The sequence below is a fragment of the Furipterus horrens genome, unplaced genomic scaffold, assembly GCF_987537825.1.
Source record: "Furipterus horrens unplaced genomic scaffold, mFurHor1.1.pri manual_scaffold_10, whole genome shotgun sequence".
Taxonomy (NCBI): Eukaryota; Metazoa; Chordata; class Mammalia; order Chiroptera; family Furipteridae; genus Furipterus; species Furipterus horrens.
In genome coordinates, this window is record NW_028327180.1 from 50900825 (window position 1) to 50961943 (window position 61119).

Consider the following 61119-nt stretch of genomic DNA (forward strand, 5'->3'; position numbering starts at 1 on the left):
ATTGACATAATCACCCAGTTACATTGGGTTGCTAAGCAGCTCTCTGGACACACAGTTGACCCCCAAGGCAGGTGTAGAGAGCTGGACATTCAGGGAGAAAAGTGTCTTCATTCTTGGAAGGAGCCCTGGGAGGGTGAGGGCTGACAGAGTGATGTTTGTCTTTCTACTGGGCAACAGAGTGCCAATGGATCTGGGAGACGCAGCACACTCTCCCTGGCAACCTGTCCCTGGCGCAGCATGAGGGCCCATTCCCTATATGAAAAAGCAGGACAAGCTTTCCCAAGACTGTGGCTGGGGCATCTGAGGGGCACCAGCTAAGCCAGCAGCACATGAATGTGGTTTGTGAGGGGAGTGTTAGGGGCAGGGCTGGCTGGGCCTCTGAGGCCACAGGTAAGACGTAAGGCACAAGGGCCTTGAGACCAAGGATGTCAGTTCTCCCCAGAAGGCACCTTCTCTCCCACAAAGCAGCTTTCTCTGGGCCCCCTGTATCTCATATAGCCCTCCAGACCAATTAAAATCGTAATTTTGTGATAGACACACTCTTCAGAGGGCCTTGCCTACATTTCCAGACTAGATATTGAATGCATTTAAAACTCACACTAATCCTTCCAGGTAGGTATCATGACTATCCACATTTTACAGATAAGGAAACAAACAGGCTAAGTAAAGTGATGGAGGCCACCCAGCCAGTAAATGGCGGAATCAGGATTCAACAAAGTAGTATTTATCACCTGTGTTGCCAAAGAAGCTCAGGCTCCAGGAATCAGTCCACTTTGTGAAATCTCACACCCAGGGCAGAGGGTGGCAGTGATGACAGACATTTGCCCAGCAGAGGGGCTGGGGAGGAGAGGGGCTGCTGAGCTTGTCTTTGGCCATGCTGATTGGAATTGACCTGACAGAGGGACAGACTCCACTGGCCCCATGACTGGGATCTCCAGGAAGGAACACTTGGGTTGTGAGTCAGCTCCAGATGGTGGAGACTAGTCACATTCACCCAGCACCAAAGTGTCATTGCCATGAACTCCTCACCCCAGCCCCAGTTGACGTTGGGGGTGCCCACCCACTGCTCTGAGGGAAGGGAGCAGTGGGGAATGGGATATGATAGCGGACACTGGCCCCTGTGAGGAGGAGGGACAGACAGCGTGCTCTGTTCTTAATGAAATGGCTGCTGCTGAGTATTGCCACTGGACACATGAGAGCCTGCAATGGGGTGGCAACTTTTTATTTCAATCAAATGAACTATAGCACTGCCCCCAAGTGTCCCACCCCCACCCTGGTATTCTGCCACTGGAAGCCCCTCACACAGTCCAGCACAGGGAGGAGCCGGCCTCCCATGCCGTTTGCACCCATCTGCAACTTCACGGCTGCCTGTCCCTAGCACACAGCAGAGGGCAGCAGAAGCTTGGCTCCCTGCGCTACTCCAAGGAGCCTTCAACCCTTTACTGCTCAGTTTGCCCTAAAAGGCAGTGCCCCCCCACCCCACCCCAGGCTGTGCGTCTGTGGGTGGGAGGGGCGCCACAGCCCCAGGTTGGCCTCCAGCCCAGCTCTACTCCTGGCCCCGCCCAGCACCTGCAGGGTCCCCAGTTGGGCAGCCAAAGGAGCCAGCAGCACAGCCCAGGGACCACATCCCAAAGGAGGGACTGAACCAGCAGATACAGACAGGGGTCTAGGCTGGGACAGCTACAGGAAAGAAAAACAGAAAAGCTTTGATCTGGGTGGTCTCCTGTCCATGGTGACAGGGTCAGAGAAGAAAACTCCAGTGAGGACAGAGCCAGCACTGGGAAGGAAGAAGCCAGGGGCTGCTAGGGCTATTGTTGTTATTGCTTTGGGTAGAGGGGCTTTGCCCCCAGGAGGTAAAGCTGGCGCCCAGAGGCAGGGTGGGCACAGCAGGGATGAGCGGAGGACGGTACTGTGTGACCCTCCAAGGAGAGACAAGATAATGGGCCGAAGCCCCTTCTGGCAGCACTGGATCTGCATGTGCGCACTAGGAAACAGGGGTGTGACGGGTGTCGGTGCATGTGACTGAGGGTGGGGACCAGGTCCCACGTATACATGCAGGAGGAGCGGGGGGGTGGGTAAGCATACCCGCAGTAGTAAGGATGTGGTCGTGGCTGCAATGTGGGGTGTGAGCAGGTCAAACGGACCCCGGAGCACCAACAAGGAGAGGCTAGAGGGTCTGAAGGAACAGTGCAAGACCTTCCCAGCATTCCCCCCCAGGCCAGAGCTAAGGGGCCTGCAGATGGGGTGTGGGGTCTACAGGTGTCCACAGGTGAGAGGGCCCAGGGCACTGGGTTGCCTGGTGCACACCTGAGTCCTCATGCTGATTACAACTGTGATGAGTGGCTCCCGGGGCCAGTCCGTGTGGTACCCATGCTCACCAGGAGTGTGTGTGTGAGGTTAGCTACACATGTCCTCACACAGGCACACACGCTGGTCACGCAGAGCCTCCCCCCAGCCTCCAACCCAGAGGCTTCGGCACCCCTCTAGGCACTGAGATCCACCACCACGTGTCGGTACACAAGCGTCTGTCCCTTGAAGCTGGGGGCCAGGAGCAGCTGGGTGTCCCCTGCAGGCATGTAGCAGAAGGCCCGAGGGGCCTGCACAGCCAGCTCCTGGAACCGGATGAACTTTTGCCGCCCCTCATCCCACTGGTAAATCTGGGTGAAGGAGAAGTCGCTGCCCAGCGCCAGGTAGCGGCGGCCACCCACAAGGAAAGGCTGCAGGGCTAGCGAGCCCCGGGAGGGCAGAGCCTGCACCTCAGAGAAGCGACTGCCCTCCCAGCGCAGGATCTTGGAGTCCCCTATGTAGCGGCTGAGGCACAGGTAGCTGTCCCGTCCAGCGCGGAAGTGTTTCACAGCCTGGGCATCAGGCACCTGAGAAACCTCACCCTGGGCCACAAATTGCTTCTGGGTGCGGCTCCACTGGTAGATGACCGGTGCCTGGGAGCTACTGGACACGATCAGCCGAGGCTTGCCCTCACCATCCACAAACTCCAGATCGGTATCGCGGTGCCAGGCGTGCAGGGCCTGGTGGGAGTAGAAGCCATTCTGGTGCCAGCGGTAGAGGCTGGTGGCACCCGCTTTGGAGCTGTCAGCCACAGCAAAGTACCAGTCACCATCGATGCGAAAGGCCTCCAGGTCATTGGGCTTGCGCACACGCTGTGGGTCGATGTCCTGCAGCTTGGTGAAGCGTGTGGTGTTGGGGTCCCAGTGGTAAATGTAAGAACCACCAAACAGCTGGGCTACCACCACATACAGCTGGCTGTCCACCACCATGGGCTTGCAGTGCACTGCTGAGGGGGCTACCAGAAAGAAGGGGAGCAGCGTGAGGCAACATAGGTAGCTTCGTGCCCCTGCCCAGCCTCAGTAAAGAGGGTCAGCCCCCTCCTGCCCTGGGCTAGGGCCAAGTCCCTCTGCTCCAGTAGTCTTCCCCGCTCATGAAGTTCCTCTAATGGTTTCACAGCTAATAATTAGTCTCAGCATCACCTTCCATCCACCTTTGTTCCCAGGGTTCAAATATAAGCTGACACCAAGCACAAAAGATGTGTCCCTAGATATTGATTGACTGTTTAACCATAGTATCAACTATTGAATTTATATTGTGTGCAGTTACTATGCTAAGTATGAACACATTGCTCCAATTAATCACTCTGAAATGCACCCTATTATTTTTCTATTTCACACAGAAGGAAACCGAGGCTCAGCGTCTCAGTGACTCACCCAAAGCTACCCGCCGGCAAGTGGCCAGGCAGGGGAAGGAGGGAGAGTTTGCGATCATCCATAGCTGGATGCAAACTGACAGCTTGATATCTGGAGACTTGTGTATGAAAACACATTCTCCCAAGAATTCCCACTTTTGAAAGTCTTTTATGTATGAAAACAAATGTAATTGTGCTCAACCAGATTGACCTGACCCATCGCCAGGCACCCAAAGCATGGGTGCCACACCTGTCCTGGTGTTCACACCTTCACCCACCCCTCTGCTCCCTGTCACCCCACTTCTCCCTAAGGGAAGCCCACACACAGCCTCAGGTCCTGGCAGTCACTGCACCTGAGTCTCTCCCACAACCTTGGTCTGCTGCCCAGCTCCTGAGCCACCATAGCTCCCACTCTCCTTCCCCAAACACCCTCAAACACCTCAAACTCCAGCTGACCAAAACTGAGTTCCACATCTTCCCCCAAACCTTCTCCTCCCCTTTCTTCTGTGTTCCTGATGCCTATCTGTGGCTCCACCTGGTCATCCCATCCAGAAACCTGGGAGCCATTCCCAACACCTCCCTGGCCCTCACTCACCCACAGCTGATCAGTCCCCAAATTCTGACAACCCTCTCTTCTGCTTTCTATTGATAGTAGTTTGTGAAAGATAGGCATTAAGTGTTTGCTAGAATTCACCAGAGAAACCACTTGGATCTGGTGTCTTGTGGGGGTAGCTGTTAATAATGACTTTAAGTTTTTTCATAGATATAGGGGAATTTCAATTTTCTGTTTCCTTTCGTGTCAGTTCAATCCTCTTTTCTAAACAGAACTCTCCATCCGCACCGCTGCTGCCTCAGTCCAAGGCTCCAGTGGGCTCTCCTACTGTCTGCCCACGTGTCTAGCCCCTTGCCTCGCCATGCTTCACAATGCTCACAGAGGGAGTTGTCTAAAATATAGATTGAATTTGCTCACACAGTTTCTCACAGCTTGTCAATGACCTGGTCCTCATCTCTCTTGGGTCTGCCACTGTCCACCTTAAATCTCATGGTGTATTGTCAAAGAAGCTGCTTGTTATATATACATGCCTGCACTCACACGATAAGCTGTTGCATACCTTCTTGACTTTGTTCATACTATTCCCTCTGCCAGAACATCCTTCCCCTATTTTTTCTCCTACCTAAGTCTTTCTCAGCCTTCTAGACTCAGCTTAAACTTAGTATCTCCTCCTTTTTAGTCCAATGGCACCACCCAGTTACTTACACCAGAAACCTGGGCATCACCTCTGACTCCTTCCTCTCCCTCATCCTTCGAGACTCAGTGTAGGCATCCCCTCCACCAGGAAGCCTTTCTTGATTGCCCTGGGTAGACCTCTCCTTTGTGCTCCCAGTTCACTGTGCTCATAACTCCTTCCTAGCACCAATCTATTATATACATGTTACCTATGTGTGTATCAGCCTCCCTCCAAAGACTAGACCATTCTTATGAGCAGAGGCCATGTCTCGTTTATCTCTCTCCCTAAAGGGACTCGATGGAGAAGAACAATGGAGTCCCGCACCCCGACCCCTGCTCTCCCGAGCTGGGGCCAGCACAGCCAAGCTGGGCACAGGTACCTGGGATTTTATCATAATCTCGAAGCTGCCGTTCAACATAGTCCCACTTGAGGACAGTGCAAGCGCTGGCACCTGGCTGGGCCAGAGCCACATAGAGGTCGCTGGAGTAAAGGAAAGGCTCAGCTGATACTGCTGGGAAGGACAGGGTCTGGTACAGCACAAAATCTGCAGGGATGAAGGGGAGGGAGAAAGAAAAGCAAGAGTTTTTTGGGTGGTAGGTGTTGCTTAGCAGGCAAGGCAGGGGCTGGGGGTCCAGGCGATGCCTGAGGAGCTGCCTCAGGGAGGCTCAGCTTGAGCTCTGAGGTGGGGCACCTCCTACCCGTGGTGATGCAGTCGAACTCCCGCAGCGGCAAATCCTGCACCTTGTGCTCTTGGAAGCGGGGCGGGCTGGCGCAATAGAGGGGGGCCACCGTGGTGTTGGTGTGTGCCAGCCACTCCACCAGCCACTTCACCTTGCAGTCACAGTTGAGCGAGTTGCCCCGCAGGTCCCTGATCATGAGGGTGATGGAGGGACATAAAGAGGGATAGGCTCTCAGCTGCTCGGCCCAACCAGGCCCCCACAGTTTCAGAAGTAGATATGGTTAACTCTGCTGCTTCTCGCTCACATGGTTTTTTTGTGCCCCTTAGAAAAAGGTTCCTCTTGGGGTGAATGCCATCCCTTGGACGCATGCTTGACCATCAGAGTGGCGGCTAGGTACAGCCCCTGCTTGCCTCCTTAGCCATGTGCCATTTGCAGTGTATAACCTACTCAACCCTGTGTGGCTCCTCACCTCCTCCCTCCCTTCTACAATCCAGATCTCTTGTAGAAATACCGATCAGTGACTGTGGCTATGCTATCAGGCTTTAATGTAGCTTTAAATCAAACATACATTTAGAAGCACATGTTTAAAAAACACACATAGTGTCTCATGTGCATTTTAAGAGGGTCCACAGATGTCGTGAGGAACCCCAACCTGGAAGGCTGTAACAATCTATATATAATTATATCTAGCCTTCTTGGAGCTCCCCACCCCTAAAACCAAGCCTTCGTCACCTCCCAAGACTTTATGATCTTCCCAATCCTGGCTTCCCCCCCACCCAAGGACGTGCCCCTTCTGTGGCACTGTCCACAGAGCTAGGACTCAGGCCTTACAAGTCACTTAGGATGTCCAGGGGCCGAAAGATGTCTCTAGGCAGTGTCTGCAGGTTATTGTTGGCCAGGGAGCTGCAAGAGAGACCCATGGGTCACCTGAAGATCATGGCTGAGGCCAAAGGCCACAGGAGACAAGGATGGAGGTGGATGGGGTGCGGTGAGATGGTTCTTTGGTTCCATGAATAAATGTACGTGTGGGATGTACTTACAGGTGTGTTAAAGACTTGAGTCCTCTGAAAGTAAACTTGGAGAGTGCCCAGATGTCATTGTTCTCTATGAAGCTGGAGGAAATCAGAATTGTCTCAGCCACCACTCAGGATCCCTCTCCCTCATCTACTTCCCTACCCCATGCCTGGACTCCAGCCCATGGCTCTCAGACAGGCTTCCATTCCAAATCCGGTGGCATTAAGCATATAGTGACAGGGAATCCAAGCAGGATGGCTTAGGCAGAGGGATGGATGAAATGACCTCTGCCCTGCTCGGGTTCTGCAGTCAGAGGAGCCAAAGGCTCCCACCTCCCAGCCTTCCTCATTCCACCTCCCCTCTCAGCACCCCAGGCCCTCCCCTTTCCTTCCCACACACAGGTACTGCAGGTGCGACAGTCCTGTGAAGGCGTTGTCTCCGATCAGCGTGAACTTGTTGGAATTGAGTAACCTGGGGAGACAAAGGCAGAATTAGGGCTTCTAAGGGTGTGCCTACTGCCTCACCCCTAGGCTTCCTCAAGGCCTGCCTGCCTTGCCTCCCACCCTTGGGTCCCAGCAGAGAACCCCACAACAGCCTGAGCAGCAGGACCAGAGCAGGTTCCTGCTCTGGTCCCAGAAAACCCCAGGGTCCATGCTTGCTCCTAGCATAAAAAGTCAGGGCAGATCTCTCCAGGCAAGCTGGGTCCTTCCCCACAATACCTCTGCTCTGTTGCCCACTCACACCTGGGCTCTGTTCAGTCCCTCTGGGGCTGATGGTGAGAAAGAGGTCGGGTAACTCGCAGGTACTCCCTCCTGGGACTGGGGCTTCAAATGTAAACAGCCCCTTTTCGGATTCTAGGCCCTCTAGTCTTCCCTCTGTTCTGCCCCCAGCTCTTTCTTCAAATCCTGGGGTCACCTGTCTCTAAGATGACCCCTCTCCCCTGCAATGTCCACCCTCTGGCACCAGTCCAAGTTATTGCACCCAATTCCTTTGGGTCTCTAGAGGAGGCAAGTCTATTCCTAACTGAGCCCCAAATGCCCACTTCTTGGCTTTGGCATGCAACCCCTGGCCTCCTTCTCCCCAACTGCTGTTCCCTCTACCCTTTCTGGCTCCAAACTGCTCTACCTTTTGTGGCATATCACGTCAGGGCGAAAGTAGTGATACATGCACTTTAACCTCCAAAGACTTCCTACATGGGCTCTCCCCTCCCCAGTTCAGGATCTGTCTGTCCCCTTCCAGTGGCCCTCCCCAAGCCACCACCCGCCTTCCACAAGACCCTGTCCATACAGGAACTGCAGTAGCGGTAGGTGGGAAAATGCTCCAGCCTGGATCTCGGAGAAGGCAGCATTCACCAGCGTCCTGCAGGGGACACCCGAATCAGAACTGTGGGGAGCATGAAGGGACCCTGCTGGGCAGGTGTGAGGTGGACAGGGTAATGACTTCTGGACGCACTCTCTCACCCTGCAAACTCTCTGTCACCAACCTGGCCCTCCCCCCGGGCCTGTCTTCCCTTTTCCTTACTGCCTGCCTTCCCTTTTCCTTACTGCCTGCCTTCAACATTACCCTCCCCTACTCCTCCCTGAGCATGAATGGCACCAGGCTGAGCTTCTCCCTCAGCCAAAAGAAGGTTCCATCAGCCACACTTTGATGATCCTCCAAACATCCACAGTGTGCTGGGTGCCTTTGAGGGATGTGGCTCTGGGATGGGGGTGGGGATTAGCATCCTGCTCTCAGGAGCTGCACAGCCTGTCTGGTCCCGGAGGCTGCTGCTACAAGTGAGACAGGCTGCCTGGTGGGGTGCAGAGTGACTAGAGGCACCAGTGGCTGGCATCTGCCCCTGAGCCAGGGTGCTTGGAGGTGTATATCACTCCCACCCTTCCCCCCACTGCCTCCCTCCCTCTCCCCACAAGAAGCCTTTCTGCCCTTGGTGTGACATCACAGCCAGGGGTTCACATGCTGGGGTAAGCAACCCTCCTCCCTCCAAGTCCAGAGCCCTGCACACAGTAGGTCTCACGGGCGCTGCTGGTGGCGATGATTCATTCTTGGCCATGAAGTCCTGTTTTCCCCAGACATGGCTGCTGAGCCTGCCTGCATCACTGCAGGACTGCCTGCTTAGCTGATACCCGAGTCTCCAGTCCTGACAGCCCCCTGGAGTCCTCCTGGTCCCCACACTCCGTGAGGGGGAATGAGGTTCTTCCCATTATCTCCCAGAGTGGCCCTTGTTTTCCTTCCCCTCTGGGCTCACACCCCGGGGCCAGGGCTGGGCACTTACAGAGAGATGACCTCGGAGGGCAGGTTCCTGGGCACTGCCTTAGCGTCCACGCAGAAGGCCGTGTCCCTGGTGCAGGAGCAGCTGGGTGGACAGGGGGGCGTTTTGGGGGGCCTCTTGGCACTGACTTGCAGCATCAAGCAGAAGCCAATCGCGGACAGCGCCAGCAGCTGGAGCCCGGAGCCCCACCTGGTCCGCAGCCCCGCCATACTGCCTGCAGGCTCTGCCCCGGGGCTCCGTCGCCCCTGCCCCGCCGTTCTCTGCCCTGCTCCCTGCCCCGCTGCGGGATGGCACCGCCGGGTTACCGACAGCCGCTGCGGCAGCGAGGGGCCGGCTGCCTGCCGCAGACAGCGGACTCCAGCCCTCGGCGCCGCCTGTGCTTCCCTGCCCTGCTCGTTCCCGCGAGCGGCTCGGATGGATGCGCGCAGCAAGCGGAGCAGAAGACTGTCCGGTTGGGGTGGCCACGGACTGCGGCGGCGGGGGCGTGCAGGGCGGAGGGCAGTCTCTTGCGGGGAGCAGTCAGAGAAGGGAGTGGTTGCGGCCCTGGCCGCTCTAGGCTGCATGCCCTCCTGGCGGTGTCTGGGCCATCTGCTTGTGAGTGCGCCCAGAGCGTCTGTGCGCGAGTGCATATGTGCTAGGCGTACGTGTGCATCCTAGGATGGCATGGCTGCGTGCATAGCGCACACCTGTCTCTGCTGGCACATGCACAGATCCCCTTGAGAGGCATGTCTGCATCATAGGGAGCCACGTACCTCTGTGCCCCCCCCCCCTAACAATCCTCTCGGCAGATTCATGGGCATGCCATAGGTGACAGACGTGTATCTGTGTTCACATATGGTTCCCTGGCTCATGAACAGAATGTGCCTTTGTGTCTGAGTAAGCTGAAAAGGGGACACTCATCGCTGGAGCTGGAGTGGCAATGTGTGGAATTCTGGGACATTTCTCACTACACAATCACAGCCTGTTGGAGCAGGGAAGAACCTTGGATGTTTTCCATCCAGAGCTTTGCTCCCCAAATGAGGAAACTGAGGCCCAAACCGAGAGGAAAGTAGCCAAGCTCGATATATATCACACCTAATGTGTGCTGCGGACTCTACTTTTTAACCTGTCCAGTTTTTGAGGTTGACAATATCAATCCCCTTTTACAGATAAGAAAAGGGTGGCCCATGGTGCCAGAAAAAGAAGGTAACAGAGCAGGGCTTTACACCCACCCTGCCAGCTCCAGAGCTCACAGTCAGTCATGCTCCACGCCAGGGGTCTCCCAAGTGGGGTCCTGGCAGCCCAAGGGCCCTTGAGAAGCTTCCAGGGACTGTTTGAGGTCAAAATAATTTTCTTATTAATGTTAAGACATTGTTTGCCCTTTTCACTCCCATACTCTCATAAAGTGCCCTGAAATTTTCCAGAGGCTAGGTGCTGCATCTTCTATTAGGCCAGAAATAAAGAAAATTTGTAAAAATGTAAAACGATGACACTCATCTTTTTTTTTTTTTTTTTTTTGCTTTGTGAGATAGTTAATTTCATTAAAATTGTATGTTATATTATAATATATAATGGATTTAGTACTGTCATTTTAAGTTAATTCATTAATGTTTAAAAATTTCTCGGTAATAACAATATGGTAACTATTATATTAATACATATAACCCACATAAGCAAAAGTTCTTTGGGGTCCTCAATACTTTTAATTTAAGAGTGTTAAGAGATCCTGAAATCAAAGCATTTGAGAAGTGCTGCTCTATACCATGTTACCCCTCAGGGGTGTATGTATGTAGTTGTGATGGGGGTGACTGTCCCAAGAGCTCCCAGGTATAGGACAAGGGGACCCTGGAAGTCAGGTGGCTGGGCTCCCAGTCTTGTGCTCTTTTCACATGGGTCCCAGAAACCTAGACCACTGAGTTTAAGATGCTTCCCTGCTGTCCCCAGCCTCTGGCAGCAGGGGATTCTCTGGTCTGAGTTAAGTCCATGCCAGGGATGCCCCTGCCCTTTGATGCCCACTTGCCACTGCCTACCCATCTGCCCGTGCCACCCTCCCATGCCAGCTCATGGAAACAAGCAGTGAGGGTGGAAAGGGTGGCTGGGGCAGCTGGGCAGCCATCTCTGTTCGCCCCTGGCACGGCTCTGCCCAGGACACAAAGAGCAGAGTGAATCCTGCTCCCCTCCCCTGCAGCTGAGGGGCTGGAAGGAGGAGAAAGGGGACACAGACAGAAGGAGTGGCTGTCATGGGGCTCACCACTACACCATGGTTCTCAGAGGCTTTAACCCAGACAGAAAGGGGAGACTTGGCCCTACTCTTAGCTAGAGTGAGAAGAGGTGCCCTGGGAGGTGAAGATACTGATCATCGTGACCATCAGGTTTTCACATCGTGATGTCATCACATCCTCACCACAGCTTGGAGAGGGGGGCAGGACAGGCAATATCAGTCCCATCTCACGGATGAACACTCAAAAGCCTAGAAAGGCAGAATGTCCCATTCAGGGTCCCAGGGCTGGCCAGTGATGTGCGGAGACCTTCACATAATGGAGGAGACCTTTACATACTGAAGGAATGAACTATTGACCCCTTGCCAGGAGCTCCTCATGTTGGGCGATGACAGTCCCCCTCATGTTGGGTGATGACAGTCCCCCTCATGTTGGGTGATGACAGTCTTGTCATTGGCTACAATTACATGTCACTGTGTGCATGCTCCTTGCCCTGCGGCAGGTACAAAGAAGCCTTAGGAAGGCTTGATCTCAGGGCTGGTCACATGGCTGGCAGCCAGACTGGGAAGATAAAGCACCCACGTAGCTGAAGAAAACGACAGTGCGTGCTAAGTGGCAGGTGAGTATGCAGCAGGGAGCCTGGGAGACTTTGGAGGAGGAACGAGGCACCATGGACTGGGGTGGTGAGGTCACAGAATGGGTATCATTGGTTCTTGCTTGGCCTTTTAGGGTAGGTGTTATTCAGACAGTTGGAGAGGCTTGGAGGATAGGCTTTCCAAGAAGGAGAAATGGCCTGAGTAAAGGCCAAGAGATGGGAAGGCCGAGCCAGAGGGATGGGGCGTGGGGCAAGGGGACAGCTATACATGCCCAGCAGAAGGTCCCTCCCTCCTTCCTTCTGCAAGGCTCCCAAGACCTCTACCAGGTTGGTGCCAACATCTGAACTTCCCTCATGAAGCTGGAGGGCATCATTCCTTCCCAACCTCCCAACAGACAAAAATAGGTAAAAAAAAAGAACTACAGGCTTATGAGAACTGGAGCCTCAGGGCAGCCTGCAGGGGAGACTGAGGCCCTGAGAGCAGAGGCTTCTCTCCAAGAAAGAGCCCCGTTTCCCTAAGCGCAGTCATGATGGCAAGCCCTGCACACAGCGCCTGCTCAGAGCAAGCCCCACAGCTGGACTGGGCAGCCCCCAGAGATGCCCACAGGGACCCCGAGATGCTTGCAGTTATCCTTGGCTCTCCTGCTGGCCCGCTGCCCACATGGCCTAGGCCCAGGACCTGTGAGTCAGCCCATCAACCCCCAGTGTTTCCAGGACAACCGGGGGTGGGAGTGGGGGCATTGTGGGTGGGCAGGATGGGCACTGCAGGCGACTGCCTCCTGCATCTGGCACCTGCACACAGCTGAGGCTGCACACAGCTGAGAGGAACCCCTCCTCCTCTTTCACTCCTCCTAGGACACTTGCTGCTAAGGCAAATATTTAAAGGGGTAGTTGGAGGGTGAGGGTGGTGGTGAGAGCAAACATTTCCTTCCCTCTCTTCCCACCTCAGCTTCTCAGGGGCCCTCAGCTCAGATGCCATGCTATTGTGCAACCTGGAGGCTGAAGGCTCTCCAGAGGGAGAGGGGGCCCAGTGGGGACAGGGGAACCTGCCACAGCTGGAGAGTTGGGGTCCCCTCATGGATAAAGGGCAGGGCCAAGGTGTGAAGGAGCCCCCAGAAAGCGGGGCAAAGTATTGGAGTTACATTATAGGGAAGATAAGGGAGTGAGACCAAGAGAGGAGCAAGGTACAAGGCTCTGACTGACACACCCATGAAAATTTAGAGGGGAAGGCACGGGAGAGTGCACCTGGCCCCGTTAGCAGAGGGGACCTGGAGGAAAGGGCGCTGCCATTAGCAGACTGGGTTTAGCACAATAAAGCCACAGAACTGCTTTGGGGAAAGAGTAGGAAGAGACAGAGGGGAGAGGAGGCCCCCAGAGTGGATCCTGCTTGGGTGAGAAGTGTTCTGAGGGCGGATTTAGGATCAGAAGTTATAAAAGGAGGACTGCAGGGAGGAGAGGGTGGTGGCACCAAGCAGGTGGGCTAATTCAAGGATGAGGAGGTTGGGAGCCCGAAGTCGCACATCCAGCCCTGTGCAAGGCTGCCTGGGCATGACAGAGAAGTGTCAGACGTGGAACCTGCTATCATGAATCAGCCTGACCTATGAAAGTAGTTCGCCATTCACTTGACACAGAAGACCCCACAAAATCATGCGAATCAAGAGGCTCAAGTCTCATTTAAAAATGCTCATGAAACTGCCCGGGCCATCATGGGTATCGTTCGGCAGCCGTCCGTCTCGAGAGACGATGGTGTAGCTTCTTAAGAGTCTATCTGCACCGCCGAGAATGGCTGTGCAGTCCGACTCGGGAGTGACACGGTATCTGTCTCCTCCCGTGTTGAATCGACATCTTGCGATGACGCTGGAGTGTCCTTTCCAGTGAAGCTGAAGCTACATGGGTATGCATATCCAGAAAGTCACCAAGTATCTGAAGGATGTCACTGGACAGAAGCAACGTGTGTCATTCTGTCCTTACAATGGAGGAGTTGGTAGGTGAGGCCAGGCTGAACAGTGGGGCTGGACACAGGCTGGTGGCCCAGAAAGAGGGCTGAGCTTTTCCTGCACACACTCAAAAATGCAGAAAGTACCACTGAGCTGAAGGGGTTAGGTGTAGATTCTCTGGTCATGGAGCACATTCAGGTGAACAAAGCCCCCAAGATGGGGCATAGAACTTACAGAGTTCCTGGGCAGATGAACCCCTATATGAGCTCCCCCACCACATGGAGATGATCCTTCCGGAGAAAGAACAGACTGTTCCTAAACCAGGAGAGGAGGGTGCCCAGAAAAATAAAAGCAGCAACAACAAAACACATAGCAGAAGAAACTGAAGAACCGAAAACGTATGGCCCAGGAATAAATTCAGCATATAATAAATGCAAATTAAATCAAAGCAGGGGAAAAAAGCCTCCAGCTTTCAAACTAACCCATAGCAACGAATGAAAAACCTCATGTCAGTTAAGTAAAGATTCGTAACCAGAGGGGACAGAGTTTTCAGAATTCGGAACAGAATGGCCAGGGGCAAGTCTGAGGTTGGGACAGAAGTGTGGTCGACTGCAAAGCAGGGAGATTTGTTTGAAGTGAAACCTGACGCTCCCAGAGAACTTAGGAGCCATTTAAGATCCCCGCACTGTGTCCTCAGCAGCGCCTTCTTTGGGTCCTGGAGCATTACCTCCTCACCCCTTCCTGGAGCTCATCCCTATGCTTGGGGACATGCTGTCGGGAATAGTGAAGGACTCCCCATTGGGAGTCCAACTCTTGGCTTCCTGAGAGGTTCGGCTTGGCAGAAGAACAAGAAAAGCCACAGGACTGCAGGAGCAGGTGCCAGCAAGAAAGGCGGGCATGCCAGGAAGACACTGTGACAAGAGGCACAGATGGCCCAAGGGCAAGTCTGCTCAGCTCACCCAGCTTTGCTCTTGCTGGGGCCAAGAGGACTCATGTGCCAGGGCTAAGGGCCCTTAGGTGCTCTTGCAGCTGGCTTATCAGGGCCTTGGTTCCTGAGGGCCAGGAACAAACAGGCTTCAAAGCCAAGGGCTTGGCTGGCACATATAAGACCCTAGTCACCCTTGGGAGTTGAGGAGGGGAAGGTGCCTGCAGCAAGATGGATGTGGGCAGCAAAGAGGTCTTGATGGAGAGCCCACCGGTGAGTGTGATCGCGTGTGTGTGATCATGTGTGTGTGCATCTGGGTGGTGAGCCCTGCCTCCTCCAACCAGTTTCCTCATCCAAACACATTCACCCAACCAACCTAGGATGGTGCTAAGTTAGGGCAGGGACATAAACTAAGAGAGAGGCTGTTGGGGTGTGAGACGTGAGATGTGGCAGCCAATGATTCCAATATAAGGGGCTGAGCGCCATCAAAGAGGTGAGTGGAGAGAGCTGAAGAGGGCACTGAGCAGGGAGCTGTTACCTGGGAGGACACAGGAAGCTCCACAGAGAAAATGACATTTGAGCTGGCTCCAGAAGTAGGAGTGGGAGCTCCCAGGCGCAGAGAGAGGAAGGCACTGCAGGAAGAAGGGCGGTACATGTAAAAGCACAGAGATGTGAGAGAGCACAGATTATTTGGGGTATGGAGAGGGACTGGGCATGACTGGGGTGCCAGGGGTCTGGAGAAAACAGCAGGAGGTATGACTGGTGGAACAGACTCTTCTGGGCCTCTCCGAGCTAGGCTTCACTTCTAACCATCTATGAGTTTGATGGAATCCAGGGCACTTCTTCCAGGAAGACTTCTCTGACCTTCTCATATGTCCTCTGCACATCCATAGCATTGGTTGCCCAGCCCTGGAGGGATGTGGGAAGGTGTCCAGCTTGTGCAGGGAGAAGAGGGGGCATACTCATGACTTCACACCTGTCTCCTCCCTGCCCCACCACATCAGGACTACTCAGCAGCACCCCGGGGCCGCTTCGGCATCCCCTGCTGCCCTGTGCACCTCAAGCGCCTGCTCATCGTGGTTGTGGTGGTAGTCCTTGTCATCGTGGTGATAGTCGGGGCCCTGCTTATGGGTCTTCATATGAGCCAGAAACATACTGAGATGGTGAGCCGGGTTGGGAGGGGTGGGCAGCAGGTGTAGGACATGTCAGAGAGACTGACTAGGGGGTGGGGCTGGGCAGATAGCCAACTGCCCAGGAGGAAGGAGAGGAGGAGGCAAGGAGCACTTTGTGGAAGGACAGAGGGAGGAGCAGAGTGGCAAACCTGGCCTGAGCTCCCCACCCCCAGGCCCTGCCCCTGCCTCACAGAGGGACAGCCTGCTCCCTCCAGCCTCTCTGAGCTCTCAGGGGAGAAGGTGCTGCATTTGAATAGAGGACTGAGGGAAGGTGTGAGTACTGAGGGGACAAGTAGGGAAAGAGCAACGCCAGGTCTCACTGTGCCCTCCCCCAGGTCCTAGAGATGAGTATCGCAGGGCCAGAAGCCCAGCAGCGCCTGGCCCTGAGTGAGCATGTAGGCACCACCGCCACCTTCCCCACTGGCTCCTCTGGCATCACAGCGTATGACTACCAGCGGGTGGGTATGCCTGGACTCTTGACCTTGAGCCTGGGGAACCAATGACAAGACTTGCCTACACCCACCCAGCTGTGCCACTTCGTACACATCCATCTCTTCTCATCCCCCAGCCCTTTTGCCTCCCGTGGATGTGCCTGCACCCCAGCTTCCAATATGCCTCCTATCTGTGCCCAACCTAGAGGGAGAGGTCCCAGAACAAGGGTTAGAGGGTGAGCAGGCAGGGCCTTCCTGAATGAACTCTGGGGTTCCTGTGCCCAGCTCCTGATTGCTTATAAGCCAGCCCCTGGAACCTGCTGCTACATCATGAAGATGGCTCCGGACAGCATGCCTAGCCTAGAGGCTCTCACCAGAAAATTGCAGAACCTCCAGGTGGGTGTGAGGGTGAGGAGTGGGTTGTCTCCCTCCCAGGGCTGCTGGGAGGAGCCTTTGAGACGGTGGCTATTTGTCACCTTCAGTTGAACCCACAACCACCAAGGGGCTTCTGACTTCAGTACAGACCCTCTTTACTGGTGAGGAAACCAAGGCTCAGAGAGATCACCTGAAATGCCTGAAGTGCTACATTAAGGGCTGTGGGTGAGACAGCAACTCGGTTTCCAGGCTTCAAATGAGGTGCTCTTCCCAGGTCAAGCCTGCAGCGCCTACCTCTAAGCTGGGCCAGAAGGAGGGTCATGATACCGGCCCCGTATCCTCCAGGAACCTGGACTTCCTAGGCCCCACCCTGAGCACCCTGTGTGGCGAAGTGCCCCTCTACTACATCTAGGACCCTTCAGGTGAGCGGGCATAACTGCCAGGGCACCAGTGCCCAGGAGGGCTTGGGCCACCTTGCCCAGGGGGATCTATTGAGGCTGGTCACCTAGGGAGACCAGGAGAGGGAAGGTCCGTCCACAGACATCTCCTCCACCCCCTCCCCCAGTTCCTCTCCCTCACAGAATAAACAGTTTCTTTGCTTCACAGAGCCTTCGGAAGCCTAAAAGGGACAGGAAAGCTCCGTGAGCAAAGGGTCTTTGGCAAACAAGCAGGAAGCTGTACCTGCCACCCCACAGGGACTAGCCCTGGAGACTGGGAGCTGTGGGGAGAGGTGGGAGCTAGCAGAAGGGAGGTGGCTCCTAGGGGCCAAGGGGGGCTCCTATCACAAACAAAAATAAAGCAGCCTGATTGAAAACAAAGGGTGTCCCTCTTCTCTCCTCCCAACCCCCCTCGGGACTGCTCTTGGTGAGGGCGGGCTAGGGGAAGGGTAGGGCCTTGGGGAAAAAATGGGGGCTTTCGCGTTCTCCCAGTCCCAGAGTGATGGGGGAGAGGGAACCTGGGAGTGATCCGCGGGCTTTAGGCGCCCTCCAGTGGTGTCTCCTGAGGGAGGGCGAGAGATTTAGAACTCCAGGACGGGACCGAGATGGGAGAAAGCGAGGGTCCGAGAAAGGAAGAGACCGAGAGACGCAGGCTGAGAAGCAAGGGCAGAGACCTAGGGACAGAGAGAGGAAGAGGCGGCGTGACGACCTGACAACGTGTCGCGCACAGTGAGGAACTCGGGTGGGGAGCGCACGGGAGAAGCGCCGCTAGAGGGCAGCTGGCGGGGGCCGCATCCCGGAGCGCGCACCCCTCCCTGCCCTCGTCCCGCGAGCGCCGGCCGCCCAAGCCCCTTCCCAGTGCGGGCCGGGTGTTCGTCTTCCCCGCCCCAGCTGGCGCGCAGCCGAGGCCGGCCGATCGCGATCCCGACCCCGAGGGGGCAGAGCTCCCGGTGAAAACCCGCCCCACAGCGAGCTCATTTCCCTAAAGGGGGGGGGCGAAGGAGGGAGGGAGGGAGAGAAGGAAGGAGGAAAAGAAGGGAAGGGAGTGAGCGGAGAGGCTGGAGTGGGGAGCAGGCCGGGAGCAGGCGGCCGAGGGGCGGGGGACAGGAAGGAGGGCGGCGAGCGCAGGGAAGGAGAGAGGTGGGGAGCGCGGGCGGGCAGGGGAGCGCCTCCCCCTCGCCTTCAGCGCTCCGCTTCCCCTCGCCCGCTCCCGCGTCCGGGTGCGACCCGCCGCCGCCGCCGCCGCCGCCGCCGCCGCCGCCGCCGCCAGCATGCCCGGCGTGGCCCGCCTGCCGCTGCCGCTGCTGCTCGGGCTGCTGCTGCTCCCGCGCCCCGGGCGCCCGCTGGACTTGGCCGACTATACCTATGACCTGGGCGAGGAGGACGACTTGGAGCCCCTCAATTACAAAGACCCCTGCAAGGCGGGTAGGCGCCCCCCACCCCGCGGCCTGCGGGGCGCGAGGGCCGGGCGCAGGCAGGCCGGGCGGGAGGCGCGAGCGGCCGCGGTTCGGGTAGGGGGAGGACGGTCCGGTGTGGGAAGCCGGGAGCTGCCTGGTTGGCAATGCTGCGGGGAACAAAAGAAGGAGGGAAAGAGGGAGGGGAAGTTTGGGGGACTTTTAGGACTGAACTTCTGCGCTGTTTATGGAAGCCTCTGCCTCATGTCCTCCCAGAGGATTCCTGGGGGTAGGCTCCCTGGGTCCTGAGAGGAACCTGCGGCCAAGGAGGCTTTTCCTCCTGCAGGAAACTTATCTGGCCAAACTCCCACGAGAGAGGGAGAGAGAGAAACTTTTCCCTTCTCCCTAGTGTCTGGCTCCAGGGCATTGGTGTTTTCCAGCCTGTCTATCTGGGCTGCCGGGGACCGCATATCTGCCTCCTGGGGTGGGGGTGGCCTGCATCTCAAGGAACAGGTCTCCCCACCACCCAGCCCAAGTGAAAGAAAGAATTTTTCAAGGGATCCGCTGAAATCATGCTCCCTGGGTGTCTCGTGGTCCCCACCAGCGCAACAGCTCTCTAGCACGAAGGAGACAGCTGTCAAAATCAGAGGAGCCAGTGACAGATGAGAGCTTACCTCTGCCCTAGTGTGCCAGGGGCTCCCACCAAGGCCAAGTTGCAGGGAACAGGGGAAAAAGAGAACTCAGACACTGTATATCCGCTTTCAGTCCACAGACACTGGAGGGTTATTAGCAGAGGTCAGGGCCCTGGAGTGTGTGTGTGTGTGTGTGTGTGTTCTTTGTCCATAAAGACCCTGTGTAACCCCTTCACTTCTGCTAGGCCCAGAGGGGTCCTGCCCCTGTACTGACCAGATGGCCAGGCACTCGGCTGTTTGCTTGATCTGATGACCCTGAACAGGAGGCCTGAGACGAGAGAACACGCAGGGCATAAGATATCAGAACCTTTCCTCAACTTCCTGCCTCTGATTTCATCCTGTCTCCAACCACAGCCAGAGCCAGAGGCAGTGGCACTGCTCCTAGAGTTCTGGGAGTGCCTGTGTGTGGCTCAAAGAGTTGGGGGGACCCCTCTTTGGGTGGAGGGATGACAGCAAACTGCAAAATAGAAGCCCCTTCCTGTGGCAGGAGGAGAAACCAAATCCCTCTGCCCTTCTTCCTCCACCCCTGCTGGGCTGTGGATAAACCACGGAGTTAGCTGTTACCTTTGTCACTGGGCTTGGGATGGGTGTGAGGCTAAGTGGACAGAGTGTGGGCTTTGGGGCAGGCAGATCTAGCTGTCAGTCCTGGATCCACCACTCAGTAGTTATACCACCTTGGGAATGTTAACTAGCATCTGTGAACTTTGCATTTCTCACCTGTAAAATGGAACTGGTAATACATCTTTCCTCTGAACTGGTGGTAAGGATTAAATAGGAGAACATGTAGAAAACACTGATTAGAGCTTAACACACACTAAATAAATAATAAATAAGCACGAAATAAATGTTAGCTATCCCCCCAACCCCTGCCCCCCGTTTCCTGTGCCTCAAGTTCTCACTTCATTTTTTTTCTGAGAGAATTGACTTGGGTTCAAGAATAGAGTGTCTCCCTGACCCTGTCTCTGTGTCGCTTATTCACTCCCCTGATCTAGTAGGTGCCAGGCCCTGGGCTTGATGTTGTGGGAGATAGAGAAGTGGCAGGTGTGGTCCCTGCCCTCCAGAAGCTTACAGTCCAGGAGGGGATAACACATGGGGAAGTAACCAACAGCACAAACTGAGATCATTATGTGCCTCCGTGGAAGGAAAGCCCGAAAGGCTCAAGGGAGCCCCAATGGTGGTGGTGGAGAAACAGGGATCAGAGCAGGCTGGTAAAGTTTGGGGGTCTTCATGGAGGAGGCAGGCTGGGGCAAGGCCTTAAAGGATGGCGCGGAAGCCAATCTGATGTATTTCACTACTAGTCGGATGTTTGGGGTGATTTTTTAGAGCAGTGGGAGGTTGAGGCCTTTCTCCCCAGTCTCAGATTTCATGTCAGGGTGGGGCTGGCTGACTTGGAACTTCAAACAAGGGTTCTGGAGAAAGCTCTCCACCAGGGTGAAGTGAGGATGGGGAGCTAGGCCAGGCCTGGGGGTGGCTGAGAAAGCCCGAGAGCCTGACAAGGCCAAGATTCAGGGTCAGATCAGGCCTCCCTCCTGAGTGTGACTGGTGCAGCCCTGCCCCCCTCTGCCCTGACTCCTGCATAAGACCCCACAGCCTCATCCTCAAGCCTCAGGTCCCCAGACTCCTCTGTTTCTCCTACCAGGCCTTGCCTCTTGCCCCATCCGATCCCTGGCCTCCAGGTGTTGGAGGTGACGAAGGCAGGCGTGCCTGGCTTTACAGGCCTCCCTGGTTTTATTGTGCTTTGCAGATATTGCATTTTTTCCAGATTGAAAGTTTGTGACAACCCTGTGCCAAGTAAGTCTATCAGTGCCATTTTTTTAACAGACTCAGATGATGGTTAGCATTTTTTAGCATTAAAGTATTTTTAATTAAGCTACGTGCATTTGTTAAACACAACATTATTGCACACTTAATAGACTAAAGTGTAGTGTAAACATACCTTTTATAGGCACTGGAAAACCAAAAAATTCGTGTGACTTGCTTTATTGTGGTGTTCACTTTATTGCAGTAGTCTGAAATCAGACCTGCAATATCTCTGAGGTCTGCCTGTACTGTACTTACTTTGGAGGCACCTGGTGTGCCTGCTTACTTACCTCTGCTCACTTGACCCTCTCCAGCTCTCTCTTTTTCTCCCTTCTACTCCCTCCTTCTCCTCCTTGCACAGGGAGGACCAAGAATGAAAGCTCTATTGACTCTCCTGGCTCACCTGTGATCTCTCAGGACAGCCAGGCTGCTTCATTTGAGGTCCCCTCTGCTATTAGTGTCAGACTTATAGTTATTGTTGCAGAAAGGGCAACATTCAGACCCTTGATACCCTGGAGAGGTTCCTGGATCTTCTGGGCGAGGTAGAGGGCAGGGCACTGAGCTTGTCTTTGTGTGTGTGCTGGGAGCTGGTTCCACCAAGGCCCCCCCCCTCCCACTTTCTTCCTTGCCCAGGGAGATTGCAAGTCCTGATTACTTGTATGTTGGGTTGCCAAACCATCAAGAGGATCCCTCCCCAAGATTCCCAGCTCTCTTTGGCTGCCCCGGTGATTGGCAGTGACCCTCAGGGCTCTGGGAGAGACTTGGAGGCAGGAATTGGGACCCAGTTGCTCCCATAAGCAGAGAAGCCATAGGACAGCTCCCCCGCCATCAGGGACCTTCCTTCAGCTTCAGCTGGCAGCCCAGAGGTCGGGCCAGGAGCTCACAGCCCTCATCACCAGCCTCACCCCAGGAGCCCTGAGGCCCAGGTTTGGATTTCAGGGAACCTCCAGGGAATAGTTTCCAAGCTCAGGATGCTGAGAAGCAGTCCTTTCTCTCGCCAGACCACATTCCCCCTCCAGACATGCTGAATGAGTCACCCACCCACTTAGGCCCCTGCTCCCTGAGTCACCTCTTCTAGGTGCCCCAAGAGAGGAAGAAAAGACAATCCCCATGGGCTCCAGATGGAGGGGGACCAATGGGACTCCCTAGGAAGAAGAAACTCTCAGATATTCTAGTTTCTCCAGAGATTTGGTGGGAACAGGGAGTAGAATGTGTTATGCCTCAGGCCACTAGGGACCTCCTAAGGATATCCAGAGTAATAGACTAATTATCTGTAACTGAACACAGGCCCGGCTGCCTGCCTCTATGAAAGCCAGTACTTGAGAGGCAGGTACTGATGTAAAGGGGCTTACACAGGGAAGTAATTTATTTCCAGGTGTCGGAAATGGGGGGCTCACGTCTCAAAGCCCATCTCCAGCTCCCAGTGGAGGCAGAGGTTTTATAAGGAGGGAAAGGGGAACAGAACAAAGAGATCAAGGGAGGGGGTTGCAAAGTTCTCTACATGCAGACAAATGCAGTCCATTCTGATAAGGCAAGTGACTGTCCAGTGTGTGTTATCCTGGATTCATGCTTGAAAGTCAGCAAATCTCCCAGAGCTGGGATGCCTGAAGGCCTCAGTCTGTGTCTTTTGAAGTTAGTTCCTAGGATTCTTATGCAAACATGCTGCTCATCTGCAAGCTACATATTAGAGTCAGCACTTAGAGACACAATGTCAAAAGAAAGGGATGAATGACAATTTCCCACCTTACAGTTTTCCACTGTTAAATATCTATCTATCCCCTCTACCCCTTGCCACATACACTATTTCTAAAGGCGCCATTCTCCTTTGGTGGCATGGCCTATGAAATGGGGTAGCGTATACAGTTATTTGTGTGTATGAAAATACTGGGGCTTACACAGGGAAGTAATTGAGTGTATTTTTGCACATTTGTGGATATGCCCTTGCTTTGTGGGCAGGTCTATTCAACTATTCATGTGGCTACTCCTAGTGCGTGTGCAAACAGGCGATTAAGTATATACAAACTTTTGTGGGACCTTGAACCTGTCCTGCCCCAGCGAGAAGCTGCATTTTGGTGATGGGACCTGTGTATGCCAGGTGCACGTGGTGTTGGCGTTTCCTCACACCAGACAGCTCCTCCCCCTCCCCCCAGAAAGGGGTGCCCTGCCACACACCAGGGAAGGAGACTGTGAAGTCAAGGGGTCAGCCCGAAGGATGGGCACGTGGGGCCCAGTGGGCTCTCTTCTTTCCCCTCCTACCCCTGGGACCTCGCCATGGAGCAGCCATGAGTGCTCCTGGCTGCTTTACGGCCAGAAAACAAAACAAAAACTTGATTCCTTGTTGAAAATAACTATTGCCCTGACCCTGACCCTGGGGCCTTTCCCACAGAAGGACTCTCTAGCATTTGGATTTCCTGGAGTCCTCAAGGGGGAATCTCAAATGGGCAGGGCCCGCAGGCCCAGCTGGGGCCATGAGGCTCTCCTGCTCATCTCCCACGGTTCCCACGCATTCTTCAGACATAAGCTCCCCACCACAGGGCGCCAGCCCCACCATGAGTTCTGCAGCCAGCCCAGGGCCTGTCCTGCCCTCCACAGTGCCCTGGCCCTGCCGGCCAGCACAGCTCTGTACTTGCAATGTGAGGCTCTGCTTCTGAGCGCTCTGGGGCTTCACTCAGCTGGGAAACCACTGTGGCTGAACCAGTGGCCCTCAGAAAGTGGAGAGCTGAACCTGAGCTTGAAGTGGAAGTTGAGAAGAGTCTATATGACTTGTCAGCTAGAGGTAGCCAAGTTAGGATTCAGAGGCAGATTTGTCTGACTCCAAAGACCTTGCTCTTTTGCTGCAATATCCAAAGAGGAGTCTAAATGTCCAGCCACATGTATAATGGTGATGTCCGTGGGTGTGGGTGCATGAGCCTGGAAGTGCAATGTCTGTGCAAAGACGCCAAATGTGCAAATGGATTGGGGTGTTTGTATGGTCTGTGAGTGCCTGTATGAGGTTGGCACTTGGAAACCTCCCATTGTCTCCTTGGAATGTACCTCGCATCCCATATCCTTGCTAAGGCCACTTTTCTTTGCCTGTCAGGTGAGAAGTATCTTCTGTTGCTGTCCCGTCAGCTGCTGAGCCAAGGCCACCAAGGGTGGTGTTTTAAGTAAGAGAATCTTTTTCATGTGGTGGAAGAGATACTGGGCCATTTACTGGCTGGTGACCTTGGGCAAGTCATTTCCCCTCTTTGGTCGAAATATCCATATCTCTAAAGTCAGGGAGGTGGGCTGGCATCTAGCCATCAGGTTATCTCTTCATGAGTTTGTAATGGGACATTCCTAGGCAAATGCCTGGGTGCAATCTGGCTTCATGGGCATGTGCCGGGTGGCCAGGATTCAATGAATTCATTAACAGGAAGGTACTTGGTCAACTAGAAAACACCATCTAAGGTTCAGCAGACATTTACACAAGGTGTCATTACTGCTACTATTACTGGTTTAGTGAGTTTGGAACTTGCAGTTGGGTTGTATGTGTTGGAGCTTGTGCAAGTGTGTTTTTTAGGACTATCTGTGACTGTATTTTTTGGTGGATGTGTGTGTCACAGTGTTTTTGTGTTTATGTATTTACAATATGACTTATACAGGAGCAATGAACTTGAGTGCAATAAGCACTGGACTGCAAGCCACGAGGCCTGAGTTATCACTGCAGCCTTTCTGGTGTCCAGCAACATGGTCTTGGCTAAATCATTGCCCTCTGGGCCTCAGTTTCTGCTTCTGTAAAAGGGAAAGTTGGCCTAGATAATTCCTAGAGTCCCTCCCACATCCTGCTGATCCAGCGCTCCATCACAGCCACCAAAGGGTGAATATCTCCAAGCACGTGTTCGTAGGTCCATAGAAGATCAACGTGATGATACGTCACACAGACAACATTATCCAGTGCCTCTGCCTTTCAGGGCAGTGCAGGCACTGTGCAGGGATGTTTCTGTGACTTTGCAGAGCTCTGTTTTTGCTGGCATGGGTGTGGATGTCACCCTGTGTCTATAGGAACACTAACCCCATGTGTCTAATTCGGTGTGTGTGTCCACCCAGCTGACCATCTGCACAGGAGGAACCTGTGTGTGTGCAAAGCCTCAAGGTTAAAACAACTTGTGCTGTGCCACCCGCCCGGCCTGTGGAGCCCTGGGATGAGAAGCAGATGTTGTCAGAGTGGAGCTGTAGGAAAGCTGCTCTCTGCTCCGTCCCCTGCACCCTCAACCCCAGCCCTGCATGATGCTCACATCTGAGCTCCTTCCAGAGTGCTCAGCTCTGAGGCCTCCATTTCCTCTTGCTCCCGACTTCTCAAAAAAGCGGATAGACTGCTTAGCCCATCTCTCCAGAAACATCTCCCCCAGCTTCAGAAATCAAACCGACTATCAGGGGCTCTTTTCCCCCAGTCCTTTCTTCCTCCAGAGAGGACCCTGAGAACAATGTTAAACCTTTTCCTCCTAGCTGGGAAGCTCCCATCATGTGTCCTGGTATCCTCAAGTTCCATCTGTTTCACTTTTTATTCCTGTCCTCCTTCACTATAATTGAAACGGCATTTATGGAGTGAGTACCACACATTTCAGCACAGTGACAAGGTTATGGGCCCATAAAGTAGACACCTTGTCATTTGACCTCGTTTCTTCATAGCACCCATCACTGTCTGTAGTTCTTGAATTCTGAATTTGTTGAGTCATGTGTTGCTGGAGGTTAGCCCCATGCGAGCAGGGGCCTCATCTGTTCTTGCTAATCACTGGCGTGGTACCTGCCCACAGTGGGTACTCACTCAGTATTTGCTCAAGAATGATTAAATGAATGATATGACTGTGTCTTATGGGAGCTAATGGTCCGGTGGGGGCTGGGCATCAGCTCTGCTGGGATCCCAACTAAAATGGAAGCTTAAGTCTCCCAGGAGATCCCCAGAGTCGGCTCCCACTGCCCTTCTTCCTCAGGCCTAGGAGTGCAGTTGCTGTGGGGGCTGGGGGTGTGCCCATGGGTTTGGGGCAGTCAGGGCTGGGTGGGTGGACTAACTCAGCTCCTGGCTCCTTCTTTTCTCTCTAGCTGCCTTCCTCGGGGACATCGCCCTGGATGAGGAGGATTTGAGGGCCTTTCAGGTGCAGCAGGCCTCGGATTTCAGACAGCGTACGATCCGCAGGTCTTCCATCCAAGCTGCAGGTGCACCGGGTATGGACTGGCCCTTCTGTGTCCCAGAAGTGGGTTCCAGAATTCGAGAAACAGGGACCCTCCTGACTTCTTGGGATAGAGGCCATGAGCTTGAACCCAGCGTAAGGGCTTATCTCCCCTTAGGATATCTTTGTCCCTTCCCCAGAGGCCCAGTGAGTATAGACATCCCCAGGAGCTAAGAATCACTGTTCTTTTTGCCTACAGTTTACAAAGTACTTTCAAAAGCATTCTCTAACTTGACTGTCCCCAGCCACCTTCAAATGTAGGTGTTAGGACAATTCCTACTTTAGGAGATAAATAGTAAGTATTATTTATAAAAGGTACAGACACTGAGGTTCACAGAGGTAATGTGACTTGCCCAAAATCATAAAGCCAGTTAGTGGTGGAGCTGGGACAAGAGCCAAGCCTCTGACTCCAAATCTGGGACTCTTCCCTCAACACCACAATCCCTCCTGGCTTTTTGTTCTGCTCTCACTTTGTAAGCTTCTGTATATCCTTTAAGGCTTGTCTTAAGAGCTCGGGTGAAAACTTCCCTGGTAGCCCCCAAGACATGACTGTACCTCCTTTTTCTGCGTCCCATCTGCTCTGTGCTTACACTGCTAGCGTCTCACTCATTGCCCCACATTGCAACAATGCATGTATATGCCCATCTTCCCAGCTGGGTTCAAAGCTCTTCAGGGTCAGGGATGGGTCCTTCTTATCCCTGGATGTGGTCCAATCACCTAACAACCCCCCTGGCACTTGTGAATGGGTGAGGGAGTGGGAAGAATGAGGCCTGGGATAGCTCAGTTCTGTCCAGCCTCCTGACTGCCCTGGAGCATGATTCTGGCCACAGGTAGCTCTCCCATTGCCAAAGGGCACAGTGCTCACCTGGGGCCTGTTCTGGGACACTGATGGTGCCAGGTGGTTGTCTTGTCCATCATGAGCGAGGACCCTGACATGAGCCACCCACAAAGTGAGGGTCAAACTACCCCAGAGAGTAAGCAGCTGGCACTGGATGGTGACCTAGGGACCTGTGAACTAGCAAAGCTTACTCAACCTTAGCAGGGACCAGTAGGAGTGGTGCAAGGGGAGGGCAGAATGGAGGAGCTGGGTCCCTGGGCTGCCACTTACCCACCACATGACTTTGGGCAAGTCTTTGGCTTTAGTTTCCTCATCGGTCAAAGGGAGATAGTGACACTTGCCCAGTTTGTCCCAGAGAGCTGCTGTGTTGAATGAGAACATGTATTTGGGAGTACTTAGAGGAGACCCCAAGTTCTGTGTGTGCCACCAGTTCAAAGGTTTCCTGGATGAGAAGGGGTTGTTTCCTAGTCTGAGGTCCCCCAAGTTCCTAGGAGACGAATGCACCATTGTCCTCTTTGTCCGCTCAGGCAACCCTCCCTCTTTGTAATGCTATGGTGGGAACTACAGAATAGCCTTACAGTTTCTGTAAAGTGATGTGGACACTGAATTAGCGAGAACCGAGCCATTACTCCTTGGAGAAATATAGTGAAGTTTCTGCTAGCCTCTGGGCACAAAATTTTCGTAGCTCATTAGTATGTAGCCCTGTCTTATGTGCGCTTCTGTTTAAAGACACCTTTGTAATAATACACAGTTGATTCATTGACACTGAACTCATGGCCAACAGCACTATGACTCATGCCTGACCAAAGCTTATCTAATACCTGTATTTTCTCCATTAGGCACATCATGGCCCTCTTGCTCGTATGAACACTAGACAGCACTTCACTGCAGGATGGGGGGAGTGGGGCAGAGGGGTAATTTTAAACAGCAGAATCAGAAAACATGGCACTAAGTAGACAAGAAAACATTCTTGTTTATAGTAGGAGAGCTGAAACAACCTCAGCTGCTAAGGTGCATGCGGGTAATTCCAGTTTTTCACTGCTGTGTACGTGTTAGCAAATGACCACAAGAGCTGAGGGAACTAAGGAAATACAGATGAAGCCACGTTGAGACTGGTTTTTACATCTCCTAACTTGTTTTGGAATTACCTAAGTACCCGTCTCATTTCCTCTATCAACTAGTGTATTACATACCCGCTAATGACAAGATCAAAGTCGTGGTCATAGCTGAATTACCTGAAGAGTCTAATACAGTGCTTTGCTCTTACTGGACTCTCAGTTACATATTTTTAATCATCTTAAATGCCCATGAAAACCAAGTAACTGAAAAAAGGGAGGGATGTAATAAATGTTTAACCTAGAAGTTGCAAATAAAATGAAAACACTGAACCTCGATCTAGGAGATAAATAAGAAGTATTATTTATAAAAGTAAGTTTAGATGTGGTCTAAATGGTGGATAACTCTCTACCATTAAACTCGGTTTTAAGTTAAATTTCAAATAAAATTGTTTCAGTGACACTTTAAAAAAGAAAGAGCTAAAGGTACTGATTGGTGGTTACAAATAAATTGTAACAAGTGGGTAACTATGAAATCCCTCCCCAAATGAAGATTGATTATAATTTGTATCCTCCTCCTCCCTTCATTCACTTGCTGCCAAAGTCATACTCTTTCTATTCCAGGAAACTCTTCAGTCCCCAACTGCCAGCATGCCAGTGGGCAGCCTCAGAGGAGAAGCCCAGGGAGGTGGAGAAGGAGGTCTCGGAGCCGGCGGGCAGCAACGTCCAGACCTGAGCGTGTATGGCCTGATGGTGTCATCCCCTTTGTCATTGGGGGAAACTTCACAGGTGAGCCCCGCTGTGCATATGAGTGGTGCCTTCTGCTGGTCAGGTGGGAATTCTTGAGCAGTGGGTGGAGGCAGGCCCACCTGGGCGGTGCCACAGCCTGGCCTCCTTCGTCCTGGCAGGCAGCCAGAGGGCAGTCTTCCGGCAGGCCATGAGGCACTGGGAGAAGCATACCTGTGTCACCTTCCTGGAGCGCACTGATGAGGACAGCTATATTGTATTCACCTACCGACCCTGCGGGTGAGCAGGGACCCCTGGGCACTGCACCCTCGGCCATGGCCCCAACCTATGTTCTGCTCCAGGCGCTCCAGCTGCCCCATCTGGGCACAGCCCTGAGTCATCTGTTCCCTCCTGCCACGAGGCATCTCCCCAGGAACCCCCCCGGATGTGGCTGTGACCCCAGCACACAGCCCGGGCATCCCTGCTCAGACCCATCCCCTGTCCCTGCCCCTCCACTCCCCGCCCCCCTGGCAGCCTAGCCCGGCCCCTGAGTGGATGCACTCCCCCAGCTCGGGACCGCCCCCCTGAGCTGGCCCCGCCCTCCAGGTGCTGCTCCTACGTGGGTCGCCGTGGTGGTGGTCCGCAGGCCATCTCCATCGGCAAGAACTGTGATAAGTTTGGCATCGTGGTCCATGAGCTGGGTCATGTCATCGGCTTCTGGCACGAGCACACGCGGCCCGACCGGGACCGCCACGTCTCCATCGTGCGCGAGAACATCCAGCCTGGTATGCACTTCGACCTGGGGGTTGGGGTGGGGGCGGGGCGCCGTGGCTCCAGCCCCAGCCCCCTCTCCAGGGGCCCTGTTGGGGCGGCAGCTGCTCCCTCTAGCCGTCACCTTCAGTCAACTCAGCATATAATCCCAGCCCTGCCCAGGGCCCCTGTTAGCCCAGACCCTGCCCCCACCCCCCAGGTCTAGGTCCTGGACAGAGGGACCCAGAGCAGCCAAAACCCAGCTGGTGTTCAGGACGGGGCTTGGGAAGGGGTCAGCCCGCCTCCCATGCTGCCTCAGCCTTTCTCCTCACTTTTACCCAATCTTCTGCTCTTTGACTACTCTCTCCTCTAAGGGTTTTCCTCTCTCTTTTCTCCTAGCTACACTCTTCCCTCCCTCCCTCCTTGTTCCCTCCCTCCCTCCAGGCCTCCTGGCACTTTTTACTGCTTTCATCTCGCTGTGCTTCTAGAAATGGGTGCTTCTTTCCATACTCCCTTGGGCCTTCCCTGCAGCAATTCCCTCTTCACCCCTCCCCTCTGCTGGACACTCTTCTAGAGGCCTGCCCCTCCCCCAGGCTACCCTTGGCTGCTCCCCAGACCCTCATGTAGGGGGCCACCTCTCAAGGACAGGGAGGACCCTATTTCCCACCCTGCTTCGCGCACAGACCTGCCCCTTCCCACCCCCCACCCCCTTTTCGTGGTCTTCCCAGGGCAGGAGTATAACTTCCTGAAGATGGAGGTCCAAGAGGTGGAATCCCTGGGGGAGACCTATGATTTTGACAGCATCATGCACTATGCCCGGAACACGTTCTCCAGGTGAGAGGCTGCCCTGGCTTTTGTGGGGTGCCCAGCTCTGCCCTCTTGTGGGCCTCCCACTTTGCACTAGGCTGCCTGCTGGGTAGTCAGCAAGGACTGGAGAGGGCCCTGGGCAGCTGCAGCCCCCCCACCCCGTGCAGGGGACCATGGTGCTGCCTGTCTTGCTGTCCTTGTGTACCGTGGGCCCAGGGCAGGGCCAGGACTCACAAAGCCTAGGTTCTTCACCCAGAGCTGTGCATACTGAGGGCACTGTGAGGCTGACACCCAGCAACTCTGCAAGCCGTGCTACACTGTGGCCCTAGAACTGTGTCCGCCCCAAGGACTGAGCATATCCCTCTTCTGAAAACCAAAGAGGGACATATTTGAAGGGGGACATATTTTTCTGATTGGAAGCACTTTCTTCTGCTCTGATCTGCCTTTTCTGTAATTGGCTAATTTGCCCAACGACCAACTCCTGCCCTGGACCAGCCCCTCACCGCCTCACAAGCACAGACACACCTACTCTTTGTCCCAGGCTCAGGTCCCCAAAGTCACTGCTGGAACTTTTCGGAGGTCGTGGGCCAGCCTCCCCACCCCAGTTTCGCGTTAGCCTAGTGTGAGAACCAACTCTAATCCTCCTCATGCTTCTTCCCACTTCGGGCCTCTCTCGTGCCTGGCTCTTTCCTCATCCTCCATCTGCCTCCCGATCTGTCCCAGACAGGAACCCTCCCCCCACCTCAGTCCTCCTTCTAGACCTGCTTTCTGTCTCCAGATCTGAGGGACAGAGACCAGGGAAGGTCATCCTGCCCCCCACACCCACAGCCCTGTCCTGCACATTTCCCACCCCATCCCTCCCCACCCCCTGCTGAGTCCCTCCCTGCTGGTATGAGTCACAATCCCTGGAGAAGTGAAGGGCTGCCTCTTCCCCTCCTCCCAGATGGCAACACCCAGGCTTCAAAGGCAGGAACTAGGTGGACAGGAGACACTGATAGATCTGGAGCTGTTGGGGCTGTCCCCAGGGTCGGGTATGGCCACGGTGGAACCTCCTCTTTGGCCTTGTCCCAGGTGCTGTCAGAAGCAGCCGTGCCTCCAGGGTAAAGCGTTGGGTAAAGCGTTGGTGCTGGGTCATCCTGGGAAAGGTGCAGCCAGGACTGAATCAGCCCAGGGGCTGCAAAAGCAGGGCTGGGTGGGGCTAGAGACACGTCTAAAGCTCTCATGGTTCTGGTAGTCAGGGCCAGACTGAGCTGGGCACCAGTGGGTTCCCAGGGCATCCTGGGCCTGTGTCCCTGACCTCCCAAAGTGTTCCTGGGGCTCCCCCAGCCTCCTGTGGTGTGGCTGCCACGGAGCAGGATGGCTGCTGGTCAGTGGGCAGCATAATGACATGGTGAGATGTCTCCACCCGTCCCTGACCCTGCTGAGGAATGTCTGGGTTCTGGCAGGGTTGTGACCTTGGGTGCACACAGGCACACTCGCCACCAGGTTCTCACCCAGGTCGGGCTTGTCCTCCTCAGGGGCATCTTCCTGGACACCATTGTCCCCAAGTACGAAGTGAATGGCGTGAAACCTCCCATCGGCCAGAGGACCCGGCTCAGCAAGGGGGACATCGCCCAGGCCCGCAAGCTCTACAAATGCCCAGGTTGGGCCAGGGAGAAGCAGAGGGCAGGGCCCCAGGCAGGCAGAGGCTGGGACCTGGGACGAAGAAGGTTCAAGCTGTGAGCCTTAGAGAAGGCCTGGTGGCAGGAGCCCCCGGGGAGGGCCTGTGTCCAAGTTACGGACCGAACTGGGGCTAGGAGCAGGTGGTGAGCCATCCACCTGCAGAGGATCTGGGTGGATGAGGGGCACCAGGAGCAGGAAATGGGGAGAACACAGCAATTCTCAGGGAGTGAGGAGGAGTGAAGCCCACCAGAGGGGCCTGACCTTAACTCTGGATCCTAGTTGCCTTGACAACAGGGACCCTGCAGCACTAGGCAGAGAGGTAGGATGATATGAGCTTATCTCTGAGAAGGGGGTGGATCTTTTTTTTTTTTTTTTTTTTGAGGGGGTGGATCTTAAAGGGACAGGACCACCTCAGACTCCCCCCCCTCTCCCCAGCCATTTTCCTCTCCTGCAAGGATGGCAGGGTTCAGGGCGGGGAAGCCAGAAGTTTGGGGGAATGGGCCCCTGCAGCCTGCCACCCAGTCATTTCCTTTCCTTGACAGCCTGCGGAGAAACCCTACAAGACAGCACAGGCAACTTCTCCTCTCCTGAGTACCCCAATGGCTACTCCGCCCACATGCACTGCGTATGGCGCATCTCCGTCACACCTGGGGAGAAGGTAACTGAGCATCCCCTCCTCTGCCAGAACTGCACATAGTCAGTATGGCTGTGAGTGACCTCCTTGGGGACCATAAGCCCACCCACCTCACAAGAAGGACATAGCACTACAGTGAGGAGGGGCTTCCACCAGTGGTTGTAAATGAAGGCTAACTCACAGGTGGCACTTACTGTACACCCGGCACTTTTCTAGGTGTTTCTGAGATCCATTCACAGGCTTTTCACATGGATTCTGGACCTCTCACCCACCCCCAGACCTTCGTGTCCTTTGTATTTTTACTGTTCCCAAGAGTCAGCTTTAAGACTTTTATTTCCCTTGGTTGGAACATGGTACTTAGTGTACTACTGCAGCCTTGAGTAGCCTTGAGCTGGATTAGATTTTATTACTGGTCACACTGTTCCTCCCAACAGCACCAGAATTGTGCCCTCCAGCAGGTAGCCATCCTGCCATGAGCTCATCTGATAAGCGTGCCTCTGGGTCTGCAGAACCTGATCTTGGATCAAACTATTGACTAGAACCTGAATCAAAGCAGATCTAAGATCTGCCTCTGAACTGGCATTGACCATTAATGAGCAGGCTTTGGGCAGAGTCATCCACCTGCTATGACACCACTTAAGGTCATTACCATCCAGCCACAGCTCCCCACCTGGTTGACCAGGATGTGAGCTTCTGTCATCTTTATATCCCTGTCACAGGGAGTGGTTAATAAATGCCTCACATGTAGACAGGTTGCCTTACCAAATCAAGTCCACTAGTTAGTAAAACCCCCCTTTTTAAGAAAAAAAAGGAAGTGAAGTTTGCAACATGCCTTGTTTCAAGGGAACCTAGGCTGGCCCCTAGTAATCAAGTGTTTCTTTTCCAAATGGTCACAGAGCATCTGTTTAATTGGGGATTGACATTCAGCTCAGTGGTTTGCAATTCCCAGAATTCCCTCCAAACCCCTTCTGCCAGCTCACGCACACATTATGTACACCCCTTGTGAAAGTAGGGAAGCTTTTGTTCTGAGTTTCCAAGATTACAGACACTAATCACATCTGCAAGTTATTTGAGTGCCCTCTGATGTCATTTTTGAGCCTAGACACAGGAGCTGACTTAAAGAGGTGCTCACAGACATTCCTTCAGTGTTAGTGAGCTTCCATTTCCTTTCCAAGCTATGGTTATTTTATTTTTGTAATTGGAAGATTATTTCAGTAATGACAGATTTCGATTGAGGGTTGAGTCATTCCGTCATCTGTCTTGGTTAATGTTCTATCATCTTCCCTCAAAAGTGAAGCCAGCCTTTTTTTGTTCTTCTTGTTCTGAATCTAACTTAAAAATTGCAGTTCTTTTTGCTCTTTTGTACAGACCATGCCCTGGCTTCCTTCCTTCATTCCTCTGCTGAGGGCCTTCACTATTTCAGCCTTTGCAAATCTTACTGCAGATGATAATAACATTAATAACAACTAATGATGGTAGAGCATATGATCGGCCAGGCATGTGTTATTATCTTTATGTGTTATACCTTTAAAATTTTTTTTAAAAAATCCTCATCCAAGAATATATTTATTGATTTTAGAAAGAGAGAGAGAGAGAGAGAGAGAGAGAGAAAACATTGATGTGAGAGAGAAACACCAACCAATTGCCTCCCATACACACCCTGACTGGGATCAAACCCAAAACCTAGGTATGTGCCCTGACTGAGGATCGAACCTGTAGCCTTTTGGTGTATGGGATGCCGCTCCAACCAACTGAGCCATCTGGCTGGGGCTATGTGTTAAATCTTCTGATTAACACAACAACATTGTAGGCCAGACACCAATGGTACCCTCATTTTGCATACAAGAAAACAAACTTGAAAAATCATGTAACTTGCCCAAGATCACATCAAACCTATGACATAAAAGGCTGCCATTGCAACACAACGTATATTCTAAAGCCCTGTCCCATTTCAGCAAAACTGTGCCCACTGGTGCATGGCACTGGGGATGAAAAGGTACATGAGACAGCGCCCAGCCTGAGGAACGTAGAGTGTTGCTTTCCTTCCTGTTTAGGACGTTTGCAGAGTTGGCATGGGTATGGCACCTTGGCCAGGATCTGCTTCTTCTCCTGTTGTTCTGGGCTGCCGTGAGCTGGCCCTGGTCTCTAGTGGACACATGGCCTTGCTCCAAGAACCTCTCTTTGCCTCCAGCCTGCTCCCTCCATATTTCCCAGAAACTTCCCATCCTTTTTCAGAGGCCTGCCTGGAGGTCCAGGGAGAGATGTGAGCTATAGATAAAAATGCCAGGTTAATTAATGCATGATTGTAGAAATGCAAAAAATAAAACCCACCCACCGTCCTGGATGAAATTGTAGAGTTGTAAGTGAACTGAAGATGAACCCTAGGAATAGGGCATTTGAAGAGCCTACAGAGGCTGGGGAGCTGGAAGAGGATGGCATCGTATAATAACGGCCACTCTTTGTTATTTAACAGTTATGTCAGGCATCTTACATGTATGATCTCATTATTCCTCAGAATGCTTTCGTGATGCGGTATGATGTCCCTACTGGACAGATGAGGGAGCCAAGATTCAAAGGGCATGAGTAAATCTGCCCAAGTTTACACAGGAGTCATGGTGGCACCAGCGTTCAGTTAGTTCTAGGGCTGTCTGACTCCAAAGTCTACGCTCTTTCAATAGTAAACCTTAAATAAACCCACCTGTGTTAGCTGATGGACTTTGACATCTCTTTGGCTGCTGAGAGGTTGTTTTCCACTGGCTTCCTAGTTCTCAGCTTATTGCCAGAAATGCGAATGTATTCAATACAACTGTGCAAGTCACGGGTATGTCCTGCTTTCTGGTATCCTCCTGTTCTTCAAGGTCAAAATCAAATTCTGCTTCCTCTGTGACATCTTCCCTGCCCTCCACCTCTGTCCGCCAATGGACAGAGAGGACCATTCCCTCCTCTGCAAGGCCTGTGCTGGCCCTTGTTTATCCTGCTTCTGGGGCACAAAGGGTGTGGGGCACTGAGGATGGAGGGAAAGTTGACGGTTGATTTGTGCACAGTTGTTGGGCAAAATTGACTGGCAGGCTGGAGGAGGCCAAATGGAATAGTGGTTAAGGGTGTAGGATTAAGAGACAGAGTGCCTGGGTTTGACTCCCAGTTGTGCCTTAACCTCTCTGTTTCCCCATTTGCACAATGGGCTTCGTGATAGTCCCTCCCTCATGGGGTTGATGTGAGGATAAAACAAGTTGAAGTACATAACGTACTTAGAGCACTGCCCAGCACGTAGTGGGAGCACAGTCAATGTCAGCAGCTGTTGCCCTTCTCTGGTCTTCGTCTGTGAAATGAGCGAGGCCTGGCCAACTTCCCCGGGCCCAGGTGCCTCCCTCTTCCTTCCAGGACTCTGGTCTGAACTATTTCAGATATCAAAATATCTCAAGCAAACTCAGCTGCAGTCATGAAATTAATGTTTGTGGAGTGGCATACACTGTTGTATGTAAGTGCAACATACAGTATATGTATGTTGTGTGTGGCACACACGTGTCAGACACTGTTGTAAACTTTACCTATATTACTTTAATTTACCTATATTGATTATCTCTCAGTCAGATGAGATAGGTACTGTTACCATCCCCATCTTACAAATAAGGAAATGGAGGCACAGAGGAGTTAAATGATGGGCCTAAGCTCACACAGCAAGGCCAGAACGAAGCCAGACTGTGGGTCTCCAAGGGTTGATTTGTTTTCCCAGCTACTCCTTGAGTGCATCCAATAGACATGAGGATTACGTCCCACATGTGGAGGGCACCCAGAGACTCTGCACCCCGTCTCCCACTTAATCCCCCAGCTCCCCAGTACAGTCATTAAGATCGCCTCCATTTTTCAGACAGACACTGAGGCACAAAGAAGTCAAGCTACGGGCCCAGAGTCAGTAGGTAGGAAGTGGTGGAGCCGGCCAGGCTTTCTTTGGCAGCGGGCAGTGTCCCTGCCACTAGAGCACAGCTGTTTCCACATGACAAGTTGTTACAACATTTAATTAGACACCTCCGGTCTCAATATAGCCACGGCTACACCTCCCTGTAGATGACTCTCACCATCGGCACAGGTCTTTCCCTCCTGTGTCAGGCAGCCTCTGGTTCCTCCTGCCACGTAGGTCTTGGGTGGGCCCTTTGGGGTTCTGGTGGCTGGGTGTCCGTGGTTTCTTCTCCAGAGGGTCTGAACGGATCTACCCCGGAAAGAGCCGGGATTGTTTCTGAGGAGGAGGGGCAGTTGCTGCTGTTCTTAGCACAGCTGCTGAGCAAAGTGCTTGGCAGCCTAGGGAGGCCGCACGGAGCAGTGGTCAGGGGTGTGGGCTTAGAGGCCAGGCTTCAAGGCCACCGTGCCCGCATTCGGCCCTGCGCACTTCTTACATCTGGCAACTCCTTAAAAGGCACTTTTGTTGTTTGTTAGATATAACATGGACCTGGCTGGTGTGGCTCAGTGGATTGAATGCCAGCCTGTGAACAGAAAGGTCGCTGGTTCAATTCCCAGTCAGGGCACATGCCTGGGTTGCGGGCCAGGTCCCCGGTTGGGGGCAAGCTAGAGGCAACCACACACTGATGTTTCTCTCCCTCTCTTTCTCCCTCCCTTCCCTTCTTTCTGAAAATTATAAATAAATAAATAAATAAATAAATAAGATATAACGTATGCATGTTGTAAAATTTGTGAACAATCTAGAGACAGGGTAAAAAGTGAATATTGCCCCCTTGATTCTCCTCCAAATCCCACTCCTCAGAGGTGATTAAGCATTGGTAACACTCACGATGCTCTTTCAGAACCTTCTTGGTACGTGTGTGTATGTGTATGGTCTTCAGTTGCGTATCCCTGGTTCAGCATAAGTCATGGTCGTCAGTTCCTGTAAGCACATGCAGGCCTGCCTGCCTCACTCGATTCCATGGCTGCTTGGTGTTCCCCCAAAACATAACATCCTTAAAGTAATTATTTAACAGCCCTTGCAGCTCTCTAGTGATGGACATTAAATTCTTCCAAGTTTTCAAAAATGCTACCATAAATATCTTGAAACTTACATCTTTATACACTAGGGCTAGTATATGTGTAAAACAGATTGTTAAAAGCAAAATGCTATTCAAGAAATATTTATTAAGTAACTACTATGTGCTATGCCCCAAGAATTTCTCCATCGTGCATGCAAGTTCCTCTGTGATCATATTCGCTCATATTCCTTTTTTAAGTATATTTTATTGATTATATTGTTACAGTAGTTCCAATTTTTTTCCCTTTGCTCCCCTCTGCCCAGTACCCCCCTTCCCTCCAGCAATCCCATCCCCCTTAGTTCCTGTCCATGGGTCTTGCATGTAAGTTCTTTGGCTTCTCAATTTCCTATACTGTTCTTAATGTCCCCCTGTCTATTTTGTTCCTACCAATTATGCATCTTAATCCCTGCACCATCTCCCCATTCCTCCTCCTCCCCCCTCCCTGCTGATAACCTTCCAGATGATCTTCATACCTACGAATCTGTTCCTGTTCTAAGTTGTTTGCTTAGGGTTTTTTTTTTTTTTTTTTTAGATTCAGTTGCAGATAGTTGTGAGTTTGTTGTCATTTTACTGTTCATAGTTTTGATCTTCTTTTTCTTAAATAAGTCCCTTTAACATTTCATGTAATAATGGCTTGGTGATGATGAACTCCTTTGGCTTTACCTTGTCTGGGAAGCACTTTATCTGCCCTTCCATTCTAAATGATAGCTTTGCTGGATAGAGTAGTCTTGGTTGTAGGTCCTTGCTTTTCATCACTTTGAATACTTCTTGCCAGTCTCTTCTTGTCTGAAAAGTTTCTTTTGAGAAATTCACTGATAGTCTTATGGGAACCCCTTTGTAAGTAACTCTTCTCTTGCTGCTTTTAAGATTCTTTCTTTATCTTGAACCTTTGGCATTTTAATTATGCTGTGTCTTGGTATGGTCTTCTTTGGGTCCAACTTGTTTGGGACTTTGTGTGCTTCCTGCACTTGTAGGTCTATTTCCTTCGCCAAATTAGGGAAGTTTTCTTTCATTATTTTTTCAAATAATTTTTCAATTTTTTGCTCTTCCTCTTCTCCTTCTGGCATCCCTATGATTTGGATGTTGGCACTTTTGGAGATGGCTTCTTATTCCCTCCTCATCCCTTTTATAGTCACTTCACCCACTTCCCATATGCGACTGGTGTCCCTCTACCTGCTGCCCTGGTGGTGGCTTCCAGAGTAGGTGGGTTTGCAGACATTCTAGGACCATGGAGGTCCTCTAAATGGACTCTCCTGAAAGACAGGCCGTTTGTTCTGCCGCTCCAACTCCTCCTGGTTTTCATAGCCAGAAGCAATGAGGCTTTATTTTCTCGGCGCTGGAACCTGGGCTGCTCAGTCTGACCTGGAGCTTATATTGCTCCCCAGGTGTCCCTCCTGGCTTGTATCTGCCACACGTGAATGTGAGACCACCCGTTCTGCCGGCTGCCATGGCACTGCCACATTGCATCCTCTCTGCCCCAACTTCCTGTCTCCACCCCTCCTATCTGTCTGGATGAATATTTCTTCTTTTTTTTAAAGTATATTTTATTGATTATGCTGTTACAGTTGTCCCAATTTCTTCCCTTTTTACTGCCCTCCACCCAGTACCCCACTTCCCTCCAGTAATCCCACCCCCCCTTAATTCATGTCCATGGGTCTTGCATGTAAGTTCTTTGGCTTCTCCATTTCCTATACTGTTCTTAACATCCCCCTGTCTATTTTGTACCTACCAATTATGCTTCTTAATCTCTGCACCATTTCCTTCATTAAATCTTTGGTTGTCAGAATTCCATACAGTTCGATTTTCTGGCAGGTCTGGTTGTTTTTTGTTTTAAGATTAGTTGTGATCCTTCTTATGGTTGTGCAGGGAGGCAAAGCGTGTCTGTCTACGCCTTCATCTTGGCTGGAAGTCTCTCGTTTTCTAAAAAGATAAAGTTTTATGTAATGAGACACTGGCTTCATAGCTAGAACAGACTTTCAACTTTAGTTTTTCAAAACACCAGGACTTGTATTTTTATAATAATACTCTCACGATGATTAATAACTATCGATGATAATATAGTCTACTTTGCAAAACATGATCTCACTCAATTACATTTCAGAGTACCACCGCTGATAAAGGTTCCCAAACACAAACATCCTTAAACTCGTGAACCAAAGAAAAAGAAGAAAGCTGGATCGTGAGCCCTAACTAGTAAGGGGCAATGTGAGGATGCAGAGGTAAAAGGCAGTGAAAATGCCATTGGCTCAGTGGACTGAAGGTCATAGTAAACAGGAAGGATTGTTGGCTCAGTGCACAGACGGAGTGAGTGAAGAAGGATTGAGGCATGTGGATGGAGGGCGGGGTCCTTGAACTTGAGCTTATGGGTGATGAAGTCTAGGGCATGTTCTACATTGAGCCGAGAAGGGATAGAGAGGGAGAGAGAGGAGGTCATGGGATGGAGAGGCAGGGAAATGGAAAGGATCATCTAGGTCAGCGATTTTCAACCTTTTTCATCTCGTGGGATATTACTAAAATTCTACCCTGACCAGTGTGGCTCAGTTGGTTGGGCATCATCCCACAAAGCGAAAGGTGGCTGGTTCGATTCCCGATCAGAGCACACATGTAGGTTGTGGGTTTGGTCCCGGGTTGGGGGCACAGTCCCCAGTTGGAGCACATATGAGAGGCAGCCTATCAATGTTTCTCTCTTTCTCCCTCCCTTCCCCTCAATCAAATGACTGTTTTTAAAAATAAAAGAATTTAAATACCGTGACACACCAAAAATACATTTTTTTGCCAGCCTGACCAAAAAACCTAGGTATAATTTTGATTCATTCACACCAGACAGCTATTATGTTGTCTGTTGTCATTTTTTGTTTGACAATCTAAGGAAAAGATGTCAGTGCCCCTGTCTAAATAGTCAGGTATTGCATGTTGGAAAAATTCTTGTAGCACACCAGTTGAAAATCACTGCTCTAGATGGAAAATGAAATCACCAAGAAATCCAAAGGGGTCTGAGTTAGAGAGTGACCATGAGCCAGAAGCTCTTCCTCGACCGGCTGCCCGTCCCAGCGTTGACACTGGCTGCAGACAGCAATGGCTGGCACCTACGTTGGGATCTTTTTCATTCTGGCTTCTTTTTGTGTCTGCCTGTGACTCTGCAGTGGTCCAGAGGGGAGACAGACCTTCTCGTCCCCTTCTCCTCTAATGGAGAACCCAGCTGGCACCTCAGAGGTGAGCCCCCTGGGCCACCACATGCCAACTGTGTGTGCCTTACCAGTCACGGTAAACTGTTCTTTGGAGTCTCTGCTAGTTGGACAGAGAATATACAGTAGGCCTTAGAACTCATTCTGGAAACTACAGAAGGGAAGCAGTTTCCCTCCTGAAAAGTGTGCTCCTCACCTATTAATGTGCCCCCTGCTGGGAGAGTTGGTCCTCAGCAGGGTGTCAGACGTTCCTCCAGGATCAGGTGAACATTTTATGAGCTGAGCAGCTGCAATGAACTCCTGAGTGGGAGACACTTCAGGCAGCTGTGAGGCAGTGTGTTAGGGTGAGAGGTTCTTCCTCATTTTGTACAGGAGGTAGCTGAGGTTCAGAGAGGTTTGGCGATTTACCCAAGGACTCTCAGCAGGAAATGCTGAGGTGATAGCTGAGGTTCAGAGAGGCTGGGTGATTTACCCAAAGATTCACAGCAGAAAATGCTGAGGGGAATTCAAACCCAGGCCCATGTGACTGGAGCCAGAGTTTTTTCCATGCATATGTTTTATCCTTCTAAGTTCTAAGCTCCTTGACAGGGACATATCTTAAACTTATTCCTGGGAAGGAAGCAGATCTGGAAGGACTTCCCTCTGCAGTGAGCATGACCCCCCTGCCCAGAATCAGTGTTGAATAAACATGTGATGTTGTGAGACTGCCTGTCCTCCCTCTGCCTCTTCTCTCTGGACTCTTCATTCCCATTTCAGACCCCCAGCACCACCTGCTGCCTGAGCCCTTCCCCTCACTGAGGAGACCGTGTCCCTATAAGGCACTGTTATTTATATGACTTAAGTTGAGCCCAAAGAGAGCTGGGTATGACCCAAAGCCATGCCTCCTCACCAAGGGAGTCAGGACAGTGGAGCCCCCTGGTCTCATGCACATGTGCACAAGATCACACATCTCAAGTGAGGGCTGGCCTGGGGGATCTGGAGGAATGCTGACTGAAACAGTCAGGCCATGGGGAGGAGTGACATTCTGTGCCAGGAACTCCTTTCTGAAACCCTTAACTATTTATTACCCACAGCAAACCACCTCGCCAAAGTGGCACAGCGGGCACAGGGCTGGAGGGCAAGGCCCGTGAGATGTGGGCAGCGATCTCACCCTCTCCCTTTCCTCCCAGATCATCCTGAACTTCACATCCATGGACCTGTACCGCAGCCGCCTGTGTTGGTACGACTATGTGGAGGTGCGAGATGGCTTCTGGAGGAAGGCGCCTCTCCGAGGTAAGGCACTAGCCCACCCCTGCCTCCTCTGCATTTGATTCCTTCCAAGAACTACTTCATCCTCCCATGGGACCAACGCTTGGCCAAGGGCCGCACCCTGCTGTGGGAGTCATGCCTGCTGGCTTTATCACTAACCAGCTGTGTGACTTTGGGCAAGTCCCTTTCCCAGTCTGGACCTCAGGGTCCTTAGTGTAGGCTTCTGGGCCTCCCTCCTGGTGGCTGTCTGTGGACAGTTTGGGGGGTCATCTGAGTCAGCAGAAATGGACATGCTATTCTGTGCATCTGCACAGTTCCAGGCTCTCTTCCTCATCCGGGCAATTGCAGAGGCTTTGTGTTGTCCTCTGCAAGGTCTGGCCTGAGGGTGCCCACAGTGCCGCCTGGTACATCACCAGGGCACATACACTGGCCCAAACTCATTTGCACAGGGCATTGTTTTCCTTGGTGGGGGGAGGGATAAGTAAGGAGGGAAAGAGTGGGTCAGAACTGCCGGACAGAAGGTGCTTTAACAGACATAGTTAGGTCCAAGAGAGGTGTTGTAAGAGGGTGCTGGCATCAAGCCGCAGGAACTACGTGAATTCTCCTTCTCCAGTGTGGTCAGGATCCCGTCGCTCAGGACTGTTTATGAGCATTAGGACCTTTGTCCCACAGCCTGTGCCTGTAGCAAGCTAACAAATCCTTGCTAATCATGTTGTTTCCCCAGTTTCTGGCATTCAAAATTTTTTATTAGTTACCTAAAGCAACTGTTATTACAACACTTCCTCTGCAGACGTGCGAGCGTTTCCAAGACTGCAGTTTATTTTCGTAGCTTGCATTCCGAGGTCAACTCCCTCTGTCCCTTGCTGAATGTTGGGAAACACCCATCTTATTAGGAACACACAGCATCCCTGGTGCATGCATGACAACAAAGAATTCCAAGAGGGCTGGCCTCAGCCCCTTGTGTGGATTCTTGTCAGGTTTTATTTCAAAGATTTCAAAGGGGACATTTTCTTAACCAGTCCCCGGGTTCTGCAATTTATCTGGGGTCCTGTGGTATCCACTGCATTGGGTCAAATGACACATTTTGTAATATACAAGGAAAACTGTGTTAGCTCTTGGTTATTTTCATGGAGATCAAGATAAGTAACAATGGTAATATGCTCTTTAAAAAAAGTAAATAAAACATGTATACAGTTGGTTATTGAGAGGAGTCATCTTTCCTCCCAGAAACAGACACATCCTATCCTTCAAGTGCGTGAAATCCTCAGAAGAGGTTTCTCTCTGGCTCTTGAAGGCCAAGCTGGACCTTGGACCAGACAGGCCCACCAGAGGGTATGCGGTCCGGGGACCGTGTGCCCAGTGCGGACCAGGGCCTGAGCCCCTGAGTCCCCCAGAGAGGGGGCGTGGGCGTCCTGGAGGGACAGCCTGGTGTGAGAGGAGAGAGGGACTCACTTGGGGCCTCACTGTCTGCGTCCGCACCGTCTCTGCAGGCCGCTTCTGTGGGGGCAAACTCCCAGAGCCGATCGTCTCCACCGACAGCCGCCTCTGGGTTGAATTCCGCAGCAGCAGCAACTGGGTCGGGAAGGGCTTCTTTGCTGTCTATGAAGGTACTCAGGATGAAACGGTGGCAGGGAGTCCGATTTGGGGCCCCTGGCACCTTGAACCACTCCCTCCGGGTACCAGAAGAGATCCTGGTGGGATTGGGAAGGTGGACACTGGGAAGCTGGGGGGACGTGGGAAGGGCTGGAGGAGAGGGGAGAGGGGCTCTTGAGCAAGCAGAGCATTCTCACCGACTTCCCCTTTTTCCCACCTAACCCTGTGTCCCCCAAAGCCATCTGCGGGGGAGATGTGAAAAAGGACAATGGCCACATCCAGTCGCCCAATTACCCCGATGATTACCGGCCCAGCAAAGTCTGCATCTGGCGCATCCAGGTGTCCGAGGGCTTCCATGTGGGCCTCACCTTCCAGTCCTTCGAGGTGGGTCAGAGACCTTGTGGTCCTTTCATGCCCCAGTTGCCCCCAGGACAGCCCGCCTCCCAGTGGGCTCCTGGGTGTTGGGTCCTAGCAACCAGAGCTCCTCCTGCTCATTGCACCCCTGACACCCAGATTGAGCGCCACGACAGCTGTGCCTATGATTACCTGGAGGTGCGCGACGGGCACAGTGAGAGCAGCACCCTCATCGGGCGCTACTGTGGCTACGAGAAGCCTGATGACATCAAGAGCACATCCAGCCGCCTCTGGCTCAAGTTTGTCTCCGATGGATCCATTAACAAAGCTGGTTTTGCTGTCAACTTTTTCAAAGGTGCCTCCTTCCCTGGTTCCCTCCCCCTCCCACCCGTCTGCTCCATTCCTTCTTTTCATTTTATTTGGTAAGAACTCTTAGCATGCTGCAACTACCCTCTGAACGTATTTTGAAGTGCTCACTACAGTGTTGCTAACCACAGGCGCCATTGCTGATGGACGTGTAGTCTGTTTCCACATTTGGTTGTTGTAAACAGGGCTGTGATGACTTCATTCCTCCATCATTCACACATTCAGCAGAGACTGGGAATGCATAGACCCTAGTGCCCTGCCCTTGACTCTGTGGCCTAACTGGGGAGAAAAGGCCAACCCCACTGAAAAACTATACCTCGCTGAAAAAGCGACAGACTTGACAAACCCAAGTAATAGTAGCTGACGCACAGGAGATGCGCAACCATGAATTGAAGTGACAACCCAGGAGTTGCCTTAACATCCAGAAGTCTGTACAGAAGTGCCCATGAGGCCTAGAGGCGGAGAGGGGCCCCGGGAGGAAGGAGGGCAGCAAGCATGATGCATCAATGTGACCTTGAACATGAGGTTCTACCTGAACCCCATTCCCTCTTCTCTGAAGTGGGGGTGGTAACAGCCCCTCCATTACTGGCTTCACGCAAGGATGGAAGAACAGTTCAGAAGCAGCATAGGAGAGGCACCTGTAAAGGCTGTGGTCAGAAAAAGGGCTCCATGAGCTGCCCCTGTCCCGTCTTTCAGGTCACTGCCTGTCCCTTTGGGGCTCTCGCAAGAAGGATCCCCTGGGGACCGAGCGGGCCCTCAGCAGCCATGAGGGACCAGGGAACCGCAGCTTCAGCTGCATGGCTCACAGCGGACTGCCTTCTGTGGAACGGGGCTGGGGCTGTCACAGGAAGCCTCGGGCTCCTGGACTTGACTCTCGAGCAGAAGCAGGAGGAGGGCCCCTGGCACCTGCCTGGGAATCCCTGACCCGCTGTGCTTCCCCTGGCAGAGGTGGATGAGTGCTCCCGGCCCAACCGCGGGGGCTGTGAACAGCGGTGCCTCAACACGCTGGGCAGCTACAAGTGCAGCTGTGACCCTGGGTACGAGCTGGCCCCTGACAAGCGCCGCTGTGAGGGTGAGGACTGCCCCGAGACCCTGCTCCTTCCTCCACCCCCACCCTGAAGCCAGATCGCTTATGCCCTTGGATAGACCCCTTTCCTGGAATAGCTAGGACTCTCTAGGACTTTCTTCACCACTCATGGATAAGGAATACATTTCATAGTTTAATCCCCCAGAACAACACACGGTAACCAGGGCTAATGTATTGCATTCTGGGTTTTTTGTTTGTTTTTGTTTTTTCATTTTATTCCATCTTTTAAGTGCTTATCTTGACCTGTGAGTTGATTTCATCACCCACCAGAAGGTCCTTATCCACAATTTGGAAACCACTGCTCTGAGACAGGCACTGCGTTTCAGCCTCTCCCTGTAAATGTCCCCAAGAGGCAGGTGACAGCACGCTGTGGCTCACGGACTCCAGCTCAGCCTCATCTACCTGAACGGCTTCTCTCCACTCACCTCTGAGTGCCCCCTCGCGGTTCCTTCCAGCCCTCACTGCCCACCGACCCTGCCTTCCTTGAGCCCCTTGCTCTTCCTTCCTCTCAGCAGACCCCCTGACCCATATAAAATAGAAGTGGCCGCGCACATCCATCTCAACGCCTTGTACTCTGACAATGCTCCCACCCCCACCTCTGCCCAGGAGAGACCAGTCCCAAGCCTCCATCTCCTTAATGCGCCGCAGCCCAGTCTCATGCCCTTCCTTCGAGCGGGGACTCCTGGAGGGTGATGCCACCTCCCTTGTGCCCCCAGCTGCCTGTGGTGGATTCCTCACCAAGCTCAACGGCTCTATTACCAGCCCGGGCTGGCCCAAGGAATACCCCCCTAACAAAAACTGCATCTGGCAGTTGGTGGCCCCCACCCAGTACCGTATCTCCCTGCAGTTCGACTTCTTCGAGACGGAGGGCAATGATGTAAGTACTGCCCGGGGCTGAGGAGACACAGGAGGGCCTGAGGCATGGGAGCCCCGCTCATGCCTGCTTCCTGTCCTCTGAAGGAAATATACTCCAAGAATGTAGAGGGCAGAGGGGCTCATGGAAGCAGGGGGTGCTCGGGAGGAGGGCCTTGAAGACCTGAGAGCCCATGGCACATGGGAATGAAGGACATAGTGCCCGGAAGTCTGTGGAGTGGGCAGGTCTGGGTCTTGTGTGGGGAGCACAAGAAGGTCCACCTGATGACTGCAGGGTGGCACTGTTTTGAGTTATTAGATTTGGCAAAGGAGGGAACTGCAAGCCAAAGGACCCATAGAACAGAAAGCCTCCCATGTGCGGGGGTGGTCAGGAGAGGCTTCCTGGAGGAGGTGGCCTGGAGCTGCACTGCCCTGCAGGTGTGCAAGTACGACTTCGTGGAGGTGCGCAGTGGACTCACGGCCGACTCCAAGCTGCACGGCAAGTTCTGCGGCTCTGAGAAGCCCGAGGTCATCACTTCCCAGTACAACAACATGCGCGTGGAGTTCAAGTCTGACAACACGGTCTCCAAAAAGGGCTTTAAGGCCCACTTCTTCTCAGGTAACCTGGACTCCCCAGCTCTGGACAGCTTTCCTGCTCCCTGCCTGTGTGCCCTGTGCTCCCCAGCACCCCTCCCGCCCGTGCTCGCAGCAGGATCTGTCCCCTGCTCCCTACTAGCCCTTCACCACCAGGCCAGCCCCCCACCCTGTGGTGCGTGATTCATGAGCCCTTGGGGCTTCATGGCAGCTGGCCTAAGGCCAGGAAGGACATAGGTGGGGCACAAACATACAGAAATGAAGGGAGAGGTGGTACAGGTGTCAGGAGTCCTAGAGGCAGCAGGCCTCAGGAACAGGCAGGAGGCCAGGAGCTGCGTGCGGAGAGCAGGAGGGCATTTGCATTGGACTGTGAGGGGCAGAGCTTCTGGCTGTGGCCAGGTGGCTCGTCAGACCCTGCAGGTTCCAGGTGGGTTTGTGCCTCCCTCCCTCCAATGCCAGACCCTTTCTGCTCTCCCTTGACCTGCAGGTGGGGGACTCAGGTTCAACCAGCATTTATTTTATCTTATTTTATTTACTGATTATTCATTTACACATTATTTTTTATTATGTTATTATTGTATTTACTTATTTAGGATTATTTATATATTCTTCAGTTGGTTAGTTTATTGAGAGCTGCCTTGGGGTCGAGTCCCCCTGATGGCCCCCTCTTCAGGTGGCCTGAAAAGTAGTCAGCAGCCCCCTACCAGGCATATCTGAGCTTGACCTCCAGGGGTCCTAGGAGACCTCTCCCTGGCTTTATTAATCCCTCTGTCCTTGACCCTGGGGCCAGGCTGGGAGGTGGCCAGTGGTCTTCCTGAGGCAATAGGACCTGGGACACAGGCAGTGCAGGTGCATCAGCTCCATGAAGCCGAGTGTGGGGGGAGGGAGAGGGGGAGGACTTTGTGTGGAGCAGGGGGGAGCCCAGGGGTCGTCCTCTCCCACATGCCTGGTGGGCCGGGCATGGGGCAGCAGGAAGGCAGGAAGCCCATGGCCTGTCCACGCTGCCTTCCTTCTCCCCTCCTTTGCCCAGGATCCTATATCCTCCAGCCCCTCTGGCCGCCCTGTACCCCTGCCTGCCCCCGCTGGATGCCACACACTGCCGCACGCATGGGTTCCCCGCTTGGCACTGCCGGCCACCCTGCTTTGCTTAAAGTGCCCACAGCCCCTGGTCCTTGCTTGTTGGGACCCTCCCCTTGCAGTGCAACCCCTTTCTTCACTGCGCCCACCTGGAACTCTTACAAGGTGTTCACCAGAGGGCTGAGGGGACGTAACACCAGCTCAGCTGTGGGCTTGGCCCCAGGGAAACCATTACCTGCTTACTCTGGTCTCTTCCTGCCCTTATGTTGCTCCAGTCCTGGAGGGGGAAGGGGACCAACACCACATCCATCAGGCCTAGCGCTCACGGTTCCTGCCCTGGCAGGCACTGTGCCCACCCCATCTCAGCCCTGCACAGAGACACGCATACACACGCGCACACCTGTGCGCACACACACACGCATCGCCCCGTCGCACAAGAAACCCGCAGAGGACCCTCACCAGTGGGCATCAAGGTCCAGCCCTCGGGGCATGGGGCATCTGACTCTGGCCCCCCTGGAGGGGGTTTCTTTGGACTTTTGGGACACCGAGCAAGGAAACTAAGCCAAGAAGGAGAAAGAAGAGCCTGAAGAACTTCAGTCTGCTCTCAGCCACCTTCCGGGGCATTTGGCACTGGAGGGTGAGTGCCATCTCCTTGTCTGAGCCTGTGTTCGCCCCCCGCTCCTGCCCCTCCTGCAACCTGGCCCTGGCTCTGAGGGGAGGTGCACCTGCCACCATGCCAGGGCCCCAACCTGGGTGCTAGAGCAGGCTTTCTCAGGATTCACTTTTCTCTCATTCATTCATTCAGCCATTCACTTAGTCACTCACTGGGCAAGTGTTTTTATCCCTACTAGGTGTCAGACCCTATACTGGGTATTTGGGGTGCAGATACAAGAAAGGTGTAGTCACAACATTTCAGGGAGATGTTTGCTCAGTCCATGAGCTCCCAGCATGGGCACCAGTGAGTTCTCAGTGACACCGCGGGGCAGTTGTAGGGTGCCCATCACCCCCACTGTCCTGCAGGATTCATGCAAAGGCAACTTCCACAGGCCCTCAGTCAGGATCCCTGTCATGTTCTGAGAAAGAGCCCTGTGAAGGGACCTAGGGACTCCACCGGTTGGCCCTGGGTTCCTGCACACCGCAAAGGGTCTGGCCCACCTGAGAGTGGATTGGAGGAGCAGGTCCTTCCAGAGCCAGTGCTCCAGCCCTCGGGCCCCTCTGCTGATGGAGACAGGGCTCCCCTTATCACAGACCCTACCTGGCCATTTGAACGCCAGCAGGCATCTTTGCAGTTCATTTCTGGAATTGTGGGTGCCCATTCGATCCACAAACCTTCCCTGAATGCCTGCCTCTGTGCCAGGCATGTGGTCTCCAGAGTGACCATGGATGACAAGAACACGTGGGTGTGGCACACATATGCCTCTGTGACCAAGGGTGTGTCAGTGTGTACATTTATGCTCGTGGGAATGCATGTGCAGGCCCGCCCCACGTGAGCAGCTGTGGGTGTGAGCATGCTCCTTGTGCACCTGCGCACAGGTGGGTGGGTGGCTGATTGTGTGTGTGTACGTGTGCGGTGCATGTGAAGGTGTGAACCTGTGGGTCACTGTACTGCCATGTGGGGATAACAGCACATCCGTGAGGGGACCCCATGTGTGTGGGTGTGTTGGTGTGAGTGTGAGTGTGTCTCACATATGCTATAGCCGCGGAGGCCAGAATGAGAGAGCAGAGCTCTCCGTGGGGCCTGCCCTCTCTGAGGACCGCGTCGCTCTGCCTGAGACTTCCTTTTCCCAGTGCACGGGCCTTGTGCCCACCCTGCAGGCCTTCTCCCCGCCATGGGCTTTCTCCCCATCATCCACCCATCCTGTCGCTGTGCTCCCCCCACCCGCTACCCCTTTGTGACCTGGCTGCGCGGACCTGGCTGTCCTGCATGTGTGTGCCCGCTCCTCCCTGTCCTGCCCCAGGGATCTGCCTGGAGGCCCTGGGTCTGGTTTTCACTGCTCTCCCTCTCTGGTCCCTGCCCTCCACCCCCACCCCTTGGTCCCTTTTGTCCTTCTCTCTCATTTCAGAAAAGAGGCCAGCTCTGCAGCCCCCTCGGGGACGGCCCCAGCAGCTCAAATTCCGAGTACAGAAAAGAAACCGGACCCCCCAGTGAGGCCTGACAGGCTTCCCGGACCTTTGTTACTCAGGAACCTCACCTTGGACAGAATGGGACGTGGGGTCCTCTGTGGCCCACGCCCACCTCCGCTCTGCCACCCGGCCTGCCTCCCTCTGGCCGGACAGGACTGGTGCTCTCCTCCTGCCCCTTGTGCCCCTCACATGGACAGGGCACCTCCCCTCGGCCCTGCCCCTCCATTTTGATGGTGTCTGTGACATTTCCTGTTGTGAAGTAAAAGAGGGACCCCTGTGTCCTGCTCCTTTCTCTTGCAGTCTGCTTGTCCATGTGTCTGTTTTTCCACTTGTCCGTCTACCCAGTAAGCAGGTGATGGTAGAGGGTTCCCATACTGGGCAGCTCCAGATCCAGCCTGCCCCGCACCCCTCTCCTGCTTTCTCTCCCCGCAGCCGGACCCCATCAGCGCCTGGGCCTCCCCCCTACCCCCAGCTCCCAGCGGGGAGGAAACCCAGCCAGGCCTCCCACATCCCCAGGGGTGCCCGCCTGGACTTCAGCCCTGCACAGACCCGGGGCCTGCCCTTTTCTGCTCCCCTGCAGACAAGGACGAGTGCTCCAAGGATAACGGCGGCTGCCAGCAAGACTGCGCCAACACCTTCGGCAGCTACGAGTGCCAGTGCCGCAGCGGCTTCGTCCTGCACGACAACAAGCACGACTGCAAGGAGGGTGAGCGACGGCAGCGCCGCGCCCGGCCCGCGGGCGCCTCCCACTGCCCGCAGCTCGGGGCTCCGAGGGAACCCAGGGCTGGCGGCGCGAGGGCCGAGGCGCCGTCTCCTCTGGTCTCGGTGTTTAGGCTCCAGGAGCTGAGTGACCCTCGAGGTCACCTCATTTCACCTCGTGCCTAGTGCCCAGCAGCATCCAGGTCACATGTGCTTCTGGCCTCTTCCTGTGTGTGTCAGGAGAGGGGGAGCTCACGGCTGCCTCCAGGCTCCGCCTTAGGCTGCCCTCGTGGTGGGTGCTTCTTCACACCCGTGTCCAAACCCTTCCCTTTCTAACGGCCTCCCTCTGGCAGAGGCGAGATGGGGCGGCGGTTGAGAGCACAGAATGGAGTCAGGCTGTCTGGCTCAGTTCTGCCACTTAGCCAGCCGTGTGCCCTTGAGGGACGGACTTCCTCTCTCTGCATTTTGCCCCTTTGTAACATGTAGGTGGTAACAGCACCACCTTGTAAGGGTTTGGGGCTGCGAAGGCTCTGAGCTGTGCCTGGCTCATCGCAAGCAGTCACACTATTGGTTGCACTGTTGACCCCAGGGACACTCACCACAGGCTACTGCCTCCCAGACTCTGACACCCTGCAGGTACTTGAAAACAGCTCTGTCATCCTTGATATCATCTGAAAGCCTTTGAACACTATAATACAACACTGGCCTATCCCACCGTGGCACCCGCCTGCTAGGGACACACTAATCCCCAGCACAGTGCCTCTGCCACTGAATGTCTGCATGACTTTGGGTGAATCACTTCACCTCTCTGAGCCTGAGTTTCCTCCCCCGTGAAATGATCCAAAACATGGCACCTACTTTACGAGGTACTGAGCTTCAGAGATCTTGCTGTGAGCACTAAGTGCAGCAGCTGGCAAATGCCTCTTCTCACTGTCACGAGGAGGACAGACTGCTGACCAGAATGAGCAGAAGTGACGCACTCAAAAGAGACTCAGCAGACACTCACGGACTTCTGACTTGGTCCCTTCAGGCTCCCCAGATATGAAGTTCCTGACTCACGGAACACCCACATCTTCTAGCTAGAAAGGACCTAATTTTGATGATGTCTAAACTGCATTTTTATCTATGTACCTTCTATAAAAAAGAGGGTTTTGCTAAAGAGCCCTTGGCGTCCACACCAACGGGAAGCAGGAGAGGGTTTCAGCTTCTTGGGGAGATGGCCCATACTCAGGAGCTCTGATTCACCTTAGAAGCACTCACGGTTCCTTGCTCCAGAGACAGGCTAACTACGAATCAGTCAGTATTTGCTGAACCCCTGCGGAGGTGCAACACTGTGCAAGCTTCTGGAGCACCCCAGCTCCTAAGGATATTGCAGTCTAGCAGGTGTGCAAGGAATGGGGGAGGCAGTGCGTGTGGACACTGGCAACCCCAGAGGGTAATGAAACAGTTCGGCCCAGCGGGGAGGGCTGGGAGCCCCACCTGCTGTCACAGGGCCACTGGGCAGCCTGCTGCACAGCCCTCTCCTGAGCCTCTGACTAGGCACAGCTGTGGGCCTGCACCCTCACCCCACCCTCCCTTTCTCCTCTGGCCCAGCAGCACAGTGGCTGCCCAGACCCCCTGGAGGGGCCTGTGAGATTGCATGATCATAATGAGTGATGAGCACCAGCTTTTTAATTTGTTTGTGGGTCAGAAGGCAGATTGCAGTAGATCAAGGAGCCTCCACAAGGAGGGGGTGGTGATGGCATGTTTTCTTGAAGGTGGGCTGAGAAGAAAAGAAGAGAGACTGGGCAGGAGCTGGAGGGGCTACAGGGCCGTGGAAGGGCTGGATTAGGACAGGCTTGGCTCGGGAAGGCTCACAGGCCGGTGGGGAGAGGGATGGTGGGCAGCAAGAAGCTCCCACTTCCAGAGAAAAACCATTCCTGCCGGAGAGGAGGGCCACCTTCTCTGAGATGGGGAAGCAGGAAGGTGGAAGCAGGGCAGGTGAGCTTGCAGGTGGGGTCAGAAAGGTGAAGTCCTTCGTACTGGAGACCCTGACTTTCTCAGGGAGGCAGGAGGTAAGGTGGTCTGCTGGGTGTTGAGGAGAGGGCTAAAGGTTTGGAGTTGTTGCTGAGGAGGTGAGAGATGGTGCTGGTGAAGGACAAACCCCAGAGTGTCCAGTGGGGCCCACTATGGTTGGGGACCACAGACGGGGTTTTCCAAGATGGCATAGCAGGTGACCAGTCAGGGGCTTAGCCATGGGGTCCCGTTGGACAGGGAAACAAGAAGTCCACCACAGGGGAAATGTTGGGTGACTGTGGCGGTCTCTCTAAAGTTAGAGAGGCAGTGACAGGATAGTGAAGACCTGAGCGGCCTGGAAGGATGAGAGGTGGCCACAGAGAGGGTCATGTGTTTGTAGCTTCGAGAAATGGTGGGTGATAGCCAAGGCCAGGGTGGGATTGTGAGCAAGCATGCCCCAGGGGGAAGGAGGTAAGAACCAGCAGAGCTGCTCAGAGGCCAGGGTATTGGGTGGACTGTCTGCGTATTTGTTGACGTCACCAAGGATGGTGGCGGGATGGGATGGAGAGAACTGAGTCAGGTGCCAAAGTCTTCTCTGAGTGTGGAGGCGTGGCAGGGGACCAAGGATGACAGCATCATGGAGGGCGGAGAAGGTGGGGCCAGGCGGCCTCTGAGGGCCTGGGGTTTCCTCGGGCGCCTGGGAGGCTCTGCGGGTGCTACCTATTGGGGCCTCACTCAGAACCAAGCAGCTTGCTCCCCCAGGCTGTGGGTAACAGTGGAAAGGGGGGATACAAGTTCAGCCTATGTTTACGTGGGAAAAGAGAGGAAGAAGGCAGGCAGGCAGGGAGGAGTGACTTTCTTCCTTCATAGGGAGCACTGAAGCATTGGGGTTCCTGATGGTCCCCTTCCCCTAATCACCTCCCACAGCCGGCTGTGACCACAAAGTGACATCCACCAGCGGCACCATCACCAGCCCCAACTGGCCTGACAAATATCCCAGCAAGAAGGAGTGCACCTGGGCTATCTCAAGCACCCCTGGGCACCGGGTCAAGCTGGTAAGGTGCCCACACCTCGGCCTGCACAGGCACCCTGCTCCCCCCACCATGTAGTCGTCACCTGTCCTGTCAGCTCCCAAGCCCTGGGTCCCTCAGGCACTGCAGGAGCAGGGCAGACTGCAGGCTGCAGGCTGTATGCTGATGCCTGGCTAAGCCCATGGGGCTGCTACCCTGAGAGAACCCCAGTCTGGCCTCAACAGAGGCCCTTCCCCAGTGTCCACTGGGGGTGTTCCTGCCATCGGTTCCTGGGTCCTCCCTCACTGCCACCCACCAGCCATGGCCACTCCCCCTGGAGTCTGTGAGCTGGGGTCAGGAGGCCTGGCCCCCTACGGGCCCCCTACCACATTCCTAACTCACTCTCCTACCCTGTGCCCCCAGACCTTCCTGGAGATGGACATCGAGGCCCAGCCAGAGTGTGCCTATGACCACCTGGAGGTGTATGACGGGCGTGACGCCAAGGCCCCCGTTCTGGGCCGCTTCTGTGGGAGCAAGAAGCCAGAGCCGGTCCTGGCCTCGGGCAGCCGCATGTTTCTGCGCTTCTACTCCGACAACTCCATTCAGAGGAAAGGCTTCCAGGCATCCCACTCTACAGGTGAGGCCACCTGTCACCAGGCCCAGGCCACTGGGCCCTCCTGCCAGCGTCTGCTCTGGAGGCATCTGCTGCTCCAGGTCTCACAGGCAGGCTGGGCTTTGGTGGGGTTACAGAGAGCTTGTGCAGGCCAGACTGATGAGCCTGAGGCCTGGCGGGAGAGACAGTGTGTGCTGAGCGCTGGGCCAGGGGGGCGGAGAGGGAGCCTCCTAGGTGAGGGAGGGCAGGTCCTGATTAGGGGCTGTTAAGGTGGACCTTCAGAGGCAGTGATGACAGGGGGTAGGGAATCCCCAGAGTTCCCAGTGCTGGGACACTTGACTGTGTCCCCAAAACTCACTCTTCATTTCTTCAATACCTGTTTACTAACACATAGCACATATTAGGCAGCGTTCTAAGTGTGGGTCACAAAATGTATGGAGCAGATGAACATCTCAGCCTTTGAGTGGCTTACTCTGTGTTCATTTGTTCGTTTGTTCAACAACCGTCCACTAGCTCTGGTCCTGTACAAGAAGACTGTCAGGGTAAATGGCTCTGCCTCAGGCCTGAGCCCTTCACCCTGCTCACCCGGGAATGCACAGGCCAGGAGAGAGACACATGACGTGCACAGATCATTACCATGCAGACAAAACACAACGAGGGCCTAGCTCAGGGTGTGACTGGTGGGGTCATTCCAACAGGGGGAGGAGCCCAAGCCCAGCACAGCCCGGGGACAGCTCCGAGTGTAACAGGTATTAGCAGATCACTTGGTTCGGCCAGAGCAATGGGTGTGTGAGGCCAGCCGTGAAGTGGGAACATTTGGCTGCAGAGGAAACCTGGAGGCCAGTCCTGGGAGGCCTGGACCAATCATCAGACTTGAGATGTCACAAGCTCTTGTGGGCCTCCTGGGGACTCTCCTGAGCTGATTTTCTACAGCCTCCCCTTGACACTTTCCACTCAGCCCCTGCCCAGGCCCCATCCCCATCCGCACCCCTCCAGAGAAGAGGGAGCACCAGGTGTCCTAGAGGCCAGAGGGCATCAGGAGGAGAGCCGCTGCAGTCGGCCCTGCCCTGCATGTCCTGGTTCCCCTCACAGCACAGGTCATAGACTGAAAGCCTGGAACTCCATCTGGCCCTCAGAACTGCTGCCTTTGGTCCACACTGTTTTTTAAAAAAATGTGAGCCAACATTTAACAACCAGGAGTCTTCACATAAAATCTAGATGTACATCTGCTCTCTTAAGAATGGAATCTGGCAGCGCAGGGCCCACATTCTTCCATGACAGCCATCAATGTGAGCCAGTTAGCACTGTCCCCTTTCAACAAGCATGCCCTCCCCCAGGCTCCTGCTCAGACCTGCCCCTGTCCTGAATCTCAGCTTCCATGTGCCTCTATCCAGAGGCCCAGCAGCAGAGCATGTGTTCGGGCCAAGTCCTGGACCTGGTCCAAACCCAGCCGTCACCAGCCACATGGCCTCTCGCAGGGCTTGCAGCCAGCCAGTCAGGCCAGCGTGGTGGGGTGCAGCATCTGCCTGTGGCCATGCTCAGGCAGTGATGCCCATCTTGTCCCCCCAGAGTGTGGAGGCCACGTGCGAGCCGAGGTAAAGTCCAAAGACCTTTACTCCCATGCCCAGTTTGGCGATAACAACTATCCTGGGGGTGTGGACTGCGAGTGGGTCATCGTGGCAGAGGAAGGCTACGGTGTGGAGCTGGTGTTCCAGACCTTCGAGGTGGAGGAGGAGACTGATTGTGGCTACGACTACATGGAGCTCTTCGATGGCTATGACAGCACAGCCCCCAGACTGGGGCGCTACTGTGGCTCAGGGGTGAGGCCCCCAGATCCCCACTTTTTGCCCAACCCAGAGACCTTCTGCAGGCATGGTGGGTGGGCAGCAGATACCCAGGTAGCTGCTCACAGAGGCCTGCCTTGCCCTGGGCCATCCTCAGCCAGGAAAACTGGTCATTTTTAGGCAAAACAGAGGTTCCTGTAGCCTATGGGCTGGGGGGGGGCGGGGGGTTGGCGCCCTGCCCTAACTCAAGTGGTGTACCTGGCACTGGCTAGGCCAGGCCTCCAGGGCAGCTTGCCTCCGGGAGGAGGACGGTGTTCCCTCTGCCCCCACCCCATTCGCTCGCTCCAGTCCCACAGCAGCTCCCCAGGACTCAGAGTTGGGGCCAGAGCCAGGGACTAGCGCCTAAGCCGAGCTGTACTGACCAGTGGTTCTGGCTGACCCATAAACATACCCTCATCCCCTCCACAGCCAGCTTCTTTCCTCGGTGAGAGGTCAGGGGTCCCCAGGCTGGGCTGCTGCTGCCCAGGCAGGCGCCGAGCACAGCTCTAGGCCATTTCTGAGCAGAATGTGCCTGATGCGGTTTAGCTAAGGCTGCAGGAAACGCAGAGGTGGATCTATTTTCCTCCCAGTTAAAACTTGTAGCTTCTTGCTGTTTTTTAAAAGAAATCTTGTCCTCCTTCAGAGAATGCTTTTTCCTTCTCATTCCCACCCCAGACAGACATACTTGCTTTTGCACATGCGTTCACATTCGTTGCATATGCCCAGAATGCGCTCCTCGCATCACTTCCTGGTCCCTGCGTCACCACCTGGTCCCCACCTCCCTAATGGCCCTGCTCCAGGCAGCCTGGGTGCCCCCAGAGCTGTAGCAGCTGCTAGACCCAGCACTGTGGCAAATCTCAGCTTAGGAGCAGAGCCTCAGCCTGTGCAGTGGCAAGGGCTGGGCAGGGTGAGAGGTGGGGAGGCAGGTGGACATGTAGCACACAGCCCCCCTGCCTGCTCTGCTCAGCGGCTCTGGAGTCCCCTGCATACCAAACTGGCACGCCACTCCTCCCACATTGCCCTTAGTAACTCACTTGACCTGGCACATTTGGGTGTCCCAGGTGGCTTCTTCCAGAGGCTTCCATTAGACTGGAACTAACAGGAGGGGACGTGGGGAAGGAACCGAGTCCATCAGGGCTTCCTGGCATGTTTGCTGGAAATGTCCCCAAGGTTCTCGAAATGAACCTTCCACAGCTTGAGGGCCAGGGCGTCTGTGTGCTGATTCTTTACAGGTGGCTCTCACTCCGAGGGCCTGTGCACAGAGGTGAGGAAGGACTTGCATGAGCCTGGGAAGGGGTGCCCCTGGAGTTGGCGAAGGTTAGAAGTTGGGGAGGGCCGATACCAGGCCTGGGGGACCCAGCTGTCCAGTCTTCTCCAAGAGACAGCGCGGATGGCTAGAAGGCAGCCACTCAGAGAAACTCTTCCTTGCAGAACCCTTCACAGCCGTCCTCTCACATGCCCCCTCCCCAGCCCTAGGCTGGGAGAGCAGATAGCCTTTGGTCCTGTTTGCACCCGGGGGAAGCAAGGTCCCGAAAGGCAGTACCTTGTCTAAACTTTACAACTAACTGTAATAGTTAGTAGAAGAGCCGGGTTGAGAATGGAAGTTTTTCTCTGGACTTAGGCTCCTGCTTTCCCCCTCCTCCAGACGCCCCATTAAACATCCGCTAAAGTCTTCCTGCTGCTTCCCGGGGTTGGGGAGCTGCCTGCTTTTCTTAGAGCAGGGGACCTATGGGTGGGGGCAGCCCTGGCACCTGCCCTCAGGCTTACACGTCCCCTTCCCCTGCCAGCCTCCAGAAGAGGTGTACTCAGCAGGAGACTCTGTCCTGGTGAGATTCCACTCTGACGACACCATCACCAAAAAAGGCTTCCACCTGCGCTACACCAGCACCAAGTTCCAGGACACACTGCACAGCAGGAAGTGACCTCTGCCCTTGCACATCATGGGGACGCGAGGCCTGCTGCCCCTGGTCATCTGGACTAGACAGTGGGGGTGGGCAGGTGGTGGGCACCCCGTCCCTGCCCCCGATGGTCCAGGTGAAGCTGTCCTCAGGAGGCGGGGGCTTGGACTTCTTTATGAGCCACTTCCCCAGATCCCTTCCTTCCTCGGCCTCCCCAGAGCGAGGGGCCAGGGCCAGAGGCCAGAGCTTTCACTGAGACACTTGAAGTGGCCATTCCTCTGTGGGGGCCGGCCGGTGGGGAGAGGGCCTGTCAGCAGGACCCTCCCGCCCTTCCTGCCCATCTCTACATGCAGGGTTGTGTATAACTGGTGCGTATCTTCATTGTAATATACATGTTCCAGCCCTTCCCCAGCCTCATTTGGTTTTATTCTAACCCCTCCCCCCTCACCTTCCTGCTGTTTCCTGGGGCATATCCCACGGGAGCCGCAGTGGGAAAGTGAAGGGGAGGGGTGGGGAAGGAGACAGGGCCTCTCTCAGGCCCAGTGGCTGGTCAGCCACACCAGGGCATCCCAGCCAATAAACTGAAAGTGTTACAGCCAGAATCCTGTGCCAGAGTGTGTCTGGGGCGTCGTGGGAGGGGGTGGGTATGTTGCATTGCAGAGGTGCAGGCTCGCTGTGTCTGGAGCGGCCCATAGCCAGGACACCTGGCTCGCTGCCTGCCCTCCCTCCCTTCCATTTCAGGACCCCTGAGGGTGTGATTTCACACTCGGGCACACACCAACACAGCCGCCTTGCACACGCAGCCCGCAGGCGGGCACACTGCATGCACACAGCTCATGGCCCTCCCACGCAATGGATGGGTGGGCTGTTCTATGACAGGCTCTTTGGTGGGAGGGAGGAGGTATGTAAAAGGGGATGGGTGTGTGTCTGTCCATCCAGTGTCCACTTGGGTTTCCTGTCTCTGTGTCTAAGGAAGTGGTGGGTGGGCCGTGAGGGTGCCCAGCTAGGAGACCACACCAGGAGCCAGAAAACTGGCATCAGCCAGAGTAGACTCTCTAGCTGGCCCTAGTACCTGCCTTCCTAAACTTTAGACACCAAGTGGTGGCCCCTGTAGGTCCTCCTGTCACAGAGACAAGAGCCAGACACTGAGCAAACATTTCAGCTCTGGCCACGTCTCCCAAGGAGACCCAAGGTTGTGTCTTGTCTGGCGTCTTCCGTCTTGCCATTGCCTCCTCCCTTTCAGCCAGCTGGGAAGCTCAGGCCTGTCTCCCTGTGGCCAGGAGGAGAAGAACCACATTCCTGCTCCTTCCCTTCAAAGCAGCCTCTCTGCCTTTACGTGGATCTCAAGGGGAAAGAAATTCAAGGAGGAACCCAGGTTCTTATACCTGGGCTGGCCATTCCTGAATTCCAGAGACCAGGGGCCTGCTCCAAGCCCCAGGGCTTCCAAGGGCCTTCAGTGGGACTGGAGTGCTTTACTGGCCCCAACTCCTCCTCAGAGCCAGGCAGGTGTTGTGCCGGAGGTTGTCGGGACTCTGTAGGGGGGACCCACCCCAGGAAGCAGTCTGTCATGGTGCACGCCCTACTGGCCCTTTAAGCAGAGAACAGACACAGTGCTAGTATCTGATTTGCATGCAGAACCCCCTGCCATGATCAGGCTGCAGCCCTGTCTTCCAGTCCGTCTTCCAATCCTAACCGCAGGTGAGGCCTTGAAGCCTGTGGGGCCATAGGCAATGGCTAGAGGGGTTCCTGCTTTTTGCTCCAGTGAGATTGTAGGTGGTGATGTTATAGCCACCCCTTCCTGCCTCCACCTCCTCCGACTGGGGTGCTCAGGACAGTCTGGAGGGCCCTGAGAAGAATGGCAAGGCCCGCAAACTTGGAGCCGCCTGGGCATCTCACCCCAGACACTTTGCCAACCAACTTGGCATCAGCTCCTCCACAGCTGAATTTGTAGTCGGCAGTCACAGCTCACTGCACCAGTCCTCCAGCTCCCCTGAAGCTCAGAGGATCACACTCCCAGTTCATAGGCCACATGTCCAGAAGGAACCAGGACCATAAACCCATCTAGAATGTGGGGTTCCAGCCCAAAGAGGGTACGTGGTTCTCTACCTCAAATGGGGCCTCTGCAAATTAATACCACAGCCAGAGGCAGCTCAGTATCGCCCCATGCAGCTGCCCTGAGCACCTGTCCCAAGACCATCACCACCATAAACTTGGACCCTCGCATGGATTCAGGGACCCGGGCTGGCAGGCTCTCTCGGTCTTCCCTGGGTCCATCTGCAGAGGCTGCCACCAGGCGGTGGAGGCTGCTTAGAAGCTGGCTGCAGGCCACAGACTTGTATTCCAGAACTTTTAATGTGTTCTCAAGGCCCAGCCCACCCTCAGCTTCTGGATGCTTCAGGTTCTAAATAGACCAACTCCAGCGCAGCCACCATCAGCTCGGTGATTCCATGTAAGAGGAAGGCACCTTTGTTCCTCCAACTGTCTCCAAGCCCCAGAGGTCCTTCCGGGTTTCCCCAGATCCTGAGTACACAGCCAGCAGAGGAAGAACTAGGCTGGGTCTGCCCCAGACTGTGCCCCTACACTGTTAACGAGGCTGAGATAAACGCTCACCCTGGAGCTTCTATCTCCTCCCTCTGGGAGCCCCTCTGTAGCCCTGGGAGGATGGATGACAGCACTGCCTGGCAGCCAGGAGTCCTGGCTCTGACATGCCTAGCCCTGTGACACTGGCCAGCTGCCCTTCCCTGGGCCTCTGGTCCCCAAGCCTGGTGCCTTTGCCCAGCAGCCCTTCCTGCCACGAGCAAGGATAAAGGCCAGTGTCCAGTCTGCAGGTGGCCAGAGTGCTGGCCAGGCTACTGAAGCTGCTGGACCCCTCAGCAGCGGTGGTGGCATGCAGGGCCAGCTGTTGGCTCAACTGTAGAAGGAAAGTTGATGCCCTGCACTGGCCCTTAGTCCTTCTCTCTGGTTCCCTTCCCCTCTCCCTAGCAGTTTGAATGCAAACACAAGCTCTACCAGTTGGCGGCATGTGACCCTGGGTGAATCATTTCACCACTCAGAACCTCTGCTTCTTTATCTAGACACAC

At 54.2% G+C, this 61119-nt stretch overlaps 3 protein-coding genes across 6 annotated transcripts; 2 read left to right on the plus strand and 1 right to left on the minus strand.

The window, feature by feature from the left end:
* Window positions 1-2071: 2071 nt before the first annotated feature.
* On the minus strand, window positions 2072-9389 carry LGI3 (leucine rich repeat LGI family member 3). Its single transcript, XM_090290107.1, has 8 exons — window positions 8893-9389; window positions 7908-7979; window positions 7020-7091; window positions 6647-6718; window positions 6438-6509; window positions 5625-5794; window positions 5306-5470; window positions 2072-3301 (listed from the first exon to the last, which is right to left on the minus strand). The coding sequence occupies exons 1-8, from the start codon at window positions 9096-9098 to the stop codon at window positions 2484-2486; spliced, it is 1647 nt and encodes a 548-aa protein (XP_090146233.1). The 5' UTR covers window positions 9099-9389; the 3' UTR covers window positions 2072-2483.
* A 5344-nt stretch (window positions 9390-14733) lies between these two features.
* SFTPC (surfactant protein C) lies at window positions 14734-17340 on the plus strand. 3 transcript variants are annotated; one of them, XM_090290109.1, is made up of 6 exons: window positions 14734-14817; window positions 15549-15707; window positions 16052-16174; window positions 16433-16543; window positions 16797-16944; window positions 17113-17340. In XM_090290109.1, the coding sequence occupies exons 1-5, from the start codon at window positions 14776-14778 to the stop codon at window positions 16932-16934; spliced, it is 573 nt and encodes a 190-aa protein (XP_090146235.1). In that variant the 5' UTR covers window positions 14734-14775; the 3' UTR covers window positions 16935-16944; window positions 17113-17340. The 3 variants fall into 3 exon arrangements, with proteins under 3 accessions (XP_090146235.1, XP_090146234.1, XP_090146236.1); XM_090290108.1 differs by having other exon boundaries at window positions 17129-17340; XM_090290110.1 differs by lacking the exon at window positions 15549-15707 and having other exon boundaries at window positions 14739-14817; window positions 17129-17340.
* Window positions 17341-18213: 873 nt separating this feature from the next.
* On the plus strand, window positions 18214-58641 carry BMP1 (bone morphogenetic protein 1). 2 transcript variants are annotated; one of them, XM_090290111.1, is made up of 20 exons: window positions 18214-18384; window positions 25907-26029; window positions 28552-28716; window positions 28836-28953; window positions 29260-29438; window positions 30132-30237; window positions 31728-31852; window positions 32415-32530; window positions 41876-41978; window positions 43445-43561; window positions 43786-43931; window positions 44061-44256; window positions 45214-45339; window positions 46071-46231; window positions 46645-46825; window positions 50582-50707; window positions 53623-53750; window positions 54129-54342; window positions 55888-56138; window positions 57929-58641. In XM_090290111.1, the coding sequence occupies exons 1-20, from the start codon at window positions 18231-18233 to the stop codon at window positions 58061-58063; spliced, it is 2970 nt and encodes a 989-aa protein (XP_090146237.1). In that variant the 5' UTR covers window positions 18214-18230; the 3' UTR covers window positions 58064-58641. The 2 variants fall into 2 exon arrangements, with proteins under 2 accessions (XP_090146237.1, XP_090146238.1); XM_090290112.1 differs by lacking the exons at window positions 50582-50707; window positions 53623-53750; window positions 54129-54342; window positions 55888-56138; window positions 57929-58641 and adding an exon at window positions 49941-50300.
* The last annotated feature ends 2478 nt before the right edge of the window (window positions 58642-61119 follow it).

Coding starts and splice junctions, on each gene's coding strand:
- LGI3 (XM_090290107.1), bottom strand. CDS start 9,098: ATGGCGGGGCTGCGGACCAGGTGGGGCTCCGGGCTCCAGCTGCTGGCG. Junction 7,092..7,907: donor CTACCGCTACTGCAGTTCCT/GTATGGACAGGG, acceptor TTGTCTCCCCAG/GTTACTCAATTCCAACAAGT. Junction 6,510..6,646: donor CTCAAGTCTTTAACACACCT/GTAAGTACATCC, acceptor TCTCTCTTGCAG/CTCCCTGGCCAACAATAACC.
- BMP1 (XM_090290111.1), top strand. CDS start 18,231: ATGCCCGGCGTGGCCCGCCTGCCGCTGCCGCTGCTGCTCGGGCTGCTG. Junction 31,853..32,414: donor CAAGCTCTACAAATGCCCAG/GTTGGGCCAGGG, acceptor TTTCCTTGACAG/CCTGCGGAGAAACCCTACAA. Junction 45,340..46,070: donor TGACAAGCGCCGCTGTGAGG/GTGAGGACTGCC, acceptor TTGTGCCCCCAG/CTGCCTGTGGTGGATTCCTC.
- SFTPC (XM_090290109.1), top strand. CDS start 14,776: ATGGATGTGGGCAGCAAAGAGGTCTTGATGGAGAGCCCACCG. Junction 14,818..15,548: donor TCTTGATGGAGAGCCCACCG/GTGAGTGTGATC, acceptor CCACCACATCAG/GACTACTCAGCAGCACCCCG. Junction 16,544..16,796: donor GAAAATTGCAGAACCTCCAG/GTGGGTGTGAGG, acceptor TGCTCTTCCCAG/GTCAAGCCTGCAGCGCCTAC.